Source organism: Lissotriton vulgaris, unplaced genomic scaffold (assembly GCF_964263255.1).
Source record: "Lissotriton vulgaris unplaced genomic scaffold, aLisVul1.2 SCAFFOLD_1981, whole genome shotgun sequence".
In the NCBI taxonomy this organism is placed as follows: Eukaryota; Metazoa; Chordata; class Amphibia; order Caudata; family Salamandridae; genus Lissotriton; species Lissotriton vulgaris.
Window position 1 is genome coordinate 291,237 of NW_028240700.1, and position 71,264 is coordinate 362,500.

General features: G+C 43.5%; 1 protein-coding gene across 1 annotated transcript; it reads left to right on the plus strand.

Annotated features, from left to right (window-relative positions):
- Positions 1-18,064: 18,064 nt before the first annotated feature.
- On the plus strand, positions 18,065-56,091 carry LOC147672901 (homeobox protein Hox-B13-like). The gene is made up of 2 exons (XM_086947934.1): positions 18,065-18,785; positions 55,424-56,091. The coding sequence occupies exons 1-2, from the start codon at positions 18,065-18,067 to the stop codon at positions 55,675-55,677; spliced, it is 975 nt and encodes a 324-aa protein (XP_086804060.1). The 3' UTR covers positions 55,678-56,091.
- Positions 56,092-71,264: the final 15,173 nt, after the last annotated feature.

The window sequence follows — 71,264 nt, forward strand, 5'->3', positions numbered from 1 at the left end:
CCTGCCCCTAGTTTTTGTGCCCTCAGAGGTGTCTTTGTGTAGTCTGCCTGCCCGCTAGTTATTGCGGAGCCACATGCGTGTTTGTGGCATCTGAGTGCCCCCTGGTTTCTGTGCAGTCTCGCCCGTCGATGTGGCGTCCGCCGGCCCCCGAGTTGTTGTGCAGTTACGTGTGTCTGTGTGTCGTAGGCCTGCCACCTAGTTTTTGTCCACCATGAGGGTTCTTCGTGTCGTCTAGCTGCCTCCTAAGTGCTGCGCGGTCTCGTCTGTCGTTGTGTCGTCTTCCTGCCTCATAGTTTTTGTGCCGTCATGTGTGTTGTTGTCTCGTCGGCCTGCCCCCTAATTTTTGTGCACTCACAGGTGTTCTGTGTCGTCTGCCTGATCCCTAGTTTTTGTGCACTCACAGGTGTTTTGTGTCGTCTGCCTGATCCCTAGTTTTTGTGCACTCACAGGTGTTTTGTGTCGTCTGCCTGATCCCTAGTTTTTGTGCACTCACAGGTGTTTTGTGTCGTCTGCCTGAACCCTAGTTTTTGTGCACTCACAGGTGTTTTGTGTCTTCTGCCTGATCCCTAGTTTTTGTGCACTCACAGGTGTTTTGTGTCGTCTGCCTGATCCCTAGTTTTTGTGCACTCACAGGTGTTTTGTGTCGTCTGCCTGAACCCTAGCTTTTGTACAATCACAGGTGTTTTGTGTCGTCTGCCTGATCCCTAGTTTTTGTACACTCACAGGTGTTTTGTGTCGTCTGCCTGATCCCTCGTTTTTGTACACTCACAGGTGTTTTGTGTCGTCTGCCTGAACCCTAGCTTTTGTACACTCACAGGTGTTTTGTGTCGTCTGCCTGAACCCTAGCTTTTGTACAATCACAGGTGTTTTGTGTCGTCTGCCTGATCCCTAGTTTTTGTGCACTCACAGGTGTTTTGTGTCGTCTGCCTGATCCCTAGTTTTTGTACACTCATAGGTGTTTTGTGTCGTCTGCCTGAACCCTAGCTTTTGTACACTCACAGGTGTTTTGTGTCGTCTGCCTGAACCCTAGTTTTGTACACTCACAGGTGTTTTGTGTCGTCTGCCTGATCCCTAGTTTTTGTGCACTCACAGGTGTTTTGTGTCGTCTGCCTGATCCCTAGTTTTTGTGCACTCACAGGTGTTTTGTGTCGTCTGCCTGATCCCTACTTTTTGTGCACTCACAGTTGTTTTGTGTCGTCTGCCTGAACCCTAGTTTTTGTGCACTCACAGGTGTTTTGTGTCTTCTGCCTGATCCCTAGTTTTTGTGCACTCACAGGTGTTTTGTGTCGTCTGCCTGATCCCTAGTTTTTGTGCACTCACAGGTGTTTTGTGTCGTCTGCCTGAACCCTAGCTTTTGTACAATCACAGGTGTTTTGTGTCGTCTGCCTGATCCCTAGTTTTTGTACACTCACAGGTGTTTTGTGTCGTCTGCCTGATCCCTCGTTTTTGTACACTCACAGGTGTTTTGTGTCGTCTGCCTGAACCCTAGCTTTTGTACACTCACAGGTGTTTTGTGTCGTCTGCCTGAACCCTAGCTTTTGTACACTCACAGGTGTTTTGTGTCGTCTGCCTGAACCCTAGCTTTTGTACACTCAAGGTGTTTTGTGTCGTTTGCCTGATCCCTAGTTTTGTGCACTCACAGGTGTTTTGTGTCGTCTGCCTGAACCTTAGCTTTTGTACACTCACAGGTGTTTTGTGTCGTCTGCCTGATCCCTAGTTTTTGTACACTCACAGGTGTTTTGTGTCGTCTGCCTGCCACTCGTCCCAAATTGGTGTGCATCGATAGGTGTATTTGTGCCGTTTGTCTTCTCCCTAATAGTGGTGCAGTCTGTCTGCAGTCACGTGTCTTTGTGTCATCTGCCTGCTCTCCGGTTGTCAGGCAGTCACAGGTGTCTTTGTGTCGTATGCCCGCTCTTTGGTTGTCATGCAGTCACATATGTCACATAGACAGAAGAAAGTCTATGTGCAGTCACATGTCTTTGCGTCGTCTGTCTGTGTGCAGTTACGTGAGCAGTTACGTGTCTTGGTGAGTGATGGGGATCCAATCAATTGTAAGGGTCTTCTCATTCTCTAATACTCCATTTCTTTCTTGTCTTTCATTGAGTAGTCTGCCTGCCCTGGTTGTCATGCAGTCACATGTGTCGGTGTGTCATCAGCCTGCCCTGGTTATCATGCAGTCACATGTGTCGTTGTGTCATCTGCCTGCCCTGGTTGTCATGCAGTCACATGTGTCGGTGTGTCATCAGCCTGCCCTGGTTATCATGCAGTCACATGTGTCGGTGTGTCATCAGCCTGCCCTGGTTATCATGCAGTCACGTGTCTTTGTGTCATCTGCCTGCCCTGGTTGTCATGCAGTCACATGTGTCGGTGTGTCATCAGCCTGCCCTGGTTATCATGCAGTCACATGTGTCGTTGTGTCATCTGCCTGCCATGGTTGTCATGCAGTCACATGTGTCGGTGTGTCATCAGCCTGCCCTGGTTATCATGCAGTCACATGTGTCGGTGTGCCATCAGCCTGCCCTGGTTGTCATGCAGTCACATGTGTTGGTGTGTCGTCTGCCTGCCCTGGTTGTCATGCAGTCACATGTGTCGGTGTGTCATCAGCCTGCCCTGGTTGTCATGCAGTCACATGTGTCGTTGTGTCATCTGCCTGCCCTGATTATCATGCAGTCACATGTGTCGTTGTGTCATCTGCCTGCCCTGGTTATCATGCAGTCACATGTGTCGGTGTGTCATCTGCCTTTCCTGGTTGTCATGCAGTCACATGTGTCGGTGTGTCATCAGCCTGCCCTGGTTGTCATGCAGTCACATGTGTTGGTGTGTTGTCTGCCTGCCCTGGTTGTCATGCAGTCACATGTGTCGGTGTGTCATCAGCCTGCCCTGGTTGTCATGCAGTCACATGTGTCGTTGTGTCATCTGCCTGCCCTGATTATCATGCAGTCACATGTGTTGTTGTGTCATCTGCCTGCCCTGGTTATCATGCAGTCACATGTGTCGGTGTGTCATCTGCCTTTCCTGGTTGTCATGCAGTCACATGTGTCGGTGTGTCATCAGCCTGCCCTGGTTATCATGCAGTCACATGTGTCGGTGTGTCATCAGCCTGCCCTGGTTATCATGCAGTCACGTGTGTCGTTGTGTCATCTGCCTGCCCTGATTATCATGCAGTCACATGTGTCGGTGTGTCATCAGCCTGCCCTGATTATCATGCAGTCACATGTGTCGGTGTGTCATCAGCCTGCCCTGGTTATCATGCAGTCACATGTGTCGGTGTGTCATCAGCCTGCCCTGGTTGTCATGCAGTCACATGTGTCGTTGTGTCATCTGCCTGCCCTGGTTATCATGCAGTCACAAGTGTCTTTGAGTCATCTGCCTGCCCTGGTTGTCATGCAGTCACATGTGTCGGTGTGTCATCAGCCTGCCCTGGTTGTCATGCAGTCACATGTGTCGGTGTGTCATCAGCCTGCCCTGGTTGTCATGCAGTCACATGTGTCGTTGTGTCATCTGCCTCTCCTGGTTGTCATGCAGTCACGGGTGTCTTTGAGTCATCTGCCTGCCCTGGTTGTCATGCAGTCACATGTGTCGGTGTGTCATCAGCCTGCCCTGGTTGTCATGCAGTCACATGTGTCGGTGTGTCATCTGCCTGCCCTGGTTATCATGCAGTCACATGTGTCGGTGTGTCATCAGCCTGCCCTGGTTATCATGCAGTCACATGTGTCGTTGTGTCATCTGCCTGCCCTGGTTATCATGCAGTCACAAGTGTCTTTGAGTCATCTGCCTGCCCTGGTTGTCATGCAGTCACATGTGTCGGTGTGTCATCAGCCTGCCCTGGTTATCATGCAGTCACATGTGTCGGTGTGTCATCAGCCTGCCCTGGTTATCATGCAGTCACATGTGTCGGTGTGTCATCAGCCTGCCCTGGTTGTCATGCAGTCACATGTGTCGGTGTGTCATCAGCCTGCCCTGGTTATCATGCAGTCACATGTGTCGGTGTGTCATCAGCCTGCCCTGATTATCATGCAGTCACATGTGTCGGTGTGTCATCAGCCTGCCCTGATTGTCATGCAGTCACATGTGACGTTGTGTCATCTGCCTGCCCTGGTTATCATGCAGTCACATGTGTCGTTGTGTCATCTGCCTGTCCTGGTTGTCATGCAGTCACATGTGTTGGTGTGTCGTCTGCCTGCCCTGGTTGTCATGCAGTCACATGTGTCGTTGTGTCATCTGCCTGCCCTGATTATCATGCAGTCACATGTGTCGTTGTGTCATCTGCCTGCCCTGGTTATCATGCAGTCACATGTGTCGGTGTGTCATCAGCCTGCCCTGGTTATCATGCAGTCACATGTGTCGGTGTGTCATCAGCCTGCCCTGGTTATCATGCAGTCATATGTGTCGGTGTGTCATCAGCCTGCCCTGGTTATCATGCAGTCACATGTGTCGGTGTGCCATCAGCCTGCCCTGGTTGTCATGCAGTCACATGTGTCGTTGTGTCATCTGCCTGCCCTGGTTATCATGCAGTCACAAGTGTCTTTGAGTCATCTGCCTGCCCTGGTTGTCATGCAGTCACATGTGTCGGTGTGTCATCAGCCTGCCCTGGTTATCATGCAGTCACATGTGTCGGTGTGTCATCAGCCTGCCCTGGTTATCATGCAGTCACATGTGTCGGTGTGTCATCAGCCTGCCCTGGTTATCATGCAGTCACATGTGTCGGTGTGTCATCAGCCTGCCCTGGTTATCATGCAGTCACATGTGTCGTTGTGTCATCTGCCTGCCCTGGTTATCATGCAGTCACATGTGTCGTTGTGTCATCTGCCTGTCCTGGTTGTCATGCAGTCACATGTGACGTTGTGTCATCTGCCTGCCCTGGTTATCATGCAGTCACATGTGTCGTTGTGTCATCTGCCTGTCCTGGTTGTCATGCAGTCACATGTGTTGGTGTGTCGTCTGCCTGCCCTGGTTGTCATGCAGTCACATGTGTCGTTGTGTCATCTGCCTGCCCTGATTATCATGCAGTCACATGTGTCGTTGTGTCATCTGCCTGCCCTGGTTATCATGCAGTCACATGTGTTGGTGTGTCATCTGCCTGTCCTGGTTGTCATGCAGTCACATGTGTTGGTGTGTCATCTGCCTGTCCTGGTTGTCATGCAGTTACATGTGTTGGTGTGTCATCTGCCTGTCCTGGTTGTCATGCAGTCACATGTGTTGGTGTGTCATCTGCCTGTCCTGGTTGTCATGCAGTCACATGTGTTGGTGTGTCATCTGCCTGTCCTGGTTGTCATGCAGTCACATGTGTTGGTGTGTCATCTGCCTGTCCTGGTTGTCATGCAGTCACATGTGTTGGTGTGTCATCTGCCTGCCCTGGTTGTCATGCAGTCACATGTGTTGATGTGTCATCTGCCTGCCCTGGTTATCATGCAGTCACATGTGTTGGTGTGTCATCTGCCTGTCCTGGTTGTCATGCAGTCACATGTGTTGGTGTGTCATCTGCCTGCCCTGGTTGTCATGCAGTCACATGTGTCGTTGTGTCGTCTGCCTGCCCTGGTTGTCATGCAGTCACATGTGTCGTTGTGTCATCTGCCTCTCCTGGTTGTCATGCAGTCACGGGTGTCTTTGAGTCATCTGCCTGCCCTGGTTGTCATGCAGTCACATGTGTCGTTGTGTCATCTGCCTGCCCTGGTTAACATGCAGTCACATGTGTCGTTGTGTCATCTGCCTGCCCTGGTTGTCATGCAGTCACGTGTCGTTGTGTCATCTGCCTGCCCTGGTTGTCATGCAGTCACATGTGTCGTTGTGTCATCTGCCTGTCCTGGTTGTCATGCAGTCACATGTGTCGTTGTGTTATCTGCCTGCCCTGGTTGTCATGCAGTCACGTGTGTTGCTGTGTCGTCTGCCTGCTCTCTGGTTGTCATGCAGTCACAAGTGTCTTTGAGTCATCTGCCTGCCCTGTTGTCATGCAGTCACAAGTGTCTTTGAGTCGTCTGCCTGCCCTGGTTATCATGCAGTCACATGTGTCGTTGTGTCATCTGCCTGTCCTGGTTGTCATGCAGTCACATGTGTCGTTGTGTCATCTGCCTGCCCTGGTTGTCATGCAGTCACATGTGTCGTTGTGTCATCTGCCTGTCCTGGTTGTCATGCAGTCACATGTGTCGTTGTGTCATCTGCCTGCCCTGGTTGTCATGCAGTCCCATGTGTCGCTGTGTCGTCTGCCTGCTCTCTGGTTGTCATGCAGTAACAAGTGTCTTTGAGTCGTCTGCCTCCCCTGGTTGTCATGCAGTCACATGTGTTGTTGTTGTGCCGTCTGCCTGTCCTGGTTGTCATGCAGTCACAGGTGTTGTTGTGTCATCTGCCTGCCCTGGTTGTCATGCGGTCACATGTGTCATTGTGTCATCTGCTTGCTCTCTGGTTGTCATGCAGTCACTGGTGTCGTTGTGTCATCTGCCTGCCCTGGTTGTCATGCAGTCACAGGTGTTTCTGAGTCATCTGCCTACCCTGGTTGCAGCCACGGCTCGTGGAGGGAGTTACGGTGGGGCAGGAGGGTGGGGAGGGGGAGGGGCAGGGCGGAGGTTGCTAAAAACCGGCATATGGATAATTGCAGGTAAGTAAACAATTTAATTAATAAAACGAATTTCGTAGTGCGCCTTGCATCGCAAAATGCAATGCAGTGCGAGCTACGAAATTCGTTTTATTAATTAAATTGTTTACTTACCTGCAATTATCCATATGCCGGTTTTTAGCAACCTCCACCCTGCCCCTCCCCCTCCCCACCCTCCTGCCCCACCGTAACTCCCTCCACGAGCCGTCGCTGCCTGGTTGTCATGCAGTCATGGGTGTCTGCCTACCCTGGTTGTCACGCAGTCACAGGCATCGTTGTGTCATCTGCCTGCTCTGTATTTGTCCTCCAATCACAGGTGTATTTGATTTGCCTGCCTGCTCACTGGTTGTCATGCAGTGACGTGTCATTGTGTCGTCTGCCTGCTCTCTGGTTGTCATGCAGTCACAGGTGTCTTGGAGTCATCTGCCTTGTCCTGATTGTTATGCAGTCACATGTGCCGTCTGCCTGTCCTGGTTTTCATGCAGTCACAGGTGTCTTTGAGTCGTCCGTCTGCCCTGGTTGTCATGCAGTCACGGTTGTCTTCCTACCATGGTTGTCACGCAGTCACAGGCATTGTTGTGTCGTCTGCCTGCTCTCTGTTTGTCATGCAGTCACGGGCATCTTTAAGTCACCTGCCTGCTCTCTGTTTGTCATGCAGTCACATGTGTCATTGTGTCAACTGCCTGCCCATTTGTCATGCAGTCACGGGTGTCTTTGAGTCGTCTGCCTCCCCTCCTTGTCATGCAGTCACAGGTGTAGTTGTGTCATCTGCCTGCCCTGGTTGTCATGCAGTCATATGTGTTGGTGTGTTGTCTGTCAGCTCTGGTTGTCACGCAGTCACAGGCGTCGTTGTGTCGTCTGCCTGCTCTCTGTTTGTCATGCAATCACAGGCGTCTATGAGTCGCCTGCCTGCTCTCTAGTTGTCATGCAGTCACATATGTCATCTGCCTGCCCTGGTTGTCATGCAGTCACAGGTTATTATGTATCGTCTGCTTGCCCTGGTTGTCATGCAGTCATATGTGTTGGTGTGTCGTCTGTCAGCTCTGGTTGTCATGCAGTCACAGGTGTCTTTAAGTCGTCTGTCTGCCTTGGTTGTCATGCAGTCATGGGTTGTCACGCAGTGACAGGAGTCGTTGTGTCGTCTGCCTGCTCTCTGTTTGTTTTGCAGTCACAGGCGTCTTTGAGTTGCCTGCCTGCTCTCTGGTTGTCATGCAGTCACGTGTCGTCTGCCTGCCCTGGTTGTCACGCAGTCACAAGTGTCATTGTGTCATCTTCCTGCCCTGGTTGTCATGCAATCACATGTGTTATTGTGTTGTTTGCCTGCCCTGTTGTCATGCAGTCACAAGGGTCTTTGAGTCATCTGCCTCCCCTGGTTGTCATGCAGTCACATGTGTCTTTGTGTCGTCTGCTTGTCCTGGTTGTCATTCAGTCACAAGTGTCATTGTGTCATCTGCCTGCCCTGGTTGTCATGCAATCAAATGTGTTATTGTGTTGTTTGCCTGCCCTGTTGTCATGCAGTCACAAGGGTCTTTGAGTCATCTGCCTGCCCTGGTTGTCATGCAGTCACAGGTGTAGTTGTGTCATCTGCCTGCCCTGGTTGTCCTGCAGTCACATGTGTCGTTGTGTCATCTGCCTGCCCTGGTTGTCATGCAGTCACATGTGTTGCTGTGTCGTCTGCCTGCTTTCTGTTTGTCATGCAATCACAGGCGTCTATGAGTCGCCTGCCTGCTCTCTAGTTGTCATGCAGTCACATGTGTCATCTGCCTGCCCTGGTTGTCATGCAGTCACAGGTTACTTTTTGTATCGTCTGCTTGCCCTGGTTGTCATGCAGTCATATGTGTTGGTGTGTCGCCTGTCAGCTCTGGTTGTCATGCAGTCACAGGTGTCTTTAAGTCGTCTGTCTGCCTTGATTGTCATGCAGTCATGGGTGTCTGCCTACCCTGGTTGTCACGCAGTCACCGGAGTCGTTGTGTCGTCTGCCTGCTCTCTGTTTGTTTTGCAGTCACAGGCGTCTTTGAGTTGCTTGCCTGCTCTCTGGTTGTCATGCAGTCACGTGTCGTCTGCCTGCCCTGGTTGTCATGCAGTCACAAGTGTCATTGTGTCATCTTCCTGCCCTGGTTGTCATGCAATCACATGTGGTATTGTGTTGTTTGCCTGCCCTGTTGTCATGCAGTCACAAGGGTCTTTGAGTCATCTGCCTCCCCTGGTTGTCATGCAGTCACATGTGTCTTTGTGTCGTCTGCTTGTCCTGGTTGTCATGCAGTCACATGTGTCTTTGTGTCGTCTGCTTGTCCTGGTTGTCATGCAGTCACAAGGGTCTTTGAGTCATCTGCCTCCCCTGGTTGTCATGCAGTCACATGTGTTGTTGTTGTGTCGTCTGCCAGCCCTGGTTATCATGCAGTCACATGTGTTGTTGTTGTGTCGTCTGCCTGCCCTGGTTGTCATGCAGTCACATGTGTTGTTGTTGTTGTTGTGTCGTCTGCCTGTCCTGGTTGTCTTGCAGTCACATGTGTCGTCTGCCTGCTCCTGTTATCGTGCAGTCACAGGTGTTTTGTTTCATTTGAAGCGCTGTTTTGCTCACACACTAAAACCTCTTTACTGAATGCCTCTAAAACACATACTCAGCGGACGAGACTTGAACCCACGATGAGCGACCTGGGGGACAGGCCCAAGGCCAGAGAGGAAAGTGAAAGAGGGGCGGCGGGTGGGGTCTTCCTACACAAGAGCACAGGTGATTTCGTTAATGTGAGGGGTGTCACTTCAACCTTAAAAGAAATACACTCACAAGGGACCCACGTCACTTCCGTCATTCGGAGGAATCGCACAAGCCTTTGCAGCATTCTCAAGAACTCTTTACCATGTTTTACACATAACGAAAGGTGCATAATGGCTGACGTGTTATGGCTCCATCGTGCGCTCGAGGGGCTCTGCAATCGTTTACAGGCACCCCGGGCTTCAGAGGGAAACAGCCCGATGTGTTATCAGACCGTAAGCTACACCTTCCAATCTCTGCGCAGGCGCGCGGACACACGGGCCACTTATGTGTTGACATGACTCTCTCTGTCTCACCGTCACTCTCTCTCTGTAGACACGTACAGACACCTGCACACACACACACGTACACAGACACATACAGACCCACAGACGCACACGCATACAGACATGCACACACATACCGCTACAGACACACGCACACACATTATATAGAATCGTACATTTATAGTATACACGTCTATGCGCAGAGAGTAGTATGTTATTTATTATCACTGTCAAATGTGGGGTGGGGGTGGTTATGACTAAGAGATGCGCCCCCTACCCTCCCTCGACAATGGTAGTGGAGAGGCAGCAAAAAGGGTCTTTCTGGTGTCACTTTTGCTGTACTGCGGTGATAAGCTCGAATTCGGCGTTTATACCATACATAGTTATTTATGAATGTATGTGTGTGTATGTATGTGTGTATATATATATATATATATGCACACGCATACATACATTCATTCATAACTACGAATTCGAGCTTATCACCGCAGTACAGCATATATATATATATATATATATATATATATATGTATATATATATATATATATATATATATATATATATATATATATATATATATATATATATGCAGATTTACAAGGCCCATGAACCACTTTTGCGTCATTTTTAACATGGGAAAAGTGACGCAAAAGTGGCGCAAAGGGCTTGTAAATTTGGCCCATTATATTTACACACACACATACATATATTTCATTTGTCGGTAATTGTAATAACCTTTTTCAGTTTTTTCAATATAGCGCTCAAACGCCATGGATACCTCCTCCGCGCTTTATAAACACATATAAACATAATGTATTGTATTGTAATTGCATTTATATAACGCTTACTACCCCTGACGAGATATCATATATACATTTATTGCACACTGAACTGGAAGTCGATCATCTGTGGGCTGGGATATTTGGAATCTTGATATCAACTTTTAATGTAACTCGCACACAGGCCGTGTACGTGTAGAACGGTGACGGAAACTAAACTCTTAGCTCCACTGGTTGCTGAGACGAAGCAGAGCCTAGGCCTGGCCGGCCTCTTGAGACGTGCTGGGCCGCTGGTGATGAACGCGGGTCCTTGGGCCTCGTGACATGGGTTGGTGTAGAGACCAGTCCTTCTGTAGAGCACCCTCGGATCCACTGATTGGCTGCAAGTCTCTGGATCCCTTAATGCCAACCACCCCGAACCCACCACTGATGGGTGTTTCAGGAATCAATTGTGCACCCGAAATCTGGCTCTGCCAGTGCCATTCTGGAAATTCAAGCACCCTCTTTGTGTTGATAACTGTGATATGAGAGCATGACGTGTTCTGTGCGTGCTGAAGGGGCCAGTACCTGAAATAGCGTGTCCCATTTGTAATGTGCTGTACGGTGAAATAACGTGTGCTGTGAGTGCTGAAGGGGCCAGTACGTGAAATAACGCGTCCCATCTGTACTGAGGGGACGAGCGAGGTGAAATAACGTGTTATATGTGTGCTGAAGGGGAGGAGGTCGGTGGAATAACGCGTTGATGTATTCTGAAGGGGTCGAGTACGGTGAAATAACGCGTCTGATGTGCACAGAGGAGACAAGTACGGTACAATACGGAGTCATTTCTGTGCCGTTGCTGGTAAAATACTTGTTGAGAACCCAGGCCAAGATAACTCTGTCTTCTTTCAAGCCCAGGTTTCCCGTTTGTTTCTTATTCTCCTTTGTGCGTGTAACCCAATATCAGTAGAAGTGTTTTCCATTTTGTTCCGCTGAGCTTTCCATAATATAATATTTGAAATGTTGAGTTATTTGAGTTTGAAATTTATGGAATAGTACAAGGTGAACATTAATTTTCTGGATGACTTTTGTGACAAAATCAATAATAATAATGGAATATAAAAATATGACTGTATGATGAGCGTGGGTGCGCGCGGGTGCGGCTGCGCGCGCGTAAAGCAGTGCTTCCGTGAAATGCCGGGCCTCGCTGTAACCTGTCCTTGAGACAATGAGTACCCGCACGATGAGTAGGCTGGTCGTGTTCCAGTAGTTAATAATTCGATAAAAGTGAACGTCCAAGAGGATATATGTGGGTATATAGATGTATACAGATACCTGGGTATATAATAGGATATCGCCTAACACGATGACTTCTTGTTTTTTTCCTGTTTAAGCACTTTTCGGCCGGACACGGGGACCCTTCGCAGTGAATAGAGTAGAGGCCCATACATTACATACGTCAATCCGTGGATACGGAGAACGTTTGTCTTTCAGGCCATTGCAGGGCAGTCCTGGGTGTTCCGCATTCAAAGACCCGGTACGTCTCCGCGGGCACTTCTCGGCCACATACTGTCTTCCAGGGCTGTTCGATGCTCTCTACTGCTTCTAGTCTCCCTGGATCGGAACCGATCTAGTGTGTCCGCCTCTGCCCCACCAGGCCCGGGGACGCCGGAAGAGGACCGTGCCCGGCGGCCATGTTAGTACCGTAAGTGACGCACGAGCAATGTGGGCCGAGTAACCGGGGGCTGTAGGTTGACGCAGTGACCATGAGACATGGACAGGCAATGTCGGAGTTTAAGAATGTCTCAGCCCCAAACGACGTCTCAACCTAAGACATTTGAGCCAAGGTGTCTCAGGGTAAGACATGTCAGCAACGGGCTATCAAGGGATGTCTCAGTGTAAGCCATGTCTCAGTCCAAGAAATGTCAGCCAACGGGCCAGGGCCAATAATACATGTCTGCGTCCATGTAATGTCCGGTAGGGGGAGATGATCAAGGCATGTCTCAGTCTAAGACATGTATGTCTCAGTATAAGAAATGCCAGCTTGGGGGAGTCAGTCCGAGGGGTGTCTCAGTGTAAGACTTGTCTCAGTCCAAGAAATGTCAGCCAACGGGCCTCAGTCTAAGACATTTCAGCCGAAGGGGGTTAGTCAAGGGATGCCTCAGCCCAAGAAATGTCAGCCAAGGAGGGTGTTAGTCCTCAAGGATAGCCCCAGCACAGGAAATGCCAAGATTCAATACATGTTTGAGCTCAATAATTGTTTCAGGCCCAGAAATGTCACGGATAAAATAACAAACCAAGATATTTTCAGCCCAGCAATGTTAATGCAGAGAATGTTTCGATTCAAACAATACTATTCCGGGCAAGCACATGAGTTTGTTTCCCTCTCGATGTCTGCCTTTCGTTCATTTTCATTTCATGTATGCCCTGGTGATTTCTATAATCGGACTGCACAACCCCCCCCCCCCCCCTCCCTCACCAAGACACCGGGCCTAGTGCAGGGGTGATGGGTGGGATAATGGGTGCCCAGATAACAGAATAGGGTCACCAGAATATTTAAGCTAAAAACCCGGACATTTCACAAAAATAGAAGAAGGGCTACAATGTTACTTCAAGCGAGGGCACAGAATGACAGCGCTCCTCAGCAGAGAAATACAGATCAGGCAGGAAGAGCATACATAGAGTGCAATTTTTAAACCCTGTGCTTGCCTGTACTGCCTCTAAGGCTGTCCTGCAGCACACATGGCCCCTGTTCTGTCTCTAAGGCTCTGTCCTGCAGCACACATGGCCCCTGTTCTGTCTCTAAGGCTCTGTCCTGCAGCACACATGGCCCCTGTTCTGTCTCTAAGGCTCTGTCCTGCAGCACACATGGCCCCTGTTCTGCCTCTAAGGCTGTCCTGCAGCACACATGGCCCCTGTTCTGTCTCTAAGGCTCTGTCCTGCAGCACACAGGGCCCCTGTCCTCAGTCTCCAGGGGCCCTGTCCTGCAGCACACCACAGGGGGCTTGTCCTGTCTCTAAAGCTCTGTCCTGCAGCACACCACAGGGGCACTGTCCTGTCTCTAAGGCTCTGTCCTGCAGCACACCACAGGGGCCCTGTCGTGGCTCTAAGGCTCTGTCCTCCTGCAGCACACCACAGGGGCCCTGTCCTGTCTCTAAATCTCTGTCCTGCCACACACAGGGGCCCTGTCCTCAGTCTCCACGGCCCAGTCCTGAAGCACACAGGGCCCCTCTCCTAAGTCTCTGAGGCTCTGTCATGCAGCACACAGTCCTGTCCCTAAGGTTCTGTCCAGTAGCACACAGGGCCCCTGTCCTCAGTCTCTATGGCTCTGTCCTGCAGCACACAGTCCTGTCCCTAAGGTCCTGTCCAGCAGCACACCGGGACCCTCTGGCCTCCCCACCCTGTAAGGCCGCGACAGCAGCATCTCCCCTCTCCTGCCCCTAAGGACTAGCCCGGCAGCAGATATGACCCCTAACCTGCCCCTAAAGCCTTGCCCGGTCCCACAAATGACCACTCTCATGCCCCTGCAGACCTGTTGTACAGCACACAGGCCCCATCCCCTGCCCCCACGGCCCTGTCGTGCGGGACACGGCCCCTCTCTTGCCCCAAGGGGCTCGGCCAAGCAACACAGGCCCCTTTTCCTGACCCACAGGGCTCGATCGTGCAGCACCAGCCCCTCCTCCTGTCCTCCTGTCCCACGGGGCTCGGTCCTGACCCACTCGGTTCAGTCATGCAGCACTCAGATCCCTTCTCCTGTCCCACGGGGCTCGGTCTTGCCCCACTCGGCTCAGTCATGCAGCACACAGGTCCCTTCTCCTGTCCCACGGGGCTCGGTCCTGCCCCACTCGGTTCAGTCATGCAGCACTCAGATCCCTTCTCCTGTCCCACAGCCAGGGCTCGATAGTGCAGCACCACGCCACTGCTCCTGTCTCCCGGGACCCGGTCTTGTAGTCCCACTTGGGTCAGTCATGTAGCTCACAGGTCCCTTCCCCTGTCCCTCGGGGCTCAGTCCTCCTGTCCTACTCGGCTCAGTCATGCAGCACACAGGTCCCTTCTCCTGCCCTTGGGGGCTCGGTCCTGTCCCACTCGGCTCAGTCATGCAGCACACAGGTCCCTTCCCTTGTCCCACGGGGCTCAGTCCTCCTGTCCCACTCGGCTCAGTCATGCAGCACACAGGTCCCTTCCCTTGTCCCACGGGGCTCGGTCCTTTCCCACTCGGCTCAGTCATGCAGCACACAGATCCTTTCTCCCGCCCCACGGGGCTCGGTCCTACCACAAAGGGATATGCCTCGCGACCCACGCTTCTCCACCCCTGAGGGCGGCGAGACATGGACTCTCCCGATGTAGCAGATATCCGCGAAGGAAGCTCGCAGGGGCCCACGGCTGTAAAAAGCTTTCAGAAAGTGTGTTTGTTAAACAAACCCGCCCTAGAATTGTCCTGGCACGTCCGCCTTGAACTCCGCCGAGGAGCAGGGGCACAAACGCGGTGTGTGCGAAGGTGAGCCGCCTGGGAGTATTTTTACACAGACCCTTGCACAAACCCGCCTGGAGGTGTATCCATGCCCAGCACATATCAGTTATAATAACCCAGCCCCTTCCGCTCATGCGCACCTACCCACAGCCCCATTGGGCCAGGAGGGTCACAACCCCTAGGGTTCTAGATCACCTATAATGTGTGATCTTGGGCCTACGCCTCTTAGGATCCTCCGTGTCTCCCCACTGCTCAGGGCTTTAAGTGGAGTGAGAAAACGAGGGGTTCTCCCAAAGGGGCGTGGCCGATGTACTGAAGGGCGTGACTTTAATATAGCCAAACTAAAAATCTGTGCCTAGCATGGTGTGCCGCCCAACGAGTATTTTGCTGCTTCTGTCAGTGCATTCAGATATATAATACTGATGCAACATGTAACATTACACCTACAAGAAGCCAGGGCTATTGGCTTTACCAATGGTTGTTGTTTGTGTAAGACAAATCAGCAATAACTATGCCTTCGTTGTATCGAATATTGAAAACGCTTCAGTTCTGAAATGAAGAGACTGTGAACATACTATAGCGAGTCTCTTTGAAGTTACCTCAAACACAGTAAAGGGTGGCCCTGCTGCGGAGCTAAGATTTTTTTTTCACCCTGAGGGCAAAAGTGTAGAGTCCGATAGAGACCCGGCTCAGCACCTGCTTTATAGAACTGCCGGTGCTGAGCACTGGCAAGACCCGGCCCACCTAAAGCCCTGCCCCCTTTGATGGTAAGGAGTGCATGTGAGTGTGTGAGGCAGGGGTGGAGGGCACAGATTCAGGCCTGTTTTCATCATGCTGTGTTCACTTACGGCAATTCACAAGAGAAATGCAGCAACCCCTGTCATTTCGCCCAACCTCTTTGACGAAATGCCACCCACAGGAAGGGCAGCAGCAGACCGCAAGCGGAAATAATCAAGAGGGGCCTTGACAGCAGCATTTATTCAAGATCTGTGCTCCCACTGTCAATTCCACACTCTCTCTGGAACACAAGGGGCCTGTTTACGAGCTGCTTTGTTATCTGGTGGTGCAAGAGCAGTGCAAACCTTAAGTCAGATTTATGAAGCCGCGCAAGGCCACTTTGCATGGCCCGGAGGGGCTCCATAAATCTGGAGTAAGGCAACGCAGTGACAATCGCAGCATTGCTTTGCTCTCCCCTTGATAGGCCTTCCATGGGCGTTGCATGGGCGTTGCATGGGCGTTGCAGGGGCGTTGCATGGGCGTTGCATGGGTGTTCCATGGGCCTTCCATGGGCGTTGCATGGGCGTTGCATGGGCCTTCCATGGGCGTTGCATGGGCGTTGCATGGGTGTTGCATGGGCGTTGCATGGGCGTTGCATGGGCGTTCCATGGGCCTTCCATGGGCGTTGCATGGGCGTTGCATGGGCCTTCCATGGGCGTTGCATGGGCGTTCCATGGGCGTTCCATGGGTGTTGCATGGGCGTTTCATGGGCGTTGCATGGGTGTTGCATGGGCGTTGCATGGGCGTTCCATGGGCGTTGCATGGGCGTTCCATGGGCGTTGCATGGGCGTTCCATGGGCGTTGCATGGGTGTTGCATGGGCGTTGCATGGGCGTTCCATGGGCGTTGCATGGGCGTTGCATGGGCATTCCATGGGCCTTCCATGGGCGTTCCATGGGCGTTGCATGGGCGTTCCATGGGCGTTCCATGGGTGTTCCGATGTTAACGTCCGTGGTTTTTGACGCATTCTCAGATTTACCAGAACTGGTAAACCTGGGAATGCGCCAAAAAGATATGACTTCCCAGCAGAGACGTAACGAGGAGGAATATGTTTATTTTTCCTTGTTACTTCCTCTTTCTAAGTGTGCAGCATTCTGCAGCACAGATAGAGGAAGTTTCCCTTCCTGCATCAAAACAATCCTGCATGCAAATCAGGCACCCTTGCACATGCAAGGGTGCCTGCGTTGGCGGTAGGCTGCCAGCAGGGCGCTTTTGCACAGGAAAAGGCAGAAATGTGCCATAAACACGGCACATTCCTGTCCTTTCCCTGCCAAGCAGTGCAGCACAGCAAAGTGACTTTCTGCACTGCATTGCATGACTTTTTCCTAAATACGTCCCTAAGTATGTAAGTCTCAATAAATACTTAAGCCCTCATTTACGGGGAATTGGCGCAGGGCAGCGCCGCAAGTCTTCTTGCTGCTCTGCCCTACACCAATGTGAAAGGGCAGGAACGCACCGTGTTTCCGAAATACAGCGCATTCCTGTGCTTTCCCCTTGCGCTGGCGCATACTCTGCTGCCTAGCGCCAATGCAGGCAGCAAGGGTGCCTGTGTTGCATACAGAATTGTTTTTGTGCAGGAAGGGGCACCTTCCCACACAAAAACAATCCCGAGAGGCGTGTTTCTCAACACACATGGAAAAAAGAAATAACAAGGAGATATTAAAAATATGTCTACTCCTTACGCCTGCTCCAGGGAGGCGTGAGGTTTTGGTGCTGCCCCAGGTTTACATGAATAATTAACCATGGGGATGTGTCAAAATCCATGGGTGTTGAGTGGGAAAGCCCACCGCAACGCCCATGGAACGCCTCCCTGACCCATAGTCAGGCAACGCAGCGACTTGCGCTGCTTTGTCTTACTCCAAATCTATAAGGCCACCCGAAGCAACGCAGAGTGGCTTCCTGTGGCCTCATAGATATGATTGAGAGGCTCGCGCCGCCGGAGCATCAAAAAAAGTGACAGAACAAGTCTCTCATAAATAAGCCTCTAATGTCTTCCCTCTTTGGATTTTTGTAGTAAGAGTGTATTTGGCTAACAGTACCCTGATCATGGGACTGTGTGCAAACGAGTGTCTGTGTGTTTGTTAAGATATTTAGATGTCGATATATAACCAATCCATTTATCTTTCTCGGTGTACTTTCATATAAGCGTAGCTGGTTCACAAAGGAAACGTTGACAGCTCCTAAACACACGCACACAATCCTCGGGCTGTACCTGTCCCACTCGCAGCCCGTCACATGTCGCGGCTGCATGTCCTTTCCGTTTCCAGCCTCCTCCCTCCCCCCTCGTGAGGTGCACGGCGCTCTTCCTGTCACAAACTCTGCCCTGACACTTTATTACCCCCATGCTCCCCCCGCGGGCTGGAGGCAGCCAATGGGCGCGGCCGCTGCCAGACTCACGTTCAGTGCGTCGACAGCAGGCAGGATGAAGCCATGCAGCCCTCCCAAGCTCCCCCAGGCTGCAGCAGGAGCTCCCGGAGCTCGGCCCTGAACGGCCCCGCCGCCGGGGGCATGGATGGCTTCCTGGGGGGCGGCCCCTTCCACAGCAGGGGTGTAATGGGACCGTCTGGGGGTCACTCTTCCGAAATGGGGGGCCACTCTCCAACCATGGGTGGCAGCCATACTTCGGCTCTGGGGGTGACCCCTTCAGTCTTGGGGGGACACTCCTCGGCCTTGGGGGGCCCTTCCTCAGCCTTGGGGAGGCACTCGCCCACCCCCGTGGCCGCAGGTTACTCCATTATGGACCTGCCGGCCAGCTCGGTGGACCACGGGAAGCCCTGTGCCCCCTCGTGCCACGGCTCCACGGCGCCCGCTCTGGGCTGCGGTTACTTCGGAGGGGGGTACTACTCGTGCCGCGTGGCCCGAGCCCCCCTGAAGGCCTGCTCCCTCTCGGGGTACCCCGCTGAGAAGTACACGGACACGCCCGGGGGCCCGGAGGAGCTTCGCCCTAAGGAGGTGGCCTTCTATTCGGGCTACGGAGGCCCTTACCAGCCCATGGCCAGCTACTTGGACCTCTCCGTGGTGCAGAGCATCGGCGGGGGGCCCGGCGAGCCCCATCCTTCAGACACCTTCCAGCACTGGGGTTGGAATAACCAGGTGTGCTGCCCCAAGGACCAGAGCCCGGCTGGGTCGCCATGGAAGAGCCAATTCACAGGTAAGAAAGTCACCAACTGCGAAGCCCACAGGCCACTTACAAACTGCCCATCGTCACCGGCATAAATAACACAACACGGACCGGTCAGTAGAGACCTGTGGAAAAACGTGAGGTGCGCCTTATAGAGGCCTTAAAGAGGTACATAAATAACAATACAGACCGGTCCGTGCAGACCTGTGGAAATAACGCTAGGTACGAATCACAGAGGCCTTAAATAGGTACATCAATGGAGAATACACTCCACAAAGAAGGAGACTAAATGGTTACATAGACAGCCATTGTAGAACTATCTATCTATCTATATATCTGTACATATTTCTCTATATATGTGTGTATATATGTGTATATATATATATATATATATATATATATATATATATATATATATATATATATATATATATATTTTTTCCCCATGATCTATACATTAAGAAATAACACTCATGACGCACGCACAGACACGCGATGGCAGTAACACACACATAGGTATATCGAAAATTGATGCATATGTATGTAGATATTATGCCCGCATTTATGCATAGATAGATACAGCGACAGATCAACCATTTATGTATTTGTTTAAGATATTCTAGAGTGTGATCAGCGCCCAGAAAACATTCTAATATTTTCCAGAGAAAGTAGAACTGCCTACCTTTGTTGGTACAAAAGATGCACAAATATGGGTAATACTAATTGTGGAGGAGTGAGGGAATAATAGACACAGTTAGTACACGGTGTATGGTAGAGGACTCTGGAGGAGGTAGTTAGCCCCAGCGAGATCACAGGTCACTAGCAGTATACACCAGAACAACAGCCATGCTGCTGGATGAAACAGCATACCTGCACGCACACGTTAACGAGATGCACACATACACTCGCGTGCACACACATACATAGCACGTAGTGTGTGTTTATAAACAGGCACAAATACACGTACATTTGTGTGGATAAATATCAATAGCTAAAGTGAAGTGCTCAGTGCTACAGATATGCACATATATTCATTCACTTAATACATAGGTATACACACACACATATATATATGTGAAACAACAAAACACTTTCCACACAGGCCTCAATACACCCACAATCCTTCCAACCAAACAAAACAGACAGTTCTGTGCTAGCTGTCTCCTAATGAGATTTGGCGCCTCGTCAGGGATATGTGGAGCTATATAAATTCAACTACAAAACATATATCCATACATAAACACACCAAGAAAAACACAGAATATCTATCTATCTATCTATCTATCTATCTATCTATCTATCTATCTATCTATCTATCTATCTATCTATCTATCTATCTATCTATCTATCTATCTATCTATCTATATGTTTGTGTGCTTATTTTCCAGAAAACTCAAGGTACAAAAAATATAATGCACAGGGAACTGTGAAATATGGAAAATATTTCACTAATCACAGTATCATTATAATAACAGCCTCCAAACTCACTGCATCGCTGTACCATTGTGAAGGGATAGCATGATAATGTGGCATACACTGTGCAGCCAAAATGCACATTTTGAGACAATTTTTCTGGTGATATTGTTTTCATCCATTTGACACAGATAGCAGGAACATTTTCGTCAAATCTGCAAACTATGTAGGTTATGTGGTAAATGCAGTAAATCCATAATTATGTGGCGAATGGTGCAGCCACAGTTTGCATCCACTGGTTCCCACTGTTGTTGATTCCTATATCAACAATTTATGAAAGAAAAAACAGACGTTAAAATGGCAATTCCAATCAGTGATACTGTTAACTGTACTTTGAAGAAAACAGAATAAAATGGAATATAAACAAATACATAATGGATAACGTGTGAGATGGTCCTTTATTGCTACTTCGAGGTTCTGGGGACATTTACAAACCACTCAGCCTTTGGCCTCATGGTTTATTATGTCATCAAAACGACTCAATGGAATATTGAACCGTATTAGTCAGTTACCTGCTATATATAATCTCTCTACATATATTTATATATGTGTTTGCTTCTATCTATCTATTTATCTATCTATCTATCTATCTATCTATCTATCTATCTATCTATCTATCTATCTATCTATCTATCTATCTATCTATCTATCTATCTACTCTATATATCTATCTAGAAACAGAGAAAGATAGAAATGATACGTAACAGATAACTGTGGAATATAGTCATATAATCATGTTTGATACTTGTAACCTGATAACAAATTGCAAGGCCCAATAGTGATTGTTTGTACACAAAGAAAGAAGGAATTACTGAATCCATCCATCAATTTTAAGTTTATATAGTGCTGACCAAGAAGGCCCCTAACCGCTGAGTATGATACACACTATACACTGGCTAATTATTTTTATATTACATTAATTTTTTTTTAGCTTTTTTGTTAGTGCAAGTTTCTACTTTATGGCAATTATGTAACACCTGATAAATATTTGATATCTTGTTTAGGCGATATCAGTAGAGAGCAGACTTCTAATTAGCGAGTCATGAAGAGTGACTGTCTCAATCAAATTTTTTATTAAAAGAGCCCTTTTTTTGATTTTTGATTGCTTTTGCTTCGCTAGACAAATGTGCAAAAAAAAAGTCACAAAAAGGTACCTGCACACGTCTGTTTGATATTAAAAACGTTTATGCAGATTAGTAAAGCAGGTTTTTAATGGGGAAGCAGAAGTTGCATTTTCTATTGTACCATCTGTAGGAAATTTGTCAAGGAAAAAAGAAAAATGTGCTGGATGGATGAACACGAAGATTGACTTAAAGGTATAGGCCAATTTTCCATGTGTTCTTCATTTAATTTTAATGTATATCCACCTGCTTTTTTAATATCCTTTACATTTTGACATTGAAAAACAATGTCAAAGGAGTGTATTACTATATTGCTAATTGGTTGCTTAAACCGGAAATAGAGGTACACGGATTTCAAAAGCCGGATCTGAGCTGGTAGTCTGATTGGAGTGAACATTTTCGATCAGGCAGCCATTTTGAAGTCTGCCAACTGCAAACCTGGTTTGCATCGACAGTGTGAAAAATTATTCAGGAATATATGAGTGCGGGCTGGGCGCACCTCACTGCCACGATGCAGCAAGGTAGCCCCCATATGGATATCCCATTTAATTAGAAAAACATATTTAAGGGGAGGCTCCAGGGATCTGACTTGTGGTTCAAAAACCCTACTATGTAGCACTTAGATTGACTTAACAATGCTTGTCATGGTCTGTAGAACTTGTTTCAATTTAAGTACCATCATAGGTATGACTTATACATGAAGATGATGAGTCCTGGGCTTAAGTAACAACAAAAGTCCCCCCACCCCCGTGCACCACGTTTGGGCATGCCTCTGGGCACGGTAGGCAGTGGTTAAAGTTTATCATTAAACAATCTAAGAAGTTCACTATGAAACATTATGATTTTCTACTGAGATCACAAATTAACCCAATTTACAAAAAGAAATGAATATTCAATCGAAATATTTTAAAATTAAATAACATTACGGTTACACTCCTAAGAATAGAAGGCACTGACATTTGCCATGTATGGTTACCTATGTAACCAACCTTCCCACAATGCATTGTTGGATATGATGTTCTTTTTCTGTGGGCAATAATGATACACACATGGGTTTAACCATAATCAGAGCAAAAGGGGTTCAATCTGCTCAATGAGGTAACAGCACAATAACTAGGTGAGTATGATCTTCACACACACACACACCCAAAAACATACAACCCCTCACAGAACATCTACCATGGCAGGGGTGTCACGTTTGACTGACAGGGCAGTCTAGTAATAAAATTCATAATAGGCACATCCACAAAGATGAAAACTCGCACTGAAGGTGTATAATGCAATTCTATTTAATAACCCAACAACCTATAATGCGTTTCTGCCATGAATATGGCCTTGGTCAATTTTCCCGGCAAAACTGCACCGGACACTCGATGCATATTCATCTTTGTGGATGCGCTTATTTGGAATATATACATCAAACAGTCATACTAGTGACTCAGTAGGTAAAGTTAAGCAATTCTTCACATTGAAAATGTTCTAGGTTGCTATAAAAGTTGGCGCTATTTGATAAATCTATGGAACAGTTTGCTCACCCATAGCAATACGAGCTAAGGTGTGGGTTGCGAAGTTCCGCCCAAATCCCTTCAAGGGTAAAGGAGTTAAAGGAGGACTTTAAAAAAAAATGAAACTTTTGTTTTAGCTCACAGATACAGTAGAATCTTTGGAATGGATTTACAACAAACTTGTCATGAAAGTAGAAACTTCCTCAAAAAGAGGGCTGTTTTTGATTTGGTGTGAATCTGTTTAATAGCGTTTGAGATATCAACATTCAAAACATTTAGTGAGTGGGTACAAAAGAGTTAAAATTCAGAGATAGACTGTCCATTTAAAGGGGCCATCCAGTGAATGATGTCACAAGATGTCTCAAGCCCCAGTGACACCATCAAACAAAGGAATATGCTTGCACGCCAATTATTGGTAATTGTGTCTTTTTTTCTCTATACTGGAGAGCCCACTTAAACTTGCAAGTGAGAAACTTGAAAAGTTCCTTCAAGCATATTTTAATTTTTCAAGAATGTGACTTGCTGTCAGTGGCTTAATTAATTTTTTCAATCAATTGCGCGTCGTGGAAAAAAATCGCAGAGCAAAGGGAAAGCATGATGGATGGTTTAAACAGCTGGGGGTCGGTGTGGTGGATATGGTAATAGAGGTATGGAAAAATATATGAAAAATAGTCCAAAATGCTTTTAGCATAGACTAAATTCATGATTTTTTCTAAAATTAGTGTGCAAGCAGACACCATTTTGTATTCAGAGACAAGCAGTGTTTCCCCAAAACCATAATTTTCTCAAATTTGAAAATTTCATGAAAGTCACCAATTTAATTTAATTGAAAAAATGAGTAAAGTCATCAAGGCTGAGGCTGAGCGTAGTACCTGTGCAAGCTCCAAGGTGAAAGGTATTGGTACAAGGTGAATGCGGCTTAATCACTGAGAAAAATCACAGTTGAAGGTTGGGTACAATTCAAAGAGCACTAAATGTAAACATTAAATTTGCCACAACACCACTATTTAATTGTTTACGTTTTGTGTTTACTGAATTATAACTAACCAACTAACTGTGAATATCATCACAACCCTCACTCTTGAACGGAAGAGAGCACGCACAGCAGGGATAAGGCGTCTTTGTTGTGTTGGGCCTTCCTCAACCCAGCAAACAGGAGGAATGCGTTTCGGCGGTAGCAACAGCCATTGTCAATCCATGTATGTGTATATACTCACCATTAGTTGGTTATACACACACACACATTTACATATATATAAAATATCTCCTGATGACCCTTCTCTATTGGCTTTTCACTACGGCCCAAGTCTGGTGACACCGGGACAACATTGAAATTCACTATGACCAAATCATCATTTTGACATTTAAATTTTCTTCTGCATTACATTTCACCATAGGAAATAACGGCAGACGCGTTTCGGCTTATACCAGCAACTGGACTCCCTTATATTCTCGTCACACCACCATTTTAACAAAGTTAAGTCTTACCTCAGTTATAGTTCTTCAGGAACCACTAAACCATGAGCCTTATCATGACAATTTTGTTAACGCAAACAAGGTGTCAACATAGTGTCATCAGAAATCTAAATTATAATCAAGTTCCTTAAATGTATACAATGTAAATTCATAGTGAAGCAAGAATCATATATCATTATCTTACTATCCAGTACAATTTTAGCCTAACCAATATATATGAAATATTCCTTAAAAAATCCCAGTTATAGTGCAATTACAAAACAGTACCTAAATCGAGAAAGAACAGTATATCATGGTGGAAAGTGGTACCCTTTAAAGGTATGAGCACAAACATATCAGGATAAATAGGAAATCCCATCCTAATGTGCAAATGCATCACATCTCCTGAATAATCCCATGATGTATTATGGGTTATACATAACTAAACTAATTAAATGTTACAGTGCCAAATTGTCATTTCAACTACATCAATTCAAATCATGAAAGTTCGATCTAAACACGTATGGTCCCAATCAATCCAAAACCAAGTCTTCACATATTAGTAAAGTGCTAATGCATCACAGTACACGAACCATTACCCAATTCCTCCCGTTTAGCATAAAACTCACCCTTAAAGTTCCGTAGTGCCAAGATGCAATTGCAGTTGTACAATTCATATATCGCATAATATATACTCCAAAAAACACACCCTTCTGGGTCAAAAGGTGCTACATCTGCTAAAGCTGTTAATTATTTTATGCATCATTAGTCCAAAACTGTAAACCTCTTCTACAGTATTAAAGTATTGAAGTCAAAAGAGCATGTTGATGATGTATAAAACATGTCCAGGTCCAATACCAGTCCATAAGAATATCAGATCAGAGTGGCACACAAGATTCATATCATTTTTAGGTTTCTAAAGTTGAACATGAAGTTCAGCATCTAAATAATTTACCCAATGGTTTTCTGTTCCCACTAACAAAACCATCCTTGATTTATTCCTCCTTAGTTCCAATTCCCGATCTCCACCGCTAGGATGTGCCTTTACATATTTAATGGCATAAAATCTAAAATCCTTCAACAAGCCAGTATGTCTTTCAATCAAATGTTTCACAATTGGATACTTTTTAATACAGTTCTTAATGGCTCTAATATGTTGCAAAATCATAGTCTGCAAATTCTTGATGGTGCTCAGTTTTGCACATAATTCTTTCTTTTATTTCACTCTCCTGACCATCCAAAGTTCTAAAGGGCTTTTTTTCGTTTACAAATTTACATGCTTTACAGGAACTGCATTTAACAAAGCCAATTCCATCTTTGCCCAACCAATATTTTTTCCCGTCATTCAGGTTGAAAAAAACATTTGTGAAAATATCACCCAGATTGTGGATATGTCATACAGTCATGCTAGGATTTGGACTCACAAAACCCTTAAGTTGCTCATCATGAAATAATATATTCCAGTTTCTTCTTAAAATCTTTTGGAACTCTGATTGTGCCAGTTATACTTCAAGAAGATTCAACCCTTTATAGTCTCTTGACATCTTTTATATTTTCTCTTTCTTTCCATTGATCTGTCATTATTGTATAGCATTAATTCCCTGATTATAGAACTAGCTCTATCTATGGCAGCAATCAAAACCTCTTTCAGATATGCACAAGCTTTAAATCTTTGTCTCATTACTTGTATTTCATTAGCAAACTCTTCATCCATAGAACACATTCTATACACTCTTAAAAATTAACCATAAGGTAGCCTCCATTTTAAGATTTTTTGGGGATCCACTATTAGCATGAAAAGTGGAGTTAGCCGCTGTTATTGTTCTGTGCACTTTTGTATGAATCTTACTTTCCTTGACACAGAAGCTGACATCCAAAATGTAATACGATCTTATCTTGTATATATATATATATATATTTCTCGCTCCTTTAATCACAAAAGAACAGGCATGCAAGGGACATTGTGCAAATCACCCTGTTTGTTACTCCTGCCCTAAGGTAACTATCACTCACGCACTCGCCTTGCTAATTACCCCACATGTTACATCACTCATGTCATCTTCAATGACCTCCTTGATAATATCACAGCAACATTTGCAATTAAATTGTTGATGAGAAAACTGTGTGTGGCGGAGGCACGAATTATAGTTACTTTAGGGCACGAGTTATAGTTATTTGAGATAACTATAACTGGTGAATTTCCATGGTTTTGTGCATGTAAAATCTGAGCCTAAATATAACGTCCCTGTAAACTTTTTTTTCCAGTGAATTTCTAAAGTTTTTAAAATTATATTTCCTAATTATAACATCCTTGTAACCCTTGTTTTTTTAGTGAATTTCAACATTTCCTCATGCTATTTCCTAACTATAAAGTCCTTGTAACCTTTTTGTATATATATATGTGTATATATATATATATATATATATATATATATATATATATATATATATATATATATATATTCACATATATATACACACACTATGTGGTTCCTCTGTATCGGGACGCACAGCTACTACTGCTGATACCAAATCTCTTTCGGAAATTACACCCATAATTCTATCATTACAACAGAGGGCGCTTATTTGCAGCAACCATTAGAATCCTTATGTTGAAATATATCATGGACCCTCAAACAAAACCCCCTGATGGCTTAAATTTTGATGAGGAATTGGTTGTCAATATCACCTTAACACTAAGTGGATTTATCAGCAACTCAAAGTTCTTCTAGGTGCCTTTTTGCACACCTGTTTGATTTGATTATACATTTTTACTAGCATAGAGATTATCCCACTCAGGCACACAGACAAATACTCTCAGTTAGATTCTGGATGAACCCACACTACCACTACATTTTACAAACCACACGGTACGAATCGACACATAATCGTATACAATAGACCCAACTTGAGCAAGACTTCACATATGGATACTGCAAAAGCTATGCTCCTAAGACACAGTAACTTTTTACTACTTAATAATTAAGAGCACCGAATATATTGGCCATCCATAGAAATTGTTAAAACCTGTATCATATCAGTGCAGTCTACCAAACCAAAAGGAGGTATGACGGCATAACTTTTGTGTGTTAAAAATAAAAATAATGTTAATAATATTAATTGTACTGTTACCAATGACCGACTCCGGAGGGTTTATCATGACAAAAGAAATATTTATCTGTGACAATGAAAAGAGATTTCTTAGAAATATTCACAGTTCAAGGACTTTAAAATATCTATCAAATAACAGTTATCTCTTGATCATGGAACATTAAGCTTTTTCACTGAAAGTTTAGCGCCGAACAAATGTTTTGTTACCTATTGAATGTAATTTTACATAAATATATATATATATATACACAAATGCATTTTGGTGCTCTGAAGACGAAGTTCTGCTTATATATATATATATATATATATATATATATATATATATATATATATATATATATATATATATATATATATATATATATATATATATATATATATATATATATATATATATATATACACACAAATCTCTCTCTATATATATAAATAGCCACTGTGTAGGTATGTTTGAGTCACACTTTCCATTTTGATTTGCCTATAACGTTTGGCCATGTGCACAGATTTGTATGACATTTGAAAACCGGTGAAATCAGTCAGCTATGTTTTTGCATGGCAAGTTTTGTGAAGATCCATGCATTAGTAAAAAAGTTAAAAGGGGTTAAAAAAAGAGTGGATTCCTATTTAGCTTCCATAGAAAATGTTGATCTCATTTAAAGCCTGAGTGGATTTACTCCAAACTTAGCATGAAAGTAGATCTTAATTCAAAATATGTGTTTTTTTGGTTTGGTGTGTTCAGTTGTTTTTGAGATATTACTGTTTGAAAAAGGTGCAGTGAAGGCATTAAAGTCTTAACACTTTTGTATAGCTCTACTGCTTAAACTCGCAAGTTAATCTTGGTAATCACAGATTCAGATTTTAAGACAGTATTATTGGCTAGGTTATGGCTGGAATTATTTTTTAGACCATACTGGCATGCGAGTTTCACACTGTGAAAAAGAAATGTACACAACCATGGGCCCAAAAGTGGCCCACCGCTGGGCAGTGGTTATGGGTACCCAGACATGTGGAAAGCAATGTTTTCAAAGGGCGATTCACAAGTTCGAGGTGACACGCGAGCACACCAGCGGCCATTTTAGGTGCTGACTTTGGCGGCCATTTTGTGCTTGACTCACGAGTTCCTTCCAACTCGCGAGATCCAGGCACGGAAACAAAGGTCGGAAGGTCGAAAGTAGGGTGCAGTGCCAGCACGCATGTCAGGTCCTGTGCCCAACCCCCAATGATGGGTGGCAGTGGCATGTTGGGCGCAAGGTCTGGATACTTGCCAGTTCGTGCGGGCAACCCCAGTTGTTCACTGCTAAAGGCTATGCGTAGCATGCTTTGGAGATCCTTGGGTGATTGGGCTCATGGACTGGCTGAAGGCAGTGCACAGCAGGGGTTTAAAATAGGTAAATCTTAGTAAAGCCACTGAAATTCACTGAAAAAAGACAGGCAAAAAAATGAGGTAAGTTTGAGATTCAAACATGCAAAAACACTGAAATTAACTAGTTATGTCGACTGCCATGAAAAAAAAACAAATATTTGCCAGCGGCTGAGTTACAAAAAAGTGAACTGAAAAACAACATGGCTGTCGAGTTGTGTATTATGTGCATTATATATATATATATATATATATATATATATATATATATATATATATATATATATATATATATATATATATATATATATATATATCTGAAACAAGGTTTTGAACCACTGCCTTTGCGCCACACACCTCGGGTGCTTCCTGAACGCAGTGGTGAGCCGCGTAAACTTCCCAAGCACAGTCCACTGTAAATGTGTCAGCCGACACAAACAGGAGCACACCGCAAGTCCATGCAAAAAATGTATTTATTTTTTAAATGGAAAACCCCCCTCCAGCGTTGACAGACACGTTTTGCCGCTCTGGCTTTGTCAATGTCAATGACTTTGATAAAGGTACACCATTTGAAAGTGAATAAGTGTTTACAATCAATGGTAAACATGAAAGAAGACTCAGTTAATGCTAAATGCAATACTTTCACGTCGGCCATCTTAACATGTAGTTCAGTTTCAATAAATGCACCATATTAAAAGCAATTTCCGCCCGAATCGAGGCACATCATTCCATTTTCAGAACAGAAACATTAAAAGGATAAGATTATATCAAAGTAGTGCATTTGAAAAAGGAAAAAAGAAGGAAAACCAAAGTAACAATATACAATACTATTTGCCTTTGGCTAAGTAGCACAAATTGGTTTTAATAGAGTATCTTGCCTCCTTTTGCTCCATGTTTGAACCCAGCTCATTCAGGGCTATAGCTTTAGCACTTACGTCTGCCTTTTCATTAAATTTAAGATGAAAATATAACTCCTTAAGTCGATATTAAATAATCATGAGAGACACCACTACTACTGTCACTGTATTTACAATGGCATTGGAAGGCAAATAGGCACAGAGAGGAAGCATTGTATATTGTTACTTTGGTTTTCCTTCTTTTTTCGAATGCATTACTTTGATATAATCTTATCCTTTTAATGTTTCTTTTCTGAAAACGTAATGATGTGCCTCGATTCAAGCGGAAAGTGCTTTTAACATGGTGTATTTATTGAAACTGAACTACATGTTAAGATGGCCGACGTGAAAGTACAGCATTTAGCATTAACTGAGCCTTCTTTCATGTTTACCATTGATTTTAAACATGCACGCGCACTTTTTCACTTTAAAATGGTGACACTTTATCAAAGTCATTGACATTGACAAAGCCAGAGCGGCGAAACGCTCCTGTCAACGCTGGAGGGCGGTTTTCCATTTATGAAATAAATACATTTTTTTGCACGGACTTGCGGTGTGCTCCTGTTTGTGTCGGCTGACACATTTACAGTGGACTGTGCTTGGGATATATATATATATATATACACACACACACACACATGCACACACATATGTATATATACACACACATATATAAACGCACATCATATTTATATATATTTGATGCAGTCTTAGCCATTCCGCTTTTAGTATTCTCTCTTGAGTATCCCATGCAAAAAAGTTCTTGAAAACAAATTTGAAGAATACTTCATAAACTTTGAAATTCTTTACCTATATTGATAAAAGGTAGTTGGGCATTGCTGAAACATTGCCAAGTTACGAGTGATGTTCATATAAACTACCAGAATCATTGATATTTGCTGCAAGGTGACCAGTACAACAGTGACATCTCAACTGTTATCAAAACTAGTATCACTAATATGATGTCAGATTAGTACGATTTTCAATAACCAAACCTCAATGACTTCACTACTTGCTCTGTTTTTTCTTTTGGCTTTTTCCTTTCTTTTCATTCCGTGCCAGGATTCTCCGGTAGTAATTGAGCGCGTAATAAAACAACATATAACATAACATGACTCCTTCTATACTTTCCTAGTAGATTCTGCATAGTCAATACACAATGAACAACAATTAAAAATATCTACATTCTGTGATAAATAGGTTAAAGTAAAGGAGAAAATACATCACTCGTCTTCTATTCTTAAAAATGTAGGAGGATAATGTAAAGTAAGTGTTTATCGGGTCTGGCCTAGACTCAGCTTTAGATGTCTCGTTAGCGTAATGTAATTACAAAAAATCATAAATATAGAATACATACTTTAATATATCCCCCATCGTCCTTTGGTCTGTTCAACTGTTATTCACATTTTGCTTCCACCAACCACAGCCCTTTTCAGTTACTGGCTATCTTGTATTGTGACAATTCTTTTCCAGATTACGTGTACATTTTCCTACAATAAAAGTGCATTTCAGTGCCTGGGCTAGTGAGCCAGTACATTGCTTTGCCAATCCCATTTTCTTGTAATTTTATATCCTTTAAAACATTTTTTTTAATCTTTTGTGTTTAGACTGTCTTCATGTTACAGTAATTCAAAGGCAATAGTACATTATATTTGTTCCAAAACATTCATATTTTTCTGTGATGTGCATTAAACCAAAAAGAATTAGCAAAGCGAATAGGTCTCACCCTTTGGTCGTATTGGCTTTGCCTATGGTTTTTAGCCATGCTGTACAACATTCCTGATACTGTGCAGCATGACCAAAGAAAGCCAAGTACTAAAATGCCCTAAGATGTAGCAGTCATCATTGTTGAATCGGGAAATTAAAAAAAAGCTGTTTTTTAAGCATAGGTGGGAGGAACAACACAGGGTGAGGGTTGAGGTAGCAACAAAGATGTCCAGTGTGATGGGGTGGGGGGTTGCGACGCAGTGGGCATGTGTGGGGTGAAACACCGTGTGGGGAGAACAGAAGTGATAAGGATGGCAGGAGTAAGATGGAGAAGTAGCAGGTAAGAGAGAAAGGGGGCACAGGGTGAGCAATACAGGTGACAGCGCAATGTGGAACGGGCAGGGAGAGGCACATGGGTGAGAAAGCAATGGAATGAGTGTAACATGGAAGAAAAGCACATATGCGACAGAGCAACATGGAGTGCAGGGGAAGAAAAGTACATGAGAGAGACGGCTGGAAAGCACATGCACTCTCATCGAGTACTCAACCCAAAAGAAACAATCATTGGCAAATCCAATAGGTCTTGCATATGCAAGATCTATAGGCTTTGGCAATATGATTTTGCAATATTGTACACACGTGCGGCTGCTGTTCAGCATGGCTAAAAGTTAGTGGCATGAAGTGTCCTAGAGTGGCGTGGGGGGAGTAAAGGGTTGTAGAGTTGAGTGGAGGGAGTAGAGTTCTGTGGCAGAAAGGGTTGTAGAGTGCAGTGTCATACAGTGCAGTGGCGTGGAATGGCTTGCAGTGGCGTGGAGTGGCATAGAGTGGGGTGGAATAGGGTGGAGTGGGTTGGACTGGATTAAAGTAATTGGGTGTATTGGAGAAGGGAGGATTGTAGTGGGTGGACTGGATGGGGTGGATTGGAGTGGGGCAGATTGAAATGGGGTGAGGTGGATTAGAGTGGGTTGGGTTATATTGATTTGGGGAGGGGTGGTGATTTAGGGAGGGGTGGATTGGGTGGTGTGGATTGGATTAGTGTAGAGTGGTTTGAAGTGGGGTAAATTAGAGTGGAGTGGAGGGGTGGTTTGGACTGGACTGGAGGGGGTGGATTAACTTGGAGTGGGGTGGGTGGATTGGAGCGGGGTGGATTGGACCGGAGTGGGGATGACAGGATTGGGCTGGGGTGGATTGGATTGAAGGGGGTGGATTAGAGTGTGGTAGGCTGGGTGGATTGGATTGAGTGGAGTTGATTGAACTGGGGTGTGATGGATTGGATTGTGGTAGAGTGAGGCGGATTGTACTGCAGTGAAGTGAGGTGAACAGAATGGGGTGGATTAGACTGGAGTGGGGTGGATTGAAATGGGGTGGTGTGGATTGGGGTAGGACGGACTGGAGTGGGGTGGACTGGAGATGGGCGGACTGGACTGGGGTGGATTGAATTGGAGTGGGGTGGACTGGAATGCAGTGGAATGGAGTGGAGTGGATTGGACCAGAGTGCGGTTGACAGGATTGGGGTGGGGTGGGGTGGATTGGTTTGGAGTGGGGTGGATTGGAGTGTGGTGGGCAGGATGGATTGAAATGAGTGGAATGGATTGAACTGGGGGCTGGGGGGGTGGATTGGATTGTGGAAGAGTGGGGTGGATTGTACTGCAGTGAAGTTGGTGTGAACGGGATGGGGTGGATTAGACTGGACTAGGGTGGATTGGGGTAGGGTGGACTGGAGTGGGGTGGACTGGAGAGAGGTGGACTGGACTGGGGTAGATTGAATTTGATGGGGTGGACTGGAGGGGATGGACTGGAATGGGGTGGGGTGAATTTGAGTTGGATGGATTAAATAGGCATGCAGTTGACTGAAGTGGAATACATTGGAGTGCAATGGGGTGGATTGGATTGGATTGAGTGGAATGGGGTGGGGTGAACTGGATTGTGGTGGGGTGAATTGGATTGGGGTGGGATGGGATGGATTGCAGTGTCGTGGGGTGGATTGGAGGTGGTTAGATTAGGGTGAATTGAATCAGTGTGGCGTTGGGTGGATTGGATTAGAGTTGGGTTGATTGGATTGGAGTGGGGTGGATTGGATTGGGGTGAGGTGGATTGGGTTGGATTAGATTGGGGTGAGGTGGATTGGAGTGGGGTGGATTGTTTTGGATTGGATTGGGGCAGATTGGAGCGGGCAGATTGCTTTGGATTGGAGTGAGGCAGATTGTTTTGGGTTGGAGTGGGGTAGATGGCTTGGATTGGAGTGGGGCAGATGGCTTGGATTGGAGTGGGGCAGATTGTTTTGGGTTGGAGTGGGGCAGATGGCTTGGATTCGAGTGGGGCAGATTGTTTTGGTTTGGAGTGGGGCAGATTGTTTTGGATTGGAGTAGGGCAGATTGGAATGGGTTGATTGTGTTGGGTGGGAGTGGGGCAGATTGCTTTGGATTGGAGTGGGACTAATTGATGTAGGACAGATTGGAGTGGGAAGGCTGTTTTTTGGATCAGGGTGGGGGAATGGATTGGAGTGGGGTTGATTGGATTTGGGATAGGTGGAATGGATTGGAGTGGGATTAAATGGATTTGGGTGAATTAGATTGATGTGGGGTGGATTTGATTAGAGTGGGGAGGACCGTGGCGAATTGGAAGGGGGTGAATTGGAATGGATTCGGTGGATTGGGGTGAGTTGAATTAGATTGGAGTGGGGCGGATTGGTGTGGGGCAGATTGTTTTGAATTGGAATGGGGCAGATTGGAGTGGGGCGGACTAGAGTGAATCAAACTGTTTCGGATTGGAATGGGGCACATTGGAGAGGGGCAGACTTGAGTGGGGCAGATTGGAGTGGATTGTAGTGGGGCAGATTGTTTTGGATTGAGTGGGTACAAATTGTTTTGGTGTGGAGTGTGGTAAATGGGAGTGGGGCAGATTGTCTTGAATTGGAGTGGGGTAGAGATAGAGTGCAGAAGATTGGAGTGGGGCAGGTTGTTTTGGATTGGAGTGGGGTGGATTGGATTGGTCTGGGGTGGATTAAATTGATTGGGGCGGATTGGTGTGGAGTGAGATGGGGTTGATTGACATGGATTGGAGGGGATTGGAGTGGGGTGTACTGCACGATTATGTGTTAAAGCATAATTTAAGAAATGACACATAAGAAAGAAACACAGGTGCTTTGCATTGGGAGCAGCGGACGGGTACTGATTAAGTTGAATCGACCAGTGCTTGGTCACTACTCCTGCCTAGACGAATTACGAGGCTATAAAGAAGAGTGTCACACAAGACAACAAATGGTAAGCAACAGGAGAGCTCCAAACCATTTTCTGTATACAAGAGTGTCTTGCAAGCGAGATGCATGCGCCTACACATGCTCTCACTGGCTCGACCCTAAAAAGTAGTGCTTGAAACGCACGCAGTAGAACCATAGAGGCCAACCAATAAAAAGACATGCTCCATATGGAGGACAAACACAAGACTGACAAGGGAGCACAAATAAGAAGCAGGCAAATTGGAATGACAGGAAAGTCAACTTAATGGATAAGCAATAGGCAGGCTACAAGGACCTTTGTGTTCCTGGTAAGCCCAAAATATGATGTCCGTAACCAGACAACTGGTCTGTCTAGTAGGCTTGACCTAGAAAGGGTTTCTATATCTGTTCTAACTAAGCCCACCTACTAGCAGAACCTGTACAAATTTATTAAAATGATGTGCAATTGTACATTTTTTGTTCATTTTTTTTTGCTAGCATGTGTCCTTAACATGTAGGTCACAGCATATTTCCTTTTTTTGTGTGACACGATAACTGCACCTCAGTGGTCATCACGCACGACACAGAAACACTTCCCATAGAAGATCTAAACAAAGAAAACACCCGTCCAAACACATACGCTACATGGTGTAGCCTGCTACCAATGTAGGCAAGTACTTCAGCACCCAACATAGGGGTAGTAAGCGCTATATAAATATTATTTTACAATACAATAGATGCTTGCAGTAAAAATAATCTATGAGGTTTGTAATTGCTTGTTTTATTTAATTTTTTTTACATTACAGTTTATGTCTACTGATTGTCAACACTACATTTTGAAGATCATCAGTATTTTTATTTAGATTTTAAAAGAACAGAAGAAACACCATAGGTGTATTTAAGAAAATGAATAATAGTAGGAATTTTGATAGCAACTAGCTACTTTTCAAAACACTACTGAGAGAAACTAGCTGCAACTGGGATGCACTGATTTCTAAAAAAATGCAGGTTTGTGAAGACCAACCACTTGCACAGTGGAAGGATAAAACACCACTCCTCGCTAATCTTTGTGTATTGCAATTAAATTAAAGACTGTTACAGAAAGCCCTGAAGACAAATCTCTATTTATTACTGGGGTTATAAGCCATAAAGTACTTATAAGCGAAACATGATGGGGCCCCAGCAGAATGTGATAACGGGCCCCAGTGTCTCCCATATCTCACAAATATTCAATGACGTATGGGTGAATGTGGGTCCTCTACATGGTTTGGGAGTCCCCCTCTGCCACAGGGACTATAGGGGCCTGCGCTATGCCTGTGATAAAAGGTCGGTTGCATCACCCTACCTTGAGTTCTGCAACATTATATAGTACTGAGCCTTCAGCCTGATGTTTTGTGATGTCACTGGATACCTTGGCAACTTGATATAACACTAACCGTACAGACTTCATTCTTATGGGTTCAAATTCTGGAAGGTCTACTCAACCTTTCGTCCTTCCCAAGTTGATAAAATGAGTATCACTGAGTTGGGTAACAAAAATGTGTTATTCAGCACCAAGAAGCTCTAACGAGGGAACGCTGTAGTTTACAAATACACACTTTGGGGCTCATTAGGATAACGGACGGACTTTGTCCCCCCGCCATCCTGTTGGAATTCGGGACTGCCCGCCACAATGCTATAAATGAATTAATGCATTTGCACAAACAACGCGGCAGGCACCACGCGGTGCCTGACGCTTTGTTTGTGCAAATGAAGGGGGGTACCACAGGTACCCCCGTGTGCAACCCCCAACCCTCCTTTACTCTGGGGGCCCACAGGGGACCCCCAGAGTGAAGACCGCATGCCTTTCCGTGGCGGCATGTCGAGAAACCTATCCTAATATGGCTGGCGGTGTCTAATAGACACCGCCACCATATTAAACATTTTCCACCCCGGCCGCAAGGCGACCGGGGTGGAAAAGAGACGGACGGTCTTTCCATCCGACGCGGTCCCCCCCGCCATTCTAATATGGTGGGGGGAATTCTGGTGAGGATGTCGGGCGGTTTGCCCCCACCAGGCCAGCGGTGGCTACCGCCAGCATGGCGGGGGCAATCCGCCCGACATTCTAATGGGCCCCTAAGTCTGGTATTTTTTTATCTTTATGTTCTAGGACTCGGGATCAAATCGCACCACTGGCAAATAGTTTAACAGGAAAAACTAAGCCTATGCCTGATTCGTTCAGTGACAAATTACTTGCTGTTAAAAAGAACTGCAAACGCCTGGAACACATATGCCGCAGAGATTTTGACACTGCCAGCAAGGCTAATTATTGCTCAGCTCTTAAGGCATATCACAGTAGCATCAGGCATAGTCGTCGTGCATTTTATGCCAATAAAATTGCAGCTGCTAAAAATTCATGCTTCAAACATTTTCAATTGTTTGTTGGACAGAGTCTCACCCTCTACCCCGCCTTCTGAGGTTAGCTGTAAAGCTCTTGCTCAGCTCTTTTTTTGATAAAGTAGCTTTCATTTACTCCTCCTTCTCTGAGGCTTCTAGGAATGCTCCTTGTCTCAATCAATGGTACGAACCATCAGCCGGCAGTATGAGGCTGCTATAGTTAAAACCCATCGAACCTGTCTCCCATGATGGCGTCTATTAAGTCTGCCTCTCCACTCGGCCTCCCCTGCCATTCTGGAGCGACGAGCGGAAGCGGTGCTACCTGTGCTCTGTGAATTACATAATATCTCCAGATTGTGCGTCACTGGAAGCATGCTTAGTTAGTCTGTCTCCTTAAAAACCCTTCACTAAGATCCAACTAGACCTGAGAACTATAGGCCTATCTTGCTCCTCCCTTTCTTTTTAAAGATTGCAGAAAAATATGTCAACCAGCAGCTTTCAAGGTTCATCGAAGAAAAGGAGCTTCTGCGCAGTTCACTGTTGTTGTATTGCATTTTCTACACTACACTGCTTGCTTCTGACTCCACTCTTGAAATTCTTGACGGACGTGAAGCTGCTGCTCTACTGATATTGGACCTGAGTGCGGCCATCGACACCGTATCCTATCCCTCCTACTTAAGTGGTTGTATTGCTGTTGTGTTGATAAAAAAGCCCCACAAGGGTTCCCCTCCTTTCTTCAGCAACGTACCTTTCAGGTGCTGGAAAAACTTTTTCAATCTCAGGTTTTTCCGCTGCAGTATGGAGGTGTCTCAGGACTCCTCATTGAGTCCTACATTATTCAATCTATATATCCGCCCCCTGACTGATATTATTGAGCGTCACGGATTTGACATCATATCATATGCCGATGATACGCAGATTATTGTCACCCTGTCACAGAATGCAGCCAGTACTGCTGTCTCACTCACTGAAGACCTGGTTGTCGGAGGTCGCTCAGTGGATGGAACAAGGATCTAACTCCCTGATACCACTCTGTTTATAGTATTCAATAGCTGAACCCACACTGCATGTTAATCTTACCCCGGGCTGGTAAACCTAGGTCATTGCACCGAGGTGACGCTTTGGCATAAGTGTGACTACAAGCGTCCCTCTCCACCGAAGGACCCATGATTCAAGAGTTTTGCATTATTTATATTACCAAGCCGTAACTCCAAGTAGGTGCTGTAGTTTTATAATAGACTGCAGGGTGTGTGCAGATGTTCAGCACTATATAGAGAGTGGTATCAGGGAGTTAGATCTTTGGTCCTGGAGAAAAGCCTTAGATTTTGGCTTGAAACATGTAGACAAGTAGAAGGACAGGTACATTATCACTTATACGTTCTACCTTTTCCCTGTTTTTTTAACCATGCTTTCCGGAGGTCAGATTAAAATAGCACTTACCTACCAGGTAGGTATTTTTATCTTTTCACATAAGACCCAGCCACTCCTATTTTCATAATTTAGAATATATCTATGAGTGCTCCCACATAATTCGTAGGTCATAGCATGCCCTGTTCTGCAGCAGAACGGGATGAACCCGATGATGAAGCATGCCACCATGGAGTGGTAACCATGGTAAGTGAGGGTTATATAAGTAACCCAAGCATTTTCTTTATCGTGTGGAGGGTTAGCTCATCCAACACTGACAGGCTCTTTTCTTTTTGGTACATATCATTAGGAGGATGAGCCCTTCTGAGACTTTCCTGTTATCTCACTCTTTTTTGTTGAAAGATCAACTTGAAATACAATAGGAAAATCCTGCTATATTTGTGGATTTGGTAAGTCTGTTTTGAAGACCAAAATCTGTAACACTCAGAAAGTTCTCAATTGTTCCCACAAACTAATTCTTTGCTGAACTAAAGAAAAAATGTAAAACAGATTCAGGGTGTCAAACAATTTTAATGCAGGCTTTTCAAAGATTATTCAACAAACAAAATATTTTATATGAAAACTATAAAGACACTTTGTACATAAGAAATTTGACAGAGTTATTTCGTGTATTTCCAACAATATCAAGATTTAAAAAGAGTCTGACATAGATATCTGTGCTATTTGACCAGGAAATCCTTCAAAAAGATCTATATATTGTTTTACAAAAGATATGTGCAGTATCATACTCCAAAGAGTTATAAACAAAATAATATTCTTAGTGTTGATTCAGTGTTGCTGACCATAGTGTAACATATAATGCCATTGTGGACAATATTTCGTTGTGGTATTGCTGAACACAGTTTTACACACTTTGCCGGCATGGAGCATATTTATATCTATGTATGTTGTGGGCTCTGGTTTGTTGCGAGAATTCCACTCACTTTGTAGCATTTATAGGTGTACGGACTAGACACCACTCAGGGTTCGAAAACTACAATTTTAAAGTTATGAACAGCACTTATAAAATTGATAACATAGTGAAGTCTAAAATATAAAGTGATTCAATAGTTAGTGCTAATGGACATTTAATTAGCCAATGCATACTTTGTCCTTAGTTTTTCAAATTATGTAATATATTATGGCATTCTACACAATTTCTCAAATGTTCTATTATGTCATGTTTTAATGTGGTGTGTTCATACGTGTGTAGGTCCTTTAAAGTTTTTTGCTTGTAATGTGTTTTATATAATGGTCATGTTCCAGATGTATTTTTTGAGGTTTAAGCAGTTGTATTTTTAATGTGGGTCAGAGTTTCTTCAAATTAATTTGGCGTTGCCACATGGTTTGTTGTTTTTGGGTTGAGCGTGGTTTGTTATGATTATAAGTATGCAATGTATTTCTTTGGCAAAACATTCATTTGGTTTTTAGTATTAGTCTATTAGTAATGTAGGGTTGAGTTTACATAATAACTACTTACTTTTTAAACTTTGAATTAATTTAGTCATCTTATTTTTGTATTTGAATTTAAAAATGTATTTCTTTTTTTTACCCCTAAGTGAATGATAATGAATCAGTAACAAATATACATAAATATAGACATATGAAGCATGCAATATAGGAGCATTGAATTCTAATATATTTTCAGTTTGAATCAGATACAGTTAGGGTTGTACACTAATTCCAAATTTGTATAAATGTGCATTCGAATTTTGTGGACGTGTGCTTATTGCAGGGAGAGTTGTGTATGCAGAATCTTTTATATGTTATACAAATGTATGTCTTCTCTCATTTCATAGAGTGGACTATGTGGTGGGCATAGGTGACTTTTAGCATATCGTATATATATGTATACATGTGTTTTTTTATTTAGTGTATGTTGATTTTGATAAGATGCTAGGGTTTCCAAAGGTTTGTGTTTGGTATGTATGGAAGAGAGAACTATGTGTTAGTGTCTACAGGTTTTGGTATGACTATAGTACTTTTGGGATGCATTTCAGATCTGCACATAATTGTGTATTAGTTTGTGTGTTATGTTAGATACTGAGGACCAGATTTACTATAATTTTTGTCATTTACTAAGCCACGCAAAGCCACTTTGATGGCTTAGTAAATACAAAGTAATGTAACGCAGCACACAGTGCTTCTTTGTGTTATGTTGTGTGGAGTAGACGTTGCATGGGTGAAACATGGGTGTTTCCATGTATCCATCCATCTATTTTGTTGCAAACTCAGATTTACAAAGAATTGTAAATCTTTGTTTGCTCCAAAATGGTGCACCTACCTGACAGAAGCATAAGAAGGATTAAAATCTTTATTTCCACTCCTTTCCATGTGTGCTGCACACGGGGGTACCACAGGGGGCCAATGCTCTGTATGTTGGCATTCCAGGCTATCTGCTTAATAGACTACAGGTGTTTCAAAATGCAGCGGCCAGGCTTCTCCTCAACATCTCCATTAGAAGCAGTTTGAGACAACATCTGTGCGCCCTCCACTGGCTGCCCGTAGCAGAACCGGTTAAGTTTAAATCTTTAGTAATAGCACATCGGGACCTTCATTCCTCAGGTCCATTCCTACTTTCGAAAGCGATTTTCTTTATATACTCCTTCGAGACAACTGCGCTCTGCCTCACAACTCCTGGCTTGTGTCTACTGTTTCTGATTGCAAAGGATGGGTGGCAGCTCCCTTGCCGTAAAAGTTGCTCTGCGCATGGAACAAGCTGCCTTCAGCTCTCCGTAGCATTCAGGACCCCATTCTTTCAAAAAAGAACCTGAAAACATTTCTCTTTATTTAACCCCTTCCATGTGGCCGCGATTCCCCTGGTGTGCTGTAAACAACACGAACAGGGGCGGGCCGTGACGAACTCCAGCCGTCATCAGCACACGAGCACCGTAGTGCATGACGGCTGGGGTTCGTCATCAGCATGGAAGGGGTTAAACTGGCTCTCCTCACTCCTGAAGGCTCGCGCCGGGACACTCCTTGGAGTATCTGTGCGTGCTACAAATACAAATAACATAACATAACATAACACATAGAAATTGGAATATGCCTCTAAGGATTCCTGCACAAAACCAATCCAGCTCGTAAGTCAGGCACCCTGGCACTGTAGTGCAAGGATGCCTGACTTGGATCTAGGCAGCATACAGTGCACCAGGGCAAGGAGAGAGCATAAATGCTTTATATCTTTGTAAACATGGAGCATTTCTGCACTCTCTCTAGCCCTTGATGCACCGCATTGTGTGAAATATTAGTAAATATGCCTTAACGTACCAAACAGATGTTTATTTTTGCTCTGTGTCGGACTAACCCATGTTTAATTTAGGAGGGATACTAACGTATTAAGAAGGTTTAGTCAGCCTCTGTCAAACAGTGAATTGGTCTGTCCTGATGGGGCTCAGATTTTGTATGTGGGAGGGGTCCAAATGTGCATCCTCTTGAATATCCTATATACATTTATTTGGTCTGTGTAGAATAATGGATTGTGCGTGTATGGTTCGTACAGATGTATGTTCATTCAGTTACATATTCGCATTCCGAGTGTTAGAATGTCTTTCGGAGTGTATCTGTTTTCGCCGCCTCAAATATATATCTAATATTTGGTAATAGTATTCAAATTTGTTTACAGCTTGAAGACCTCTAACCTTAATAGCAGCTACTGCACATTCATATATTTGACTTATAGTCGCCCACCATTCAGCAACCTGCAGTGTAGATGACACTATCCAAGACCTAACTATATGTAGGCGAGCCTATACAATTATTATCGAAGACCGATTTACACCCCCTCATAATATTCCTAAACCAACAGCTGGAAGCCCCAGCCAAAATTAGATGTTACCAGCTGAGCCACATCTGCCCAAAATTCCTGTAGGGCCGGGCAGCCAGCCTATACTGTTTTTCCATGGAAGGCATACTTGAACATTCTCCTTTTACATTCAGATTTTGTATTTATTACATTTACATACCTGATACATATTATTTATGTTATTACGGAGTTTATTAGTAACTCATACAAACTAATCTGGTACTTTTTATTTTGTAGATTCAGCCCAAAACACTTGACTCACATTTCCATGTTTAGGCCCCCTGCAGCTTTTTCAAGGCCTCCAATATGTTGCATGGGGTACCCCATGCAACATCGTTCGGTCTGAAGGTTCCATGAGACCTCGAATATTAGCTGCTCATTAGGCTGAATATAGTGTGAACCCAATTCAGTTAATTCGCTTTTACCTCAATTTCTGCTCCCATCATCTTAAACCAAAGGTATAAATGAGAAACTCAGTGAGTGTGCCGGTGAGTGCATAACAGTTTGTATGATTTCGAGACTGTTATCTGTAGAGGTTTCATGTCTTACCCAGTATTAGCACCAAACCAACTGTACCTCCCCCGCCGGGCCGCCCCCCATTGTAGATGTTGCGCACTTTTAATGGTTTAGGCAAACATGATATGTATTTTTTAACAAATGAAGATATCTGTGAACATCATAAGGTGTTACATTGCTTAATTATTTTTTCTGAATGGCACCTCTTCTGAAAGCTAACGCATACATTGGTAATGTGTTTTAATCAAAAGTTTTACAACTCTATTAATGGTTGGATTTTGAAACATCATAATTTGTGAGGAGTACGGTTTCTGTGATATTTGCGAACCCTGGAGCATGTTTGGTCTCCTAACTCAACACAGCTCGTTACCAGTATATGTATATAGTAGGGTATAGTAGGTGTGACTTTAGTGCTCCATAGGGAGTAGACTTAGTCCATAGTTGTTGTGTTTGTTTGAGATTTTTCTAGCCCTGGAGGTTTTTAAACCCCCTATAACTAGTGGTCTCTTTGTGTGTATGTTAATAGGGATGCCGACACTTCACTGTGTGGATCACGTTTATATGCAATGTTTGTAACCAGCAATGTTTGCAAACATTTAAGCAAACTATAAAAATGTGTGTGCTAACTCAGTGCGTATAGACTTTTCATCAGCTTCTATAGTTTGCAAAGTATTATCTAGTGTTCATCAAGAGGTACACAGACAAAATATTGAGTTTTAAATTTCGATATACAATTATATCGAAGTTTAAATATCGATGGGACATAATATAGAAGGTAAGTAATATCGACAGTCTTAATATCGATATTAGTATGATATTAGTAATTTCGAAGTTTTAAATATCGATGTCAATAATATCGAAATAAATAATTTCGATTTTACTAATATCGATTTTTAAATAAATCTTGTGTAAATTATATTGTATTTATTATGTTTTATTATTTATTTTTAATTTAATTTAATTAAATATTGTCTTTTAGTACTGTAGCGGGTTGTGGGTTTATAGGGGAATAGGGTGGGAAGTAATTTAATTATGTTAAATTAATTATTAATTAGTAGGAATTATTATTAATTAATTGAGAATTAATTTTTAATGAATTTTAATTAATTGATTAATTGATGAATATGTTCTGTAGCGGGTTATGGGTTTATAGGGGAATAGGGTATGAAGTAATTTAATTATGTTAAATTAATTATTAATTAGTAGGAATTATTAATTAATTAATTGAGAATTATTTGTAAATAATTTTAATTAATTGATTAATTGATAAATATGTTCTGTAGCGGGTTATGGGTTTATAAGGGAATAGGGTTGGAAGTAATGGAATAATGTTTAAATAATTATTAATTAGTAGGAATCATACATTATTTAAAAATAATTGGTAATTATATTTAATTATTTTGGTAATTATTTTTAATTAATTGATAAATATGTTCTGTAGCGGGTTATGGGTTTATAGGGGAATAGGGTGGGAAGTAATTTCATTATGTAGAATTAATTATTAATTAGTAGGAAGCATACATTTATTTTTATTAATTGTTAAATAAATTTAATTAATTGGTAATTAATTTTAAATAATTAATTAATTGATAGATGTAATTTATAAGTATGTAATTTAAACCCCTACTCTATCCAACACTTTCCCTACTGTTGCACTCTCTGGAGTTGGAATAGTAATTGTTACCCCTACGCTATCCAACACTTTCCCTACTGTTGCACTCTCTGGAGTGGGAATAGTAATTTTTACCCCTACGCTATCCAACACTTTCCCTACTGTTGCACTCTCTGGAGTTGGAATAGTAATTGTTACCCCTACGCTATCCAACACTTTCCCTACTGTTGCACTCTCTGGAGTGGGAATAGTATTTGTTACCCCTACGCTATCCAACACTTTCCCTACTGTTGCACTCTCTGGAGTTGGAATAGTAATTGTTACCCCTACGCTATCCAACACTTTCCCTACTGTTGCACTCTCTGGAGTTGGAATAGTAATTGTTACCCTGACGCTATCCAACACTTTCCCTACTGTTGCACTCTCTGGAGTGGGAATAGTAATTTTTACCCCTACGCTATCCAAAACTTTCCCTACTGTTGCACTCTCTGGAGTAGGAATAGTAATAGTTACCCCTACGCTATCCAACACTTTCCCTACTGTTGCACTCTCTGGAGTTGGAATAGTAATTTTTAACCCTACGCTATCCAACACTTTCCCTACTGTTGCACTCTCTGGAGTGGGAATAGTAATTGTTACTGCTACGCTATCCAACACTTTCCCTACTGTCGAACTCTCTGGAGTGGGAATAGTAATTTTTACTCATACGCTATCTTAAATGTATTTAGCTTTTTTATTAGTATTATGTTGTTATTAATTGTTATTTATGTGAATTTTTATGTAAAGAAATGTATTAGTAATTTATTACATTTTTATTTGTTTTTAAGTTATGACAATAATTAATTTAGAGTTATTATTAATGAAAAATATAGTATGTATTATATATTTATTAATATTAATTTGTATTACATTATGTATTCATTTTAAATATTATAGTACATTTTTAAATATGTTTATTACATTTATAAGTATTATTTTGTTAATATTACATTTTTATTATATAAAAAAAAGATATTTTACAAAAAACTATATTTTTGTCATTCTATATTTTATTTTCGATATATTTGTACTTACCTTGTTAGGGATAGGATTCCTATATTTTTTACTTCGATATTTTTGTTCCGATATTTTTGTATATCGATATTTTTGTTTTCGATATTTTGTCAGACATTCCATCAAGATATTCTGAAATGGATAACACTGGGACATGCACAGCGGACATCCAATTTTTGCTTAGGAACAGAAAAAACATCAGGATGAACAATGTTTATACCATGAAAAGGTGCCGTATGGAGTCACAAACCTCATTCCTGGAAAATAGACGTACTTTCATCAAGCAGGACAAACTGTGGAGATTCACACATTATTTGTCATTGGATTTAGTACCCTCCATACAACCTTGGCTAACCTTTGACCCCTTTAGCCATAATGGATATGCCGGAAAGCCATATTTTGAAAATGCTGAAAGCCTTTTCCCGTAGGTTTGGTTGAAATTGAACACATACGTGCCTATATTGAGTCACCCTTAACTAGAGACGGTCTGACTGAATCTCTTTATTTCTTTGTATTTCATGTATTGTATCGTCAATATGATGTAGTCAGTAGGACACATGTGGTCTTTTTGACAGTACAGAGTTTACAGAAAGCAGCAGGTTAGGTTCTGGACTGCACTGTTTTATGAACAAATAATAGAAAATATTTCATTAGGTCGTGTAGAAGGTGGGCTTTTGTTAATACATTATTTATTATATTGGGAAGCACAATAGACTAAAGAAGTGATGGGGTTTGCAACAGCACTCTGCAGTACTGAGGAGATAATGGCCTCAATTGTAATTATACTGTTAAGGTTATATTTATTTTTGAAGAAGAGGATGCTGATTTAAGAATAACAAATATGAAACTGGTCATACATTCTTATGCGTCCTTTGGCCAAATGTATTGTAATGCTGAGAGATTAACTAGTTAGTAAGATGGACATCAGACAGAGACAAGGTCAAACACTGAATCAAAACCATCATTTATAGTAATATAATTTCCCTGAATAATGGAAGATAATTCAAAGGTATGATGTTCCCATAATATATGGGTTTTTAAATAAATACCAGTATTGCAGTAAAATTAGTCAAGTCATTACAAAGGTGGTGCTAGCATCTCTATAGTTGTGAGTGAGACTATTAGCCACAGAAAACATATTTTTGATGGCTTCTGATGGCTGTAGATACACTGTAGATACACATGCTCTGCATACTCCTGCCATCTCGTGTTGGGTCCGGAGTTGTGCAGGTTGTTTTTCTTCAAAGAAGTCTTTCAAGTCACAAAACCTAGTGACTCCTCTCGGTGATACTACACATGGGCATCGCTTCCTTTGTTAGATTGTTTTCTCTCCACTGTCGGGTTTGGACGTGTTTGCCTTTGCTCTGTGTGTCGATTCAGTTTGGTATGAGTCTTTAGTTCTTTTTACTGTCCTCAACGGTATTGTTTTGATCGCACTTTTCACTTCTGGTTCAGGCTTCATCTGACCACCCTTCGGGACGCCACCTGTATCGGACCTACTCCTGCATGTACTCATTTCCACCGAGGATGCTTTTCTGATGGAATGCAGACCTTTCAGATTTGGTCCGCTTTGCCACGCAAAGTATCCGCACACAACCAACACCTCGTGTGCAACGCATGTAAGTCTTTTTGGTCCAAGAAAACCCTTTGGGTTCAAAGGGTGCATCGGTTGGAAATGTCTCAACATTTTCAGCGAAGAACATGCCCAGAAGGAGCCAACTTTGGAAGATGAACAAGGCGTCTTCTCCCCTGAGGAAACCTCTGGCTTAGATGTTGTAAAAGATATGGAGATGCCTAGCCTTCCATCTGGTTAGGGCGTGAGTACTATTGTCCCTGACACTGCTCCAACACACAAGCACGCCTCCAAACATCCTCATAAAGAGGTCGCTGCACCACCACTCTCTTCGGGACATGGTTGGATCTGAAAGACCGTTGCGGATGCCCCACCCTGGAGCCTGGCACCGAAAACTGATACTTTGGCCAAGCCTTTGGTATTGACCTCTATGGACCGAGACTTACCTCCGGGATTAAACCGGCAACCAACCACATCTACCTCAGTGCCAACCAAAAACCCTGGTTCACACGAAACCCTCGGGTCTGAAAATTATAGAGCTGAAAACCTCTAAATCTGCTTTGGCTTCCATGTCTCCAATCAAACCCTCTCAAGAAAATGGACATTAGGCAACGGAAAACTCAGATCCAGGAAGTTACAGTATGGATACTTGCTTCTCCACTACCAAATAGGAAGCTGTTGTTCCAAGAAGCACTGGACAGCGCTATCCCTCAAAAGAGGAAGATGAAGGACACCAGCCCTACACATCAGCCTCCTCTTCCACCACCTCCACCCCTTCTTTGCCTTCTACATCTCCAGCACATGACCCACTTGCTGCTATACTTCCAGGGTCACCAGATACATATGATGGGTGGTTACAGGTACCATTGGGGATCCCAATCCGTGGGATGCATATGACACTGATCGCCTTACCCCCAACGACCTGGATTTATATCCCTCTCGTACCTCCCCTCCAGAAGATGCCACTTCTTTCAAACAAGTCATTGACAGGACAGCTGCATTCCACAGTGTTGAGCTTCACAAAGAATCTCTGGAACAGGAGTTTTTTTGACACCCTATATTCCACACATAGGGATACCCAGTATTTACCCATGCTGTCTGGCATGATGAGGCATTTAAACATCATTTTTAAAGAGCCAGCCGTGCCTGAGTTATCACCCCACGGCGGACAAAAAATTCAAGGCAGCTCCTGCTGACCCATTTTTTAGCAGGGATCAAGTCCCACCTGACTCCATAGTTGCTGCAACGGCTCATAAATGAGCAGACTACAATTTTTCCACACAGTTTGGGAATCATCACCACACGCCAATGGATACTAGCCATTATCCAACATTGCTATTGTCTGGAGCTCATTTCTATACCACCCAATATCCCATTTCCCACTCACAGGTTGTCACAAGATCATCTTACACTTCTCAAACAAGAAGTCAAAGCACTAATTCTCAAAGGGGCTATAGAAACTGTCCCACTTCAACAGAAGTGACAAGGGGTGCACTCTCTCTATTTTCTTATTCCCAAAAAAAATGGGTCATAAAGACCAATCTTAGATATCCGACCCTTGAACCAATACATCCTATCAGAACATTTCCATTTGGTTACTCTACAGGATGTTATTCCACTTCTCCAACAGGGCAACTATGTCAACATTGAACCTGAAGGACGCCTGTTTCCCATATACCAATACACCCTGCAAACTGCAAATACCTCAGATTTAACATAGCAGGAACACATTTCAATTCATAGTTCTACCTTTCTGGGTGACTACAGCACCTCGAGTTTTCATGAAATGCTTGGCAGTGGTTGCAGCACATCTGTGCAGACAAAACGTTCATGTATTTCCATACCTGGACTATTGGCTCATCAAAGCCAGTACCCACCTTCAGTGTCGACAGTAAACTCAATTGACAGTAAATCTACTTCACACACTAGGGTTCGCAATAAACCTTCCCACGCCTCACCTTCAACCTCTCCAAATTCAACCTTACTTAGGGGCGATCCTCAACACACATTTAGGACTAGGTTATTTATCCTAATTGTGCTTAAATTGAAAATGTTCAGGTATCTCTACCTCAGTTCTAGCCGAACCAAACTCTCACAGTACAGACACTTATGCGTCTGCTGGGAATGATGGCCTCTTGTATTGCCATAGTTCAACATGCAAGGTTGCACATGCATCCCTTGCAGCAATGTCTAGCTCATCAGTGATCTCAATCACAGGGTCACCTCGAGGATCTAGTGTTGATAGACTGCCGCACTCACCAGTCTCTGCAATGGTGGAACACCAACAACTTGCTACCAAGGCAACCTCTCCTGGATCCTGTTCCCCACCTCTCTCTCACAACAGACACCTCTGAGATGGGTTGGGGTACCTATCTACAGGACCAAGGGCTGTGGGATGCGAAATATCAAACCCTACACATCAACTACTTGAAACTTCAATCGATCCTTGTAGCGCTAAAAGCTCCCTTCCTCATCTATCTCATAAGGTTGTCCTAGTCTGTGTTGGAAATGGCCCTTTTTGCAGGGTTATCCTCAAACCTTTTGCTTCTTCCTCCTATTTGTTCCTGACCTGTTTGTGTTGTTTTAGGACTCTGGGCACCACTGCTAATCAGTGCTAAAGTGCATATGCTTGGATATTTGATTTACTTGTTAGTCCCTTTTAAAGTGCACTGAGGGGGGTGCCAGGGCCTGCAAATCAAATGCTAATAGTGGTCCTGCAGCACTGATTGTACCACCCACACGAGTAGCCCTGAAAGGGTAACTCAGACCTGCCATTGCAGAGTCTGCACACAATTTGTAACTGCCATGTCGATTTGGCCAGTGCACACACCTGCCAGTCCCTAACCTTCCTTTTTCTTACAGGTCTTGCACTATTAGGTAGGCCCAAGGTACCCCTGTGGGCAGGGTGCTGTGTATCGGAAAGGTAAGACATTCCCTGGTGTGTGTAGCATGTCCTGATATTGAATTACGGCAATTTCGTTTTTCACTATTGCAAGGCTACCTGTTTCCCATAGGACAAAATGGGGAGTTTGTTTATAACATCTTACAAACATAACTGGAGCAGGAAATTAGGTAGGGAAATAAAGTTTAGTATGCCTGAACTCAGAATCTAAAGATACATCTTTTAGTGAAGGTGATTTTTACAGTCTGTGTTTGAAAACACCACTTTTAGAAAGTAGGTATTTTCTTGCTCAGTCATCCCGTGTGCCTATGCTGGAATTGGATTGCCTGTCTAGGTTTTGGATGACAGACGTCTGGAGAGCAGGAGTGGCTCCAGATAGTATAGGTGGGTCAGGAAAGGGCTGAATAGACCTGGGCTGCAATTAGGGGAGGGGAGGAGATTTCCTTGCACCTCAAAGGGCCTGCTCTGCCTCTGACAATGCCGTCTCCACCTGATGCGGCTGCTTCTGTCTTGGGCAGTGAAAGGACTGGACTGAACTTTCTGCAATCTACTTTTGTGAGTTTCTCCTAGGGCTTGAGGTAGAGCTTGCCCCCTGTTCAAGAAGTCTCGGGAACAGCAAAGACTTCAAGCTCTTCATCCCTCAGCACTGAGTACTGTGTGTTGTGTGCTGCAACAGAAGAAAAAGCAACCCGTCAACGATGCCGCTGCCAACTCCATGTCCTGACAGCACTGCAGAGGGCACTGCCACAACGCTGCACCCGACCCTGGTCTCACTGACGACGCCTGCTGACGCCACCACCGAGTCGCTGCATGCACCGCGACCTGTGGGCACCACACTCCGCACTGCTTCGCTTCACGATGATGCCTTGGTATCCCAGACGTTGCCGCTCCACACCGAAATCGATGCCACTTCTTGCACCGTGGTTCAAGGGCACCGTTCGTAAAGTTACACCGCACCGCAGCCATGGCCTACCGATGCCAGCGCCATCAAGTCCAGTTTGTCAGCCGATAACAGCGCTTCAGCAACGACGACGCCGCTGCTTGCACTGCCAGCACCACGACAATCACCACATTCACTTCGTCCTGGTCTCACCACCGACGTCATCTGACGCTGTCACCGAGCCGCTGCTCGCAATGCGACCTGAGGGCACTGTACCACTGCACTTCGCACAACAGCACCTTACGCCTGCCGACGCCAGTGCTCCTGACTTCAACAGAGAGGAGTTCGATCTGCAACACGTGTGTCTTGGAGGGCCCCAGCGACTCCTGCACCGACCTCTGAAACCGACGCCAGTGTAAGCCGTGCTTTCGGAAGCTCAACGAGAGGTCGCCAACACCCTGCATTTCTAAAGGTACTGTCTTGCGGGTCTTCCCAACACGGTAGCTGGCCCGCGACACCGAGGTCAGCCAGAACTGTTTGGATTTGTTTGTTCACAACGCCGTGATAGATCGGAGGGAGCTATCGACATCAAGAAACTATTTTTCAAGCACATTTTGATAATGGAAGATTTCTAAATACTGTATTGTGGATTTTTATCGTTTTTGGTCTTGTTTTAATTATATAAAAATATTGGATATTTTTCTAAACTGGTGTGGTGCCCTTTTGTAGGGCTTACACTGTATTACTATTGGTTATGTGCAAATTCTTTAAACACTGCCTCTAAGATAAGTCTGACTGCTCGTGCCAAGCTACCAAGGGTGTGAGCAGAGGTTACTTTAGGAGTGTAACTCCCTTATCCTGACTAGATGGGTGGTTTCTGCCTGGCTTTGGCTTATGTCCTAGGCTACCAAAAATCCCATTTCTAACAGTCTAGATGGACAATATGACAGCCCCTTATTATTTACAAAAACAGGGGGGACACGGTCCTATCAGCTATCACAGCTGTCTCAGACCATATGGAATTGGGCTCTTCACCATCACATTTATCTCTTAGTGGAATACCTGCCAGGAGTAGACAACAATTTTGCAGACCTCCTCAGCATTATACAGCAACAAACCCACAAGTGGGAACTCAACCCACAAGTCCTCCGTCCCTGCTTTCAATAGTGGTGTCTTCCTCAAATAGACCTTTTCGCCACATCCGAAAAGACAAAAGGCCCAAACTTTTCCTCTAGGTACCCACACCCACTATCCAAGGGCAACACACTATGGATAAGTTGGTCAGGAATATTTGCCTACACTTTTCCACCTTTCCCTCTATTTCCCTTTCTGTTTCGGAGACTCAGACAAACATCTCTCACCATGATCCTATCAGACCAGAACCTGGGCTTCTATAGGAATTCACAAGGGCATATTATCAAGCTCATTGTCGCGTTTTTAGCTGCAGTTTCCTGCCAGTAAAACGGTGATAATGTTATCGCCGTTCTTGATAATATAGCCCCATGTGCGAATAACTTAAATCTCTCATCCACATATGACATCAGCAAAAGTGAGGTCCATTTCTTAGATGTGGTAGTGTTTGTAGAAGACAACAGACTGCACATAAAAGCATACAGAAACCCAACTGCTTGCAATTCTATTCTGCATGCCAGCAGTTTTTATCCTACAAAACTCAAACAGAGCATCCAGTATGCAGAGAATCTGCATATGAGACGCAACCCTAGCAGTGAGAACTCATTGAGAAAGGTCCAGACAGACTTGTTTAACTGCTTGTCCCAAAGGGGCTATATGAGTGAAATATTAAACACAGCTAGAGACAAAGTTGACAATAAAAGAAGGGAAACTGCTCATTGGGACCAAAAAGAGAAAGCGCAGAGACACAGACTCAAGTCAGATACGCCTGATCACTGGTTTTTCAATGTATCATGCCAGACTCTGGAACATCCTATACAGACACTGGTGGTTGATAAAAAGTTAATCCCGTAATAGGGCAAGATATACAGCCTCGTGTACCTCTCAGTCTCATCCCATATAGAAGGTCTAAATCAATGAGAAATGAACTGGTCCAAAGTACACCCAAACCGAGATGTGGGTCAGAGTGGCTGACATACAATAAAGGCTTTCAGGGATGTTTCAGGTGTAAAGCCTGTAAACACAGAAGAAATGTGAAAAACATCCAGTCACCTTTGAGAAACTCACCTGTTATCATCAAAGGTCGATACAACTGCAAGACAGATTTTACAGTGTACATATTGGAATGCTCATGCTCCAAGCAGTATGTAGGCAGCACCATACACATGGTTCACATCTGGATCCTGCAGCACCTTAGTACAATAACTAACTTTTACAAGAGCTACCCTGTAGCCAGACACATTCATGAGCACCACCATGGATCCGCGAAAGATCTGGTGTACCATGTCGTTGACACCATTCCCAAAAAACCCCAGAGGAGGCAATAGAGAGCAACAATTGAGAGAGCTAGAATCAAGATATATCATCATTCTCAAGAGCAAAATCCCACATGGGTTGAACTCTTGTAACCTAGCTCAGCCATACCCACTCCATAGCAGCCTTTCCAGTGCATGTGTTTGGATTTTTTTGTTATGATTTTGTTTGCCGTGGGTTAATAGCATTGGGTCTAATTTTGGAATTTGTCTTGGTTGTGCTTAAGAGTAACACCTGTTGCATAAGTACCCAGCACATGGTCTTTTGAGGTGGAGTCCAGTATGTTACCTATGTATGAACTCGATTTTAGATCCCACGCCCACGTGGGCTGGTTGTGTAGGCACATATAACGTATTAACATTCACCAGTCTCTTAAGGTACTGACCAGTTTATATGTGACCGAGCACAACAGTAAACTTTTCATATATTGTGCAATGTATGGGTACATGTGATACTAAAGGGCACTAATGACCTTTGAAGGTGTGTGACACTCAATGATTGCCATGTGATTAGTATTTCTACTGAAACTTGTCGAGCAATGTGCACACAGGAGTGTAATCAATATTTCCAATGCTAAGTTTTGTTGAATTTATTTTATTTAAAAAAAACTATTTTGTTCTGAACTTAATGTGTGACAGGCATTGTAATGTTAACAAACCTGTCTATATAGAATATGTATATTCCTTCTATGTCCATGACATCAGTATAGTTCCCATGGCAAAGTTTTAAATGTCCTCACTTTACTGGCGCTGACTTCTGTGAACAAGGTGGTCCGTCCACCGAAACGCGTCTCAGAGCATTCTGATTCAGTACAATTTCTGTGATTATATACTGCAGAGTGTCAGTGTCTGTTTCTTCGAGTGAGGTCAGGATCGCTGTGTGTATATATGTATATATATATATATATATATATATATATATATATATATATATATATATATATGCTATGTTTATTTGAATAGAGCTCTAATCACCTGTGAGGGTATTCAGGCGCTTTGCAGGTGAGAAAGTTGCTTATTCGGAGAAGCAGGTCATCATCGTCTTGCAGAACGTGAGAAGTGATGAGGAGCCTCTCGTGATGAGGGAGGTAATTCCGGCAATGTATGAGAAAGTGCGGCCTCCTGCTCTGTTTTTATGCATGCAGCGTTACATGTGCTAGACTGGCTAGACTGAGTCCAGCTGAGCAGAGATACTTGGGAGGTTGGTGGAATTGTACGTGACTGTTAAGATGGGCACAGTCTGTGTTGTGCAGTGCTTTGTATATGTGTGTGAGAAGTTTGAACTGAGTGCGTTTGGGTATGGTGAGCCAGTGAAGTTCCCTGAGGTGTAAGGGTTGTGGATACGTAGAGGAAGGTTTAAGATGAGTCTTGCGTTTTGGATTATTTGGAGTCTATTCATGAGCTTTTTGGTGATCACTGCTTAGACGGCATTGCTGTAGGTTCTTCTTCTGAAGATCACCACTTCTGTTTTGTCAGAGTTGAGCTTAAGGCAGTTAGACCTCGACCAGGTGCCTACTGTGGTCATGCAGATGACAGCGTTGTTTTTTGTCACGTGGGGGTCTTGTCTGACAGAGATTATCAGTTGGGTAATGTCTTCATTGGAAAGTATATGATCTGAGGATGTCAGCCAGTGGGGTCATGTAGATGTTAAATAAGGCAGGAGCAGCCCGTGCTGGTAAGAGCGGTGAGGCGGGTGGGGGTGGGACTCGACAGACGACGACGAGGGAACCTTAAATAAATATTTCGGTTTTCCTCGTTGTCATCTGTCGAGTCCCCCACCCTGCCCCACAGCTCTTACCTGTACGGGCTGCTCCAGGAATATGGTCGGACTGAGAGATGGTGCTTGGGGGACACCTCAGATGAGGGTCTTGGCTTCCAACGTGTAGGGTATCATGGTGACTTTATATGTTCTTCGTGCAAGGAATATATATATGTACACAGTATCAAAAGTCTTTATAGTGAGATTGCATTATACATTTCAGCCTTTCAAATATGAGGAAAATATAAGAATACAAGCATTGTATCATGTTTTTTCACAGACTAGAGATTGTGTAAACTCGAATTAGCAAAGAAAATTATATTATGCTATTTGTGAGCAAGCTATTAAAGGGCAATAGAATTATACTTCACCAGACATGAGTATTTAGGGATTTAAATGAGCGTTGTTCTAAGCAGACCTAGGGTATGTAACATGTGTGGGGCTTGGTCCTGACACCTCCCAGATAAATTCATTCTTTTCTGTTTGCCTATTTCAGATCATGGCAGCCATCAGCCGGATGGCACTCCCTACCGCCGGGACAGAAAGAAGAGGGTGCCCTACAGCAAAAGCCAGCTGCGAGAGCTGGAGAAGGAGTATGCCACCAACAAGTTCATCACCAAGGACAGGCGCAGGCATATCTCCACTGCCACCAGCCTCTCTGAGAGACAAATCACTATCTGGTTCCAGAACAGGAGAGTGAAGGAGAAGAAGGTTATCTCTAAACCGAAGCCCGCCTCCACCACAACATAGTTCCAATTGTGCCCTGGAGCTTAACCGCGTGGGATCTCCCAGAAATGTGGATAGTCCTTGAAAGATATTGATGGCTAGTATATCTGAAAATCGTCTAGCCGCTACATTTCTGATCATGGAAGCATGAGGACCCCTGACTTGTGATCCTGGATTCTCCATTTGAATGAATCATGTCTTCTTGGGCAAACCATTTTATCTACATGTACCTCAGTTCCATTATTTGACAAGTCTTTGGGAGAGCTCAGAAAGAAGGTCGCCTAATTATTAAGAACTATATAAAATTGACATTTATATTAAACAAAATAAGTTTAGATATACATAAACAAGCAGACAGGCTACAATAAGGAATATGCCACAGTTGTGGTTTAAAAGATTTATTGAATTTTTATTATCATGCAGGCTCACCAAAAATGAAAAATCTATTACATACAAGGGCTGTTGGGGAAGCGTTGAAATTATATAATGTATATGTATTGAATGCAAAGTTTTATCAACGCTGTAACTAAGATTATCAAACTGTTATACCGACCGGGGCATATTCCAACCATTTCAGGAAACAAATGCGGATTTTTGAGATGTTAGTGAAGGAAACAACGTATTTCTCAGTGAAGGAGACACTTTTGACCATATTAAAAAAGACACAATCAACTAGCCTTATTGGAGAGTTCTTCCCTCCCGAGACAGTGATAGTTTATTTTAGATATTGTGCAAAAAAATCAAAGAAGCCTATTTGTATTGCCTAATATACATGCCTTTGTTCTCATGAGAAATACTGCAGAACATGTTCAAAAAATGCAACGTCTTAACTTGTTTTGATTGTTAATGACATAGTTGACAATTGAGCATGCATTTTAAATTCTAATCTTAGTCAAGGAACAATGTTCACGTGTACAATTCGTGTTTATTGTTTCCCTGCGCTCCTTGTACAAGTGTTCATCAGTTTCTCGGTATGAACACTATGTGTTCACACTTTTATTACACAGATAGGTAGAAGTGTAAATACAATTTGTACACGCAGAATAGAAAAGTAGAAACACACAATTCTTTATAACTTCCGTGTTCCGGATTTCTGTAATGCTGTTTACACACTGCGGAGCTTATTTACTAGACTCTTGCACCACGTTTGCGTCATTTTTAACATAGGAAATGTGATGCAAAAGGGGTGCAAGGGGCTTCTAAACTTGCCCCTGGGTTTCTAATTTCACTATTTCTGTGTACCCGACGGCCACATCACAAAATCAGCGCAAATGAAGAAACACCATGTTTTGGCTTGTGGAAAACTGAATCAAGCAAATGGTATTTGCATTGGGTGAACAATGGAGCAAACTGAATTCACAAATGATTTTTACTATTTATGTGAAACTTGAATGTAAGTGCAAGATTATTTTATTCCTTTTTTTTTTACATAAGTAGCAAAAGTAATATACACTCACATGAAATGATTTGAAAGCAATGCATGTCTTGTATGCTGTTTTACAATCCAAGGATATATTTACTAGTAAATGGGTCAGCGTGGGGGTGCGAGCAATTTTGCAGCACTGCGTCATTTCAAAAACATGGGGATGGGCCGTATTCACAAACATACTGTGTACCTCTGTGTTTACCCTGGCACCGGCTGTAAAAATAGCTGCCTAGCGCCAGCTCAGACACCTTTGCGCCATTTTGCAAGGGTGCCTGTGTTGCAGGGATGATAGTCTCCCTTTCTGCACATAAACAATCAATAATGGTGATTTGCTACTTCTATTTGTACTGCATTCTGCAGCACACATAGAAGTAGCAAATCACTATTACTTAGTGAGAGTATTTGTGCAGGACACCTTCCTGCACATAAACAATCATTAATGGTGTTTTACTCCTGCTATGTATGCTGCAGAATGCAGCACACATAGAAAGCAGACTATGAGGAAAAATAAAAGTATTTCTCCTCATTGCCCCATTCTAAATGCCTGCCTTTCATTGGTGTAAGGTTTTGGTGCGGCCTCAGACTTACAAACTCTTGTAAATCTAGGGCAGCGTCAAAATGCAATGGGTGTTGCATGAAAACACCCACAGTAACACCCATTCTATTCCCCTTTCATGCAAAGTGATGCATGAAAAGGGGCGTATTTACGAGGTGGCGTTAAGCCACTCAAAGTGACTTAGCGCTGCTTTGTAAATATGGAGCATGGCATAGCGCCACTGGAGTGTCAGTAAAAGTGACGCTCCAGTGGCGCAATGTCCTTGTAGATATGCCCTCCCAATGTCTACATCTCCATGGTGCATTGTTCATGTCTACTGAAGCAAACTGTTTGCTCCATTCTTCATTAAACAAGCAGCAAAATGGTATAAATTGACATGACCTGTTTCTTTGCACCAGTCAGAGTTTCATGGCCCTAATGTGTTGAAAATGTGTTCACAAGTGTTTTGTATTTACTCTATGTATACCACCTGTGCTTTGTCTAGCTGTGCACAGGTTGTGTCCATATTGTTCGTCCCCTTTGCAAGCTGTGCACACTGCATCAGTTTCTTTGCATATCCTAAATTCATGTTTTAATCAATGCTTACACCTATGATCCTTCTATCACTTAGGTGTCCATTCTGTTCGCTTTGTGCACACCCTATGTTTATGCACCCTGCTTTCATTCTGTTTTTTAGGTTAAGCCTACAAGACAACTCAAGCTATCTGGTTACCAAAGATCTTTTGTCAGCTTCCTAAGGAGTTGCAGTGAGATTAATTGCCGCCCTCTGCTTACCATTGGTTGGCTTTATTTTCACTCTTATTTACTTGCTACTTATTAGATGACTTGCCTTGACAATTTGGTGTTTGTCCCTGCCCAGGAACATGACTTCTTTACTTTTCTTTTTCCACTATTCACTTTTAGGGAACTTCTTTTTTCTTTTTGCTTAAGAACTCTATGAAAGTGCATGTGTTTATTATCTTCATCATATGCTCTCTTCCCCATGCTGCTCTCTTTTGCCCATGTGCTTCTCTCCCCCACACTCTGTTATCCTCTCTTGGCTGTGTGCTTCTTTCAGAGCACGTGCTCTGTTGCTCTCATCTGTGCGCTTCTACAATTGCCCCAGATGTGCTCTCTCCTTTGTGTGCATCTCCCCTACCTTCTTTGTTGATTCCTCCCTCATATGCTTCTATTTGCTTTCTTACCTCACCCAAACCCTCTCCTCCAATGAACCTCTCTTTCTCCCTCCATTGTCCTATTTTTAGGTGGGCCCAGTAGTCAAATTCTGCGGCCGATCTGCTTTAGAAATAAAAGTGTTTTTGTGCTTTTTCACTGTTATTTTATTTACCGATCCAACTCGGATCAGTTAATGAAAAAAATGTATGCCCACTTCAGATACATGAGTCTTGACACATTTGCGTGGCTGCAAATGTATGCGACTGCCATGGCTGTCATCCACATTTTCAAATAATGTGTTTGTTCATGCTTAACAAAATGAGCAAAAACCAATGGTAGAGTGAACAGGTCACAGAGGCAAAACCTTTTGGCGTTCCCAATGCTTGTTTATCGATGTTCTTTCTGTGTTCATGATTTAGGGGTTCTTTTTTATAGTCTGCACACAGTGTGTTAACTCTTTTTAATGCCTGGTCACCCTGTGTTAATACTTTGCATAGAATTGTTTATAGTCTATGCACATCATGTTCACTTTTCTGTATTTCTGCAATTCTCCCTCCCCCCTCCCTCCCGCGTTTATGCCTTGCATCTATGATTTTCCTTTTACTCATGTTCATTCTTTTTTAATCCTTGTCCACCCTGTGTACCTGCACCCTTTGTTCATGCTGTGTGAAATTATTCTTTTTGGTTGTTACAGCTTTTGTTTATGCATTGTCTGTTCATTTTTATTATATATGCACACTCCGGGCCCGATTCACAAAGGTAAACTTGCACTTTGGTGTAAGTTTACTACTTTTCTGTATTCACAAAGGTAAACTTAGATAAAAAGTCTAACTTTACTACATTTTGGTGTCCACAAAGGCAAACTTAAACCAAAAGTCTAACTTTACTAGTATTAACTTGACTTTGTGAATACCGAAAAGTAGTAAAGTTATTCTTTTGGTCTAAGTTAGACTTTTGGTCTAGGTTTACCTTTATGAATCGGGCCCACAGTGTTCATTCCTTTCTATCTTTATTCAGCCTCTGCTGTTGCTTTGTGTGCTCCTTGTTTACATTCTCTCTACACAATGTACATATAAATTAAGCTTGTGTTCATTCTTGTCAACCAGTGTACACCCTGTGTTGATGCACCTTGTGTTCATCCACCTTTTTCATTCTTTTCAACTCTCTCTCTGCTTTAATGAGCTCTGTGATAGCTGCTTGTGTGGTTTAGCTGGTTCGGTGTCCTGCTTTTTCCAGCCTCAGCTTTCAGTATATGGTTATGACTTACACATTAGTATCCCTAAGGACGGAACAATGAGCAGTTTTGCATTTCCCAATCCTAGTCCCTCCCACAATGTGCACGTCATGATTGTAATAGGCAACATGTTCAGTGCAGCTTTGCCCTATGATGTGTGCAAATGGGCAGTCTTTCAGCCTTTAATCATCATCTCTGTGTACACCTTCTGGTGATATCCATGTGCACTCTTATTTTCATGGGTTTCTAATGTATGTGTACACGCATGATTACACATTCATTATCTCTGTGGTCTCCACAATGTTCAAGCTTTAATTCTGTGAAGACTCGAAATGTGTGCCTTTATTATCTGTGCATCTGTGAACACCTTCATCATAGTATAGAAACGTTGCACCGGTACAAAAATTCATGCCCAGCCATATACACCACGCTTTGTTGTTTTCACAGGGAATGGTGCAAATAACGTTTGCATGAGTAGGAACTGATTTATGGTAATTGCTATTTCAAATGAAGGATGGGACTATCTTTTAAGCAAAATCAATGTGACTTTTCTAAATGTACAAGCAAAAATGTTATATATGTTTAGGAATGGTTCCAGAATCTACTTCCATATTTTCGGCCTTGATATAAAGAACTTTATTACAGACTGGAGCAAAATGTGTTCGGCTATCACTTTTTGCAGCCAAATGGTGCCAGATGTTTTTGCCCTTTCGATTGTGTCTGTGTTATGGTCCAAGTTGTGGTCATCCTGTTATTTTAATCATGGCATACGCTCCATGTACATTGTTTAGTCTGGGTGTGTATGTTTTCACACTATGTGTACATCTTGTGTATCTTGTTTACAACATCCTTGTATGCTTTTTCTTTCTCTGCAGACCTGTCTCACATTATTGACACATTTTCAGTGGCACTTTTACAACATTTTGTAGATTGAGTAACATGGAATGGACTACACAGTGTTTGCACAATGACAACCAATGCACAGATTCTACATTCTTTCCTCTATGTTTACATTATAAGAAGGGGAGGCAATGCATTTTCTGGTCTTTTGGACTGTGTTTGGGGCAACATACTTTTGTTCCATTTTCATATAACAGGAGTATCCAAAATGGTGCAAAAGTAGTGTGCCTTCTATTTTTTAAGGATTGTTCACTGACTAGAATAATGGCAAAAAGTGTGATATACATGATTAGCAGTGGTCTATTCTTTTACTTATCTCCTGCTGTAAAATCCCCACTGTAATATGGAATGGATAAAATGTGCTTCCTCCTTTCCATACTACCAAATAAACAAAACAGTGCATATTGGTTTTGCCGTGCTATGTGAACCAGTGCAAAGTTTCTTGAATACAGAATTCACACGTTCACTTGCTGTACACGTAGTGTTCGAATTTTACTAATTCGTTTGCTATTTTTGTTCACTCTTTAAATCTCTGGGTATCTCCAACTTTCCTAGAAGCAACACAGTTACCAGATTCTGCGCCGTATGAGAACTCTGTAATAAAGTTTATGGCAATACAAGACCATCTACAAATGATAAAATCGTTTCTCCCATTTAGAGTACAAATTGAATTTGGAACTTGGAGTCATTCCATAATGTTTCTTTATCTGTTAAATGAACGATTGGGAAATGTATACTTGGAGAAGAGATTATGGGTGGTGAGAAGGGAAGGGAGGTGGAGAGAGGAGAGGATTCTGCTATAGGTACTACCTCAGTATATACATTGTGAGGATGGTGCAGTGCCACTGTGACATCCTGACCAAAAAGAACTTTACGGTTTAAATCTAGAAAACAAATTGATGTAGATATGAAACTTGTATTCGCTTACTTGAGACAAATGTGTCACTGAGTAATGCTGCATTTATATTCATGCTTACAGCGTAGCCTCCTACACAACACGTTGTAGAGGAAACTAGCATTTTAATAAGTCTTGTGGAAGAGTCAGTCATTCCATGAAAATGTTATCTTGCTCAGCTACCTCTCTTACTTGATGTTGTTCTTTAGTGTCCTCTTTTGTACGTTGTTGTAACTTTATTTGAAGGATTAGAGTTATATGTATCATATAACTCAGTTTATATTTATACGTGTTCATGCATTTTCATAAAGGTGCAAAGTACACTGATCATGACTGCAAAATGGGGGAGACAAGGCTACGGTTGCACTATATTACCTCCTACAATCATAAAGCTGGTGAGTGGTGGGTTCAGCCATGACTTCTTCCCACGTGAGGTAATGGGATTAGCCATGGGTGGGATGAAACATCAGAAGTCCTCTGAAGATCATAAATGTGTGTGAGATGAATAGATCGTCATGCCACCATTTTTGAGGACCGCGTTCTGTCTTTGCTCTTGTACTGTGGTTCAAGGATTTCATACCTCCAACTCAATCCAAGAGTGTGAAGATTGTAAGTAGGTTTGATTGTGTATCATCGCTTAGTAATTATGCAATTGGCAGACTGCTCATCATACAAATAGCAGCCAAACGAATCCTCCAAAACATTTCTGCTTTTCTGGTCTAATCCACAATAGCTAAAAAATTGGTCTACTCTATCACTTGAATTCTCTGTGACACTGATAGTAGGAATTCGGTGCCTATGTTCCTATGGCCTCTGCTGGTAAATAATATCATCCTAGGTGATCTGGTGGGCTCAAGGAGGAGCGGTGTTTGATGGGTACGGAGAGGGCTTGATGCCCCATATGGAATTCACACATAGGCAGGAAGGGACATGGATAGATACAGGATATCTCTGGTTTTCAAATATAGGAAACCAAGAGCCCAGCCACAGAAAGGTTTACCATGGTGCAGGCAGCGTTGGGACATAATGGAACATGACTAGCTATAAACTAGTTACCTTATACAAATGAGGTTTGCTTATCTGCCTGCTCTCTTTCTCTCTCTCAATAATTTTACTAATCACCCACAAATAGATAATAATTATTCTAAAACTAATGTGATACTCTCTGTCTGCCATACTAGCCCTCCCTCTCTCTTACACGACTGACTACTCACCTTTCATCACATTATACACACTTCAACAGACATGCGCCGGGACACCTCCTCGCGCGGTAGCTGTTCGCGCTATACAAGAATCAGTATTATTATTATTATTATTATTATTAAGGATAAGAACCGGGCCTTGAAAGTCACAGGCAATATGCTATAGGGAAACATGGCCACCAGTGACACGGGGGCAGGCAGAGTACCCCCCGAACCAATAGAGGATTTGAGTAGCTAACTGACCAAGACACTATACATATTACTCACTTAAAAAGAAGACTGGGCCACTCTGCTAATATTCCAGCTCTAAATGCAGCTGAAGAACAATTATGCAAGGCATATTATCAACGCATACCACTCGTCCATCACAGTCACCAACCAACACATAAAGGCAGAGGCAGCCTGTACAGTATGGAGTTCAGTAAGTCCCCAAGCACCGGGCTACGCTTTCACAACTGGCATCAGAAGACCTGCTTCCCCACTTTGATACTACCTATGACGACAAACCAAACATTAAATCCACATAGGTTGGGTCAGCGGGTCACAAGTACCCCCCTACTACGGACCTCATACCAAAGATGTGCTAGTAGTGTAATTTAAGGGTCAGTAAAGTTTGGCTAATTGTTTGATGTTGGCATGAGAGATAGTAGCTCAATCAATCAGAGCTCTTATCGAGCACGGCTAGTCACCCTTTAGGGTCTCAAGGCGCTTATGTGTTTGATGAGGATCACATTAGTAAAGACACCAGGGGACATATCCAAATTGGTTTATTCTTCGTGGTTAGATGATGGGCCAGAATACCCTGCATTTGTACTTTTCTCTGATAAACGATGTTATGGTCAATAACGCTTGGGTCAATTACTTATTACGGTGGGGAAATCCTAAATTAACTAACCCTGATTAATAACAGGTAATGTAATTCTTCATTTAGCATTGAATAGTGTTCATTTTTGATGTTACACCACTCTTCACAAGCCAGCGTTACTTGTGTTTTTTTTCTTTTTTAAAGGGGGGGGGTGGTTTTGGTCCACCCAGCAGTTGTAATTTGTTGCTGGAACTGCTTTATCTATGTTAAGTCGTCTCCCATATTTTTTAATTTACAGCTCTGAGATGGGCGTTTGCCATCTTGGAATGTTAAATTAAAAGTTAGAAAAGGGTGCAGCACATGTGCAGATGTTTGTGCCTGCATTGCAGTGGCTCTTCATAAATTTGTGCGAAATTTCTGCAATTTGAGTAAGTGAATTTCTATAAAAATGGCAAAAAATTATGCAAAATGCAAAACTGGCATCTACCTCTATAATTTAGCACAAAGTGCATTCTTTCATCCATTTTGGACTCAAGAATGTATCTTGCACAACAAAATAGTGCAAAAATAACTCCAGGTCTGTGAACAACAGCAGCTCATGTTCTAGTTGTTGGTGTTGTTCCTGTGCCCTCGCACTAAAATGTTGCCGCAACATAATTATGCCACTTGGCTTAGTGACATATTATCAGGAATTTAGCATTAAAAGTGTGATCCAAAATTCATAAAATTACACATGATTATGTCAGCGTGACAGACATTTTGCTTGGCACCAATTATTTCAGTTTTGCCTATGCTGTTCCACGTCAGTAAATACGCCTTTTTTCTTTTTTTTACTAATGTGGAACAGCATCAACAAAAAACACTGTCAATGTCAAAAAATTAGGTAACACGATTTCGCCTGAAAAAGTAAGCAAGTCCAACGTTAATTCATTGGCTTGGCCTATGCTTGTTGCTTCTGCATATACTTCCTATCATCTGCTCCACTTCACACCACAGAGACTCATACACACACACTCCCCCATCTATAAACAATTGTTCATTAGCAATGTCAGTCAAACACCAGCAGGGATCGAAGTGCATAGGAACTGTGATCCTATGTCCAATAGGGGCAGGGGCAGTGAGCGTGTGGGGGGGGCGGGGATTAAAGGTGTGGCTAAAAAGAACAAAATATCCTGTAACTATTTTGTTGGTCTTTCACCTTAAAGTACCTGCATATATAATTACTCACCTTAAATGAAAAATAAATGCAAGTTAAACTAATTGATGCAAGATGCACTATGTTATGTTGTGAAACCTCTAATGCGATCACTGCAGTTATCTGTGTGCATAACCAGAGCCACAGTACTGAATTCTGGTTGTGCAGTAGGGAATAGTGGCGTGTTTTTAGTGCTACGAGGTCCCAGTCTATGACAAAAAGCACCTTGTAAATGTAAATGTACATGTATTTATATAGCGCATATCACCCACATCGCAGGCATCTAAGCGCTTGCTTAGGGAACCCGTCCTGATATTCCCCTGTGAGATAACCCCGGCAGGGTATCCACAAGGTGAAAGCCAGGCATCCCGCCGGGAGGGGCCGTTGTGGAGATTAAGCAAGCTATTGCCCAGAGTCGCAGAGTGTGAACCCGTGAGTCGAGTAGGCACCAGAGCGAGAATTATCGAGACCGTGGAATTATTGAGCCCAAGCCCCCTCGAGGCGGGGAATTGAACCCTGGTCCAGGGCCAATCTCAGCTTCCGGGTCTGCCGCCTCTAACCCCTGAGCCACACTTCTCCTAATATGAATATGTACATCATTATTGTAAACTTTCATTATGCACAGTATAAGATAGACTGCCACACAGTGCATAAAAAGATGTAGGTTTAAGATGCAAAAGTGCTTCCAAAATATAGATATGAGTAATATGCAGTCTGTACCTAGTGCAAACATTTTTAGAACTGTCCATTAAATGCACTCGCTCCACATCTCATCAGGGCACAGTACCTCTCAAAAAGAATACTCCTCAAGTGACTCCATCAATTAAAGCCAATCCTGGTAGCCTTTAAATTTGTAGATTAACCAAATGCGCACATTTGCATTTTTTTTAAAGCCACAGACACACTGTCATTTGCCAGTCCCTCCCTTTCACAGCACAGGAAACACTCTCCCCTTTCACTTCAGCTGAAGCATCTCAAATGCAAGAATTAACTACCCTGGGACGTTGCCTTTTAACATAAATTAGGGGAACTATTTTTGTGAAAATAAAAAAGTATGGGCACATCGTGCCCCTCGGATCCGCTCCCTCTTCCAACTTTGAATACCAGGCCATTCATCAGGGTGGGGCAACAATTTTTGCATCGACTGTGGGACACAGAATGACTTAATTGTTGCAACTCAGCAACACAGAAAACACATGACTATGACACTGCAACTTTTTACACACAATATCCTGCGTGTTAACTAAATGCCTTTCTGATAGGGGCAGATAACTTATTCCGGACTGGAACCCAAAAAACCTGCCTCCGTCTGCCTTTATATGAACTGCTCTGAAAACCATGACACAGTGCCAGAATGACAGTACAAAGCATCAGGTGAAGTAAGGGTGGAGGCTGCTTTTGTTATCGGGGGCTGGTTTTGTAGCAGTGCAGCAGATTTAAAAGTACAGCAGAGTTCTCTGTATATTCAACAGTTTTAAGGCAACAATAAAAGTGCCAAGATAACTCTGGTGATTAATATACCTGCAGGAGAGAGATTGGAGTTTTGTCTAGAGGCAGTTTTGACTCATCTAAGGTAGGCAAGAGAGTTAATATGCCTGCTGCAAAGAGAATGTACTATGCAGATGTTATGTGCATAGCTCCATAAGGTACTGCTTTTGTCACAGAGATCACTGTGCAGTTCATAAATTACAATCATAATCTAGGTTAGAAAGTTATGTTTTTTGTTCCAGTCTTTCATTATACTAATTTTGGTTAAAAAAAAAGGGTTTGTTTGGCTAGAAATACATTCTTATTAGTGAAGGCGACCCTAACCATTGTGCTACATTCTAAATCCAGAGTTAGTGCTTCTCCAGACCAAGCACACTTACAAAATGCCTACCAGTATGGATGGATGGCAGCGAATCCTACACCTTGTAGTCTCCTTTGTCTTGTGTAACATTTTCTATACACTGATTTACACACATATGATTCATTGACTCTGTATATGTGTGATGTAAAATGCTCCGACTTCCTACACTGGTATGAGAGGTGCTATAAACCAAATGAAATACATGTGAGAGAGGGGCTATGGAGAGATGAAGGGCACTGTCGGAGGGTGATAGTGAGGGAGTCATTGCAGAGCCCCAATAAACATTGCCATACCCTGCTGCACTGTAAGGGCATCATTTATTATGCTTTAAAAATGAATACAGTTGAATATATAGTAAAAACAAATGTGTTGAAGAATGCACCATTTTTCCATTTATCTCAAATTTTCTTTGGGGGGAGCCCACCCTCAACCCCAGAGCTCTTGCTATGTACCGCATGGGGACTGGTCTGACAGAATTTGCCAGAGCTGCTTTGGTCTCCCAGTCCGGCCCATCCGTGACATGAACTGAATTTACTGAAATTTGCTGTGACAGATGTTAAAAACCTGGGATGCCTGGTCACCACTGCGGTGGCCTCAGCTGAACGGAAGAGCCTTCAGAAAGGTGATGGACGTGGCTCAGCCAGAAACGACGGTCTGGCGCTGGCTAATGCTTGAGAATTTGGCAAGCTCCAAGCGCTGCAATGAGCTGAAGAACTGTCATACCATGCCTCTCTCCCACCCCTCACTCTTCATGCTTCCGACCCTCCCTGTATCTGCCCCCTCCGTCCACCTGTCCGCCACAGGGCTGGACTGCACAAAATCACTATAAGAGTAAATGTAATTAGAGCAAATGGAGTAGAATATAACAGAGGGAGGGATGGGGCTTTTCACTCCAAAAAAGTAAGCAGCTCTAACCTGACTTTCCATGTCCCACATTAGCATCCCTTTTCTCTCTCAAGCGACACATTCCACTCCCATTTGTTCTCAGGGTTGTAGCTTTGGGGAGGTGTTTGCGGTTATACCCCCCCCTTAATGTATTTTCTGATGAATAGTTGGGTACAGGTGCTCTCTGTCGGGTACGTCAGGTGTCTGTCAGAATTCACCTGGGATTTTTGCATGCACATACTGACAAAAACACACACAGTCTCATCTCTGTTTGAAAGTCCTAAAAATATTGATTATTTTACAAAATATTGTATTTCTCTCACTTGGTACTCGTAACAATCCGCATTTCTCTCCCGTTCCGTTTCCCTTCAAGCCTCTCTTGTGCGCCCTGCTTGTCGTACAATGTATTTTAACCAGGGCACAGGTCCTAAAAAAGAAGTGGGGGGACTAACCTAGTTAATCAGTATGCAAGTGACATCACTGCGTGTGACAACACTGCGCGTGATATCACAGTGACATCATAAGAAGTGACATCAGATCTTAAGCCCTCACATATATGTTTAACATGTCTATCATGAGTACATTGGAACACATTTCGAGTATACAGGGAAACCATCCTGATTTGGGCAGAAGATTCACACTTTTCTAAGCTACTCATAAAACAATGTTGCCTTTTGTCAGCGTAAACTTCCTCTACCCATATTGTTTTACAAGAAAAAACAGTGATATTTAAATTATTACAAGGCCTCTACAGTGGTAGTAAGCACTATATAAATGCTATTTATGTTGTGTAAATACTGGGAAAGACCCACCCATCTGAAATTCTTACAGTGCATCCATATCTCCTAAACAGGGACTGAACAAAGTGAAAATCTGCCTCTCTTAAGTATCTGTGAAGTGCTGACAGGGTTTGAGCCTTTGTTTCTCCTCTTCTGCCTTTGCTGCTAGGGGTGAGGCTCCTGCCTGCTGTCAGCCAGGAGTCTGGAACAAAAGGAGGTTTAATGACCCCTCAGATGCGGCCTTTGTTATGGGTCCAGCAGGAGTTGGAAATAAGAAAGCCTCCTCCCCTCCTGCACGTTGTTGCGGATGGAAAGCAGACAACATGCAGGTTCTGCTGAAAGTGTGCGGATTATTAAACACAGGCACTTTTATCTATCTAGGCATGGCTTTTAATGACAGTGGCTCTTGGAAAACACACATAGTTAATAGCGGGAACAAACTGTCTAGAGCCGTAGGTTCATGATTCAATTTGCCACTTCCTAAGAAAGGGAATGTTTTATTTCTCTTATTGCAGGTTTACAAATCACAGTGTCTGCCGTCTGCGACCTATGGGGCAGAGGTTTGGGGGACTACGAGTAGTCTCTCAGTACTATTAGAGGAAAATAGATTCTGCAGAAAGATGCTGAGGGCACTGATCTCTACCTCTAGTCTTATTTGCCATAACGAGCTAGGTCTCCCCTTTGTTGAGGATTATATTAGTGCCTGCCCCCTGCTCTTTTGGTATGGAGTTTGGCAAAATACAGATTTTGCGCTCACAAAAGACATCATAAAAGACTGCCTTGCATGTGACAATGGTAGAAAAATCCCTTGGATAAAGTACATCGAATCCTGTCTGTGCACGTTTGGCCATAGTTGTGGAATGTAAATGTATAGGCATTTATATAGCGCACTACTTACCCGTAGGGTCCGAAGGCGCTTTGACCGCTGCGAAACCCTTCCTGGCTTCCCTGAGAGATGGTCCCTTAATGGGTATCTCCAGGGTGAGACCAGGCATCCCCAGCGGGGCCGTTAGTGAAGATGAGGCAAGCTAATGCCCAGAGTTGCCGAGTGTGATCGCTGATCAGAGTGGGCACCGAGGCGAGAGAATTATCGAGTCCGCTGACCCTGGTCCAGAAACCTGCCGCGCCGGGAATCGAACCCTGGTCCCGGGCCGTCCTCTGCTCTCGGGTCTGCCGCCTCTAACCAGTGAGCCACACTACTTCACTACAATGCCTTACCTTTGTCTCTGAGGATGAGTGTCAATCTTTTAGCTTTTAGGAAGGACCTTAAGTCGTGGCTTTTTGTTCAGTAAGTTCTGTCTGCTCTCTCCCGCTCTGTACCGCCTTGGGTTTCTAGCGCCGCGACACTCCTCGGAGTAGCTGAGCGCTATATAAAACTCATAATAACATAACATAACATAACATAACATGACATTGGTCTTAACCAACTATTTGAAAATCCGGAGGGCCCTTGTTCTATTACCAAGAAATAGCTGCGGGCGTGTTGGTACCAACATGTGCAGAAAGAGAGAATAAAGAGGGAGACAGCAAAACCAAGAGTATCGGACTATCTTACTAGGAATCAGAGACGAATTGGCTTACTCCAAAGTTACCCGACTGGCAAAACGAGTGATTAGGAGCGCGGTTTACTCTTCTGTTATAGAGAAGGCACTATAAAATACTTACTGAACTTCCCATTAGGCTTCCAAGCTAACTGAGACACCTGTCCCTGCCCCTGTGACGGGAAATCCGGTCAATCGATGCTGCACTTTTTATTTTTTTGTAGTTTTTATCTTTTATATACTAAAACTATCCTTCTCCCCTTGATCAAGAAGTGACACTTTAGTATTTTCAGAGAATCTAATGATGCACTACTTTGACTGAAAGATGAGGCCATCATTAACTGTGTCATCTTGTTTTTGAAAGTTGCAGTCAATGTCAATGTCTGCATTAAAATGTAGCTTGTCTATGAGTCTATATTTATATTTTAAAATCGGTTTGATATGAATTGTGTTGTTTTTATCACATCTTTCATCCTATTTTTTATCATGTACTTTTATGCTATTAAAGGCTTAAACCGAATAAAGAATTTATTGAAATTGAATTGAAGTGTCCTGGTGTTTTCAAATTACACCGGGACACGTTCAGCATATTTTTCAGTGGGACCCAACTTCTTGGCAGGGTGGACGGCGTCCACCCTGTGAAAATAGTGGGTGGACGCCGTACACCCGCGTGTACCCCCCGGCTCGTGCCCTGATTTTAAGCGATATGCAGCGTGATTGTCGGGAAATCTGAAACTCACACCCCACCTTCAGTCTTACTGACCAAGCGACACCACTGACTTTTCTGTTTTTAACCCCGTGATCCCTTCGATGTACAAATAAAGTCATTTTCAACCTATCAGGTTGGTTTCATTTTGACTGTTATACCACCTTCTGGTGTGGCCGCCCCAGCTCCGATCGATAACCCTTCACTTGCTCACCGGCCTCTTAAGCCTTCCAGTCGCTGCTGGCGTTGTTTATGATTGCGAACAGCACGGCTTCACCGTGTGACCTTGGCAATAGCGGCCTAGTCTAGTCCAGTCCTTGCCCAGTACCCAAGCATTCTTTCTTCGACCCAGGAAAGCTTCAGAAATTCATATAGAAAGGACAAAGCTCCAAAGAAAATGCCCTTTGGGTTTTGAAATGGTCCCACTGGCACTCTGAGAATGTACACTGCGGATCGAGATTTTTTTACCCTAAATGTGACATT

Bases quoted from the DNA above. Each gene is read 5' to 3' on its own strand.
- LOC147672901 (XM_086947934.1), top strand. From the start codon at position 18,065: ATGCAGCCCTCCCAAGCTCCCCCAGGCTGCAGCAGGAGCTCCCGGAGC. The intron at 18,786-55,423 runs GTAAGAAAGTCA...TGCCTATTTCAG, and splicing joins ATGGAAGAGCCAATTCACAG to ATCATGGCAGCCATCAGCCG.